The sequence below is a fragment of the Macrotis lagotis genome, chromosome 1 (assembly GCF_037893015.1).
Source record: "Macrotis lagotis isolate mMagLag1 chromosome 1, bilby.v1.9.chrom.fasta, whole genome shotgun sequence".
Taxonomy (NCBI): Eukaryota; Metazoa; Chordata; class Mammalia; order Peramelemorphia; family Peramelidae; genus Macrotis; species Macrotis lagotis.
The window spans coordinates 921393384-921465472 of record NC_133658.1 but is presented as its reverse complement, the minus strand read 5'-3'; the positions used below and the strand labels follow the sequence as shown (position 1 = coordinate 921465472).

Here is a 72089-nt window from a genome sequence, read left to right as displayed (position 1 = left end):
AAGCATACCCCTCTGTCCTGGGGCTGTGAGAAAGGTACCTGCTCTATGGAACCTCAGACTGGGACCAGAATATAAATAGGGTCAAAGCCCAAGTGTCTTGTCCCAGGAACAGAGTACAGACCTGGGCAGTCTCCCTCCACTCCCTTCCCTTCCCTGGGCTGAGCACTCAGAGAGCAGCTGCTAGGGGGCTACTGCTGGGCAGCTCCACAGGCCTGCTACCATTTCCTGGGATCTGGGCTGCACTGAGGGCTGTTGCTGCACTGAGGAGGGCCACACTGGCCTAGGCATCATGCTCACTCTGAGAGAGTTCTCCCTGCTGATTTTCCAGGTAGTGCTTGTGCTCCCTGGGGTGGCACATCAGCAAACTGTTTCTGCTGTCAGGTGCTGTGCTCCCAGAGACCCAGATGCCCTGGAGCTGTGCCCAGGAGGCTTGACCTGCTTCACTCTGATGCACTGTAACCCCCTCCAGCTACATGAAGCAGAGCATTGAAAAGATTGTCTTGGGCTGGAAACTTGCCTCACTGGATCTTTTTGTGGATTCTATCTCTCCAAAATTTGGTTAGAGTCATAATTATAAGGGTTTTGAAACATTTGGAAGAGAGCACATAAGGGAAGATGTTCTGCAGTCATTTTGGCTCTGTCCCTCTTGTTTTTGCTTTTCAATGACAAAATATTGCATGTTTGTAAATAGTAGAATATGAGCAATTAGGGACATTTAAAATTATTGATAAACTAAGGATTACAATGGGGGGTCTGTTGGAGGACACTGGGAAGAATGGATTCTTTAAGCAGATAGAAGGGTTGTTCTTAGTGAAGATTAGAATGATTTTATCATGTGAGATGGACTGATTGAGGAAGTAGTTGGAAAGTCATTTGTTTCATGGGGAAGAAGAGAGGAAAAAGAGCTTCTTGCGTAATTATTTCCTGTAAAATATAAGAAAAAATACTTCAGGTGAGAGCATTTAGTGGAAGGTGTGTGGTGGGGGATCAAGAGTCAGGAGAGGATTCAGGATGTCTGGAAATGTTTAAAAGAGCCACTCTGGGGAGTATGATAGTGAATTGATAGGTCAGTTGAGGTAAGATATTTTGGTAGAGTAAGTGCCCAATTGACACTATGAATCATCAATGTATAATTGTTCTATTCAGAATGATAACATTATTTTCTTCGTGTTTATTCAGCTGTTTGTATATATGAGTGATGGTAATAATTGATGGCATTCATTAATGGAAAACTATAAACAGTGTAATGATAATGGAGAGATGGACTGAAGAGTAGAGTGGCTAATGTACAAAGCACATTGAAATCACAAAGAATAAATACTGAAAGGGTAGGGAGTCCAGGGGGCTCCTTGTGAATTCATGTTCTTATAAATAGATATCGAAAAGGAAATAGTATAGAAATAAAATTGGTAATAATAAAAATGATATGCAATAATTGGATAGGTTGAAAGATAATTGATAACATCAAGATACACACATAGATGAAAATATGCATTAAATAAATACATGTATGTGTTTTTATTATATACAATGGAATTTAGCATGTCAAATAGATTATGAATTATTTATGATGCACTATAAATTTAAAAAAAAATCTTAGAATGAAATTTATAGATGCATTACATTCCATATAGGTAGAGAGATGAATACACCTAACAACCAGTAATCTAAAATCCTTGCTAATTTTATTCAGGGAAAAAATAAGAACATCTGCAACCAGATAATCACAAGTGAGCTTTCTATATATTAACGATAAAACTATTTTCTATTGCCAATGGAGAAGAAAAATGTGTTTGTGTGTTAATGTGCATAGAGATGTGTGTGTGTGTGTGTGTGTGTGTGTGTGTGTGTGTGTGTGTGTGTGAACATAATACCTCCTACAGATGAGATTATCTAATACAGGAAAGGAAAATGAGTCTTAGCATCATTTTGATATGAATTTTTCCATAATTCATGAAATAAATTCAAAAAATGAACAGATTTTTCTTGGAAACACAAATAGTGATTCAGTCCAGTAGATTTTGTTATACATTTAAATGTAATAAGAAACAATACTTTTGGTGTCAACCTGGAAAATTCATGAATGCTACTTGCAATATTTTCCAGACATTTCCCAAAAGGTCATCCATGGGCATTCAATCTAAGTTTTAAAAAAATGTTTATTTCTGTGACTAAGTGATTTTCCTAAAAGCTTCTTCAGGGCACTTAAGACATCTTTATTTCTGAGACTGTAGATGATAGGGTTGAGCATTGGAGAAAAAATGGTATATGAGATGGCTAAAACCTTGTCTTGACCAGGAGTATGAGAGGACTTGGGTCTCATGTATATGAAGAGAGCAGAACCAAAGAACATGATAATCACAATCAGGTGAGAAGAACAAGTAGAGAAGGCTTTTTTTTGGGCCTCTTTAGATTTCATATGAAGCACAGCACGAAGAATCTGACCATAAGAAGCAAGGATGATGAGAGGGGGAATTAGGAGGAAGAAAACAGCACCACCTGTGATTACTCCTTCATATTGTGAAGTATCAACACAAGAGAGTTTCAACAAGGCTGGGACTTCACAGAAAAAGTGATCAATAACCCTTGTTCCACAAAATGGGAGGAGCATTACATAAATTGTATGAAATGTAGAGTTGATTGTTCCCCCAAGCCAGGCACTAACAGCCAGAATAACACTGATTCGATGGCTCATGAGGATGGGGTAATGCAGGGGATGGCAGATGGCTACATAGCGGTCATAGGACATGGCTGTGAGGATAAGGCATTCTGCTCCCACGAAGCTGGAATGGAGGAATATTTGGAACCCACAACCTGCAGATGTGATAGATTTCCTGCCAGATATATAGTTACTGGCCATTTTGGGAATAATATTCAAGGGGTTCAAAATATCGGTAAAGGACAGATGCTTGAGAAGGACATACAATGGAGTGTGGAGCTTGATGTCAAGGTGAATAAGAAGAATCAAGATTGTGTTTCCCATAATTGTCGCCATGAAAATGATGATAATAAGTGTTAAAAATAACAATCCATACTGGTTGGGATCCAATAATCCTGAGAGGATGAAATCTCTACCAGATGTCTGGTTCTTTTCCTCGTTCATCATCCTTTTCCTTTTCACCTATAGTCCAAAAGACAAGTTTTCAAAAGGGAAGATGATTAGATACAAACAAAATCCAGGACAGAGTCTGTGACTGTAAAGTAACAATTTTTGAAAAAAAAAAGTTATTTTATTGATTTAAGTCAATAAATTTCAATTCAGAGGAATCATTTAATGAATTACTTGAATTAACAGTTCTTAGGATTATAAATTAACTAAAAGAAGTGTTGAAAAAATCAAAGTGGCTCATTTGGGTAGTTCTATATTCATGATCCTTTCATATTTGATTTATTATGGTGATAAGCAATCAGGAATATCCGGTCTTCCATTTCAGTTAAATAGTAAAGATTATGTTTCAGTGCTATGAAGAGAACAGTAACTAATGTGAAATATACAAACAAATCAGATTCTATAGTAAAATTGCCCTGAGCTAACCAAGGATTATTTTATTCATAACATCATCATAACTATCATTATCACCATCATAATTATTTTTAAATTCATTTTATTTTTAATTTATAGAATAAAACAAGGAATTCCAAAGAGTATATAAAAAGCCAAAATGTAATTATACATGAAACTTCAAATGAATTTGAAGGTACTATTACATTTAAATGTTTAATAGTTATTTGCTAAATTTCCTTTTTTCCTTTTTGGTCTTCCCTCCCACCAGTTTGCTTTAGAGATAGTTACTAATGGACACAAATAGATATACACATGTATTTGTATGTGTGCTTGTCTGAAATATTGTTTTATATGTATATTTACTTATTAGTTCTTTCTTTAGATGCAGATAGTCTTCATGAAATAGTTATTTTTAATTTATTTACTTTTAGTAGTCAAAATGCCTTAGTCACTCAAAGTCATTTTTAAGATAATTTTGCTGCTATTATATTACAATTGGACCAGTTTATCCTTCATTACTTTATGAAAGTTTTTTTCTATAACTGTCTAGGATCTTTGAATTAACTATATTTTATAATTCAGCAGTATTTCATCACAACCAAACACCACTAATTGTTCAGCCATTTCTCGGTTGATGGGGATCCCCGCAATCACCAGTTCTTTGCTAAAAACATAGAAAAATGGTATAAACATTCCATTCATATTCATATACATAGATATAAGTACTACTACTCAGTTTCACCCTATCTATTTTTACACATTTATTTCTTTCTTCGCCTCTCACATTATCTTATTTTTGTCCCTGCTCTCTCACTCCACTTCCCATCTGCCTTTCCAAGAATATAAATCCCATCATTATCCCCAACCTTCTTTAAATCACACCCCTCTTATATCCTTATTCTTCAAAATCCTAATCTACATAGGTTTCTAAAAGTCCCTCCCTGCACCTTGTCTCTGAGTTTTCTTACCTCTCTACATGCTCAGATTTCCTCACCATTCCAGTCTACACATTGTTTATTCTAAAACCCAGGTGAAAGTAAACTTCCAACATTCCATTTCTCCCTCTGTACTAGTTCTTCTTTTCATATCCAATTTAATAATATAATTGCTTCTGTTCTCTTTTTCCTACTCATTTTTTTAAATCTCCCCATAATATGCAACTCAGGCCCAAACTATCTTTCAAAGTATTTTAGTAATGATTACAATTTTAAGAATACTGATAAATATTTTCACACATTTATATATATATATATATATATATATATATATAATATAAACACATATATGTAATTGTGATGATGTGATGATGGATACTTGCCATTTGTCTTGAAGACTGTGATATCAGGGAGATGCTACCAAGAGAAGGAAGTCAATTGGATTTGAGAGAGGGAATTCCATGCCAAGTCACCAGGCTTAACGCTACCTCACTCACAATTATGTCCATACATACACAGAAATTACAAATACATTCAAACACATACATACAAACATATGCATCTAATTGTTTGACACTAATGAATGCCTTATAATTATTCTTTAAAGTATTCTTTTTATTACTTCTTTTTTAATAAAATTTTCCATTGAATTTCTAAGTTTTATTTCTATGTTTACAAATAGCTGACAATGGTTCAGTTCATCAAATGCCCATTTATTTTTGTTTTTTTCTTTTCATTAATGATCATATCCTATTTTCCTCACTAAGTTATTCTTAGGTGTAAACTTTGCTCTTTCGATTTTAAGAACATGATGTTACAAATCCTACTGGATTTTAAAGGAGAACCTATCAGTTCTTGTGAAATCCTTACTGTATTTTCCACAGTTTTTAAGATCTCTTTTTTTCTTGTTGCTTGCATAGTTTCCTCTTTAACCTGGTAGTTTTGAAACTCGGCAATGGCATTCCTTCAACGTTTTTTCTGAAATCTCTTTCAGATTGTTTTCAATAGAATAATTTTTTTTCTTCTACTTTATCTTTCTTTATCTAGACCCTCAGGAAAATATTCCTTAACAATTCCTAATAATATCATCAATAATCTGAGAATTTTTATATTCCTTCTACTTGATTTGTTCTCCTGATCAATTGTGTTTTGTCCCTAATAAGAAGTTTCATATTCTCTTTTATTTTTCTAATTTTATTATTTCTTACCTCTTGCCTAATTTTACTTTTGAAGTCATTTTTCTTCAGATTTTAAATCTCTTTTCCCAAATGTTTAACTTTCTTTCCACAGTTTGTTGGATTCTTTTTTTCCCCTAATTTTTCCTCAGTCATTCTTTTGATTTTTTGAAATTTTCCAAGATTTATTATGAGACTTGTAATCCCTTATCATTTCTCTTAAAGGTAAGAATGTTTGTTTGCTTTGTTTTTTAACTGTATTGCTTTATTTATGATCTACTTTTGCATCAAAGTAATTATCAATAATCAGATTAATTTTCTTTTATTTATTCATTTTTTTTCTTTTCATCATTTCATTTTTACAATAACAGTTTAACTCCAGGTTGAGGACAATGTTGGTCTAGGATTTGATTGCTTTTTACTGTTATTTTCTGAATTCTGTCCAGGGACAGAATTCTGTCTCAGTTACTTTCATCCTTCCCTCCACCACAATTAGGAACTTCAGCCAAACTGTCCCCAAAATGTTTTTACTTCCTAAGGTAATGCACTCACCAGGTATAAGCTCCCTCTTCCTCTTCAACATGCAAATTCTGGGAGCAATTCTGGCCAGTGCAGTTGAAATTTCTTAAGGCCTGGCCTGCTTTCCAATTGAGATGCCCTTAGGACCTTTTGGATGTTATTCTAGGCTTGGAGAGGTCTACCCTTCCCTCAGCGTACTCTCTTTATATTAGGATAACAATTATTTTAACTCTTTATTTTTGCTGAACTAATTCATTTCTTAGTGATTTTGTTTGTGTTTTTGGAGGAAATGTGGAGAACCTAAATTTTTTTTTTATCTATTTCACCATTTTCTCAGAATGCTTCTTCCTAAACAACACTACTAACAGCTGCACCTTCCTTACCATCACCATCAGCATGGTGCAGTCGGTAGTGCACCATCCATGATCCCGGGAGGACCTCAATTCAAATCTGGCCTCAAATGCTAGTTGTTTGGCATTTCTCAGGTCACATCACCCTGATTATCTCATATTAAAGGTGATATTCAGTCTTCCTGATCCATATCTGGCCACTGGCCTCAGATATCTCAAGAAATGAAAGTGAAGCTGTTAAATTAGCTCAAAGAGAGGGAATTTAGGTGGCATAGTGGATAGAACACTGGCCTTGGAGACAAGAGGATGGGAGGTCAAATCTAGTCTCAGACACTTGCTTGGGCAAGTCACTTAACCTCGACTGCCTTAAAACCAGGGTCTTCTGTCATCCCTGATTCACATCTGTCCTCTGTACCTAAATGACTATGGAGGAGAAAGTGAGATTGAAGACTTAACATGGTACCCCCTGAATCAAATATAATTCATGTGCTTGTCATGGCATCATTTCCCTGATGTTGGGGTTCTTCTTCGAGAATGAAAGATAAACATCAGTATCAAAGAGAAGTGAAAACTACTTAACTCATAAATAAGATTCCTATTGAGTAGTCGATTGAATTTGTCTTACAAAACAATATTGTCTGTTTTCTATTGTATAGTCTTTATTTTGCCAAATATTTCCCAATTACTTTTTTATTTTTATTTTTTTATTTTATTTATGTCTTTTTACAAGGCAATGGGGTTAAGTGGCTTACCCAAGGCCACACAGCTAGGTAATTATTAAGTGTCTGAGTCTGGATTTGAATTCAGGTCCTCCTGACTCCAGGGCTGGTGCTCTATCCACTGCGCTACCTAGTTGCCCCTCCCAATTACTTTTTAATGGAGTTTGAAAAATGATTTTAATGCTGAGTAGCCTGTGAGTCTAGGCCACAGCTTAGTCCTATGCTCTATTATATGCTACCTCCCACATAATGACGAACATAACAAGTGAGATGGACTTTGTGTCCTGTACTGGCCTTTTTTGAATCTAAACAGAGAGAAAACCACCACAAAATGAATGCACAGATTCAAAAATAAAAGGGCAATGCAGCCATCCTCCTAAAACATCTGGAAAAGACCTAGAGAAGACTCCATGGATTGAGCTTTGGTTACCTATAGGCTTCACTGATTCAACAAACATCCCTGAGTGAAGCACTTGAGACTTCAGCATATTTTATCTCAACTTTATTCACAACTTCAAGAACATCCACCTCCCAAACTTTTCTGTGACAAAGTTTTATCTAAAGAACAATAGATACCTGAGTGGGTGAAGAGAGAAGGACTCCTCATTGTTTCCAGAAGCCAGACCTAATGGTTCTGATCAGATATGACCCTTGCTGGTGGCTGTCCAGGAGAAGAAGCCATAAAAATTTGGGTGAGTGTGTTATCACAGGAAGAAGGAAAATTTAACTCCAAACCTGAAGGCTACTTTTATACAAGTCCTACAAGACATTGGAATAGTTTAATGGGGCGTGGGAGGGGAGGACACCAGGTGACACAGTAGAAAGAACATCAGTCCTGGATGTAGGAAGACCTAAAACTTGGCTCATGCACTCAGCAGCTGTTATTTGCCATGGTTTCTTCATCTGTAAGATGAGCTAGAGCATGAAATGGTAAATTGTTCCAGTATCTTTGCCAAGCCAACCACAAATGGGTCCAAGAAGAGACAGAAAATTTTGAAATGACTTAACAACAGCAACCAAAATACACAAGAAATTCAAATATGTCCTTTGTACAAAATTCTTCCATTTAAACAATGGGTATAATTTTCATAAACATCTAAATTGAAAAAGCACATTTTGCACCTAATGTAAAGTCTCATGGCTTAGTTCAACAGAGATAAAAAGGCATGGTTAACACCTAGTTTGCCTCTGATTGACTTAATTGAGTAATTTATTCTTTTAGTCCTCACTCCTCATACATACTTAGATAAAAGGGTTTGTGGACCCTTGCCTCAGGCCTACATTTATATACAAAGGCTGCTTATTCAGTCTTCAAATATTTATCTAGGATATTCTATGTGTAAATTCTCAAAATTATTATGCAGTGATAAGCAAATGATGGAATAGATTTATAACTTCCTTTCTTTTTTTTTTCAGGTTTTTGCAAGGCAAACAGGGGTATGCGGCTTACTGAAGGCCACACAGGTAGGTAATTATTAGGTGTCTGAGACCAGATTTGAACCCAGCTACTCAGGACTCCAAGGCAGGTGCTTTATCTACTATGCCACCTAGCCGCCCCACTTCCTTTCTTTTCATAAAAACAAGGTCTGAATTTTTTTTCAAGATAATAACATTCCCATTTTCAAAATATCTTAAACATCAGTTTTCTTTTCATTCAAAATGAAATGATTTTATTTAGAACAAAATACTTAAATATGCCTGTGAGACCATTGTATGTCTACCAAACTTAAAGTTTTTTTAAAAAAATAAATGTTAAAATTTAATATTCTTGAGGTTCCTATGTCTTGTTTGGTAACATTGATGTGGTCTACCTGTTTGATGAAAATTGTTGGGTTTTGCCCTTTTTTTACTGAAGAGAACCAAAATACTATCACTATGTTGAGATAGGTTAGAGACAATATGTCAGACTCTGACTGGAAAATCTTCAGACCTTTGTCTACCAGCCAGAACTTGGGTACGCTTATTGTCACAAATATGATGTACAATATGGATGAACTTCTCTTGGCAACCAAATTTGGACACCATGTTCTGTAAGCCCTCATGACTGACATCATCAAAGGTCATGGATAGAACTGTAAGCATCGTATACACATGTCTGTTCTGCTCCTGATAGTAATCATAGATAAGATTTATAAAATACTTACGTTTTCCTGACCCTGTGAAGACAGTTAACTAATTTAAAGTTTTGACCACTTTTGATTGATACAACCCTTAGAGGGAGATGTTATTTTTATCCTCATTTTACAGATGAGTAAACTAAGGCAAACGTAGTTTAAATCTATAGTGCAGAATCATACAGCTAATACATGTCTGAAGTCAGGTTTTAAGTCAATCTTCCTGTCTCTATCTTTTGCAGTAGTTACTGTACCACTAACTTGACAGGATCTAGGAACCATCCTTGTGTCTAAAAGGAAATTATATTGGAGAGTACTTCAGTAGCATTAACTTATTGCTTTCAAAACAGAGGAAACTTCCAATGTGTTTTGTTTGACCACTTTTCACAAATTTACCTTTTTGAGTTTCATTTAAAATGGACATTTCTTCTGATTTGAATATGTTCTTTGTAAAAGTCATAGGACTGGGAAGGCAGCCCGCTTAGAAATGAAAGCTCACTGATAACCAGTCTCTTTACCTCATTTAAATTTTATTCATTTTCATATTGTTTTGGTGATTATATTTGGTATCGACTATATCTCACTTCTATCAATTATTTTCTCAATAAAAGTATTCAGGACAAATAAACATAGTGCTTTGATGAAGACAATAAGCTTTTGAGCTTTGAATGTTCTTCATTCATAAACTACATTTTTCCAATGCATTAACCTACTTTTGTACTGAATAGGCTGAGGATAAAGTAAACAATATTTTATATTAAGCTATTTACATCTGGTCTTACAAATTAGGTGTCATTCTCAGTCTCTAAGTCCATTACACCAATTTGTTACCAAAACCCCTCATTTTTATCTCCCTAGCATCTGTTGGATATGCCCCTTTTTAATACTGCTACTGACATCATCATCTATTGCCTGAAAGCATTATCAATGCCAGCAATAAGCTCTGGTGGTACAGTGGATAAAGCACTAGCCTTGGAGACTGAAGGACAGGAGTTCAACCCTAATTTCAAACAACCAGCTGTGTGAATTTAGGCAAATCACTTAATCTAGATTATCTTGCATCCAAAGCATGTCCAGTCATTCTCATCTATGCATCACCACTGCACTGGAGGAGAAAGCACAGCTGGTGACTTTGCAATGCATTCCTTAACTAAAAGGAAATTCATATGCATGTCATAGCACCATCTCCTTCATGGCATGATCTTTATTAAGAATGCAGAAGAAAAAACAAAGAATGCAGAAGAAACAACAATCACAGTTTCCTACATATTCTGTTAATGGATTGCTTGTACATTGTTATTTGCTTGTTAAATTTTAAACTCCTTTAGAGTCAGCATTATCTTTCACCCCATTGCAAATTCCAAAGTCCCTGTTACATAGCGGGTGCTTAATAAAAGTTTCTTGATGGATTGATTTGAAAATTGCATTGATCATGGTTCTTAAATTTTTCAAAGTTGCTGTTCTTTACAATGCTGTGGTCATTGTATAATATTAAACACGTTTAAGAGAGATAGGTGTGTAGATAAATCATTAAATCAATAGATAGATAGATGTAGATAGATGAATGGATGGATGGAACACAGAGAGAGAGAGAGAGAGAGAGAGAGATCTCAGGCCCACTAAACTATTTGACACAAAAATGTCAACTATTACAACTGATAAATTGTTGTAAAACAATTTAGTAGGAATGAATTATTATTTTCAGTAAGTAATATCTGAAATAGTTTGCATCCAGAATAACTTTGATACATCATCCATATATTCATAATCATTAACTCTGAATCATGGAAACATGATCTCACAATACAATCTTCTTGGAATGGGCATCAGGGATTTTGTATTTGCCAACACATAAAAGCACAAACACATATACACACAGAAATGCGCAAATACGTACATACATAACAAAAGAGTAGAAAGTGGGGTTAGCTAGATATAATGAGGAAAGAGATTTGTCTAGTTTATTTTATAGATTGGGTTGGGAGCTATTGTTAATTGATTACTTTATGAGGGATATTTTAATCTAAGTTGTTTATAATAAAATATTACATATTCATTAATTTCCTTATAACTAGGCATGATAATGAATAAGAAAATGAGTGTAAGTAAAGGGATGATATCTATAGAGTGCATTGACAAAATGCTCCACTGTGCTGGCCAATTATCTTTACAATATTCACTTGATCAGCTTTACAAACCTCCCCACAAATATAATAATGAAATGAAACCAAAATGCTGTCCTTATTCATTTTTTATGGAGACATTCTCATTCTTTGTCATCATTGCATCCCTTTCTGGATATCCAATTAGGATTCCATGTATATACACATACATGCTGTCTTTTATGTAAGCATGAATGTATTACAAAGTTTCTCCTGGTACTAAAGTTCATGCTCCTGTAGGTTATAGGTACTATTCTCTTCCTCTTTTTAAAAGATGTCCAGCATTTGACTTTTTCCAGTCCCCTGGCATTTATGCCATTGAACACATTATTTCAAATGTCAGTACAATTTCTCAACCATCACATCATCTTGTTCTTTCTGTAGCTGAGCATTACATCATTGGATAGGCACAAGAGAAGAGTGGATATACTGTCTCAAATCTCTATGAATTTCCAGGTATTTGACATTGATGAAATCATCAAATCTGTCAGAATTTACCAAAAATTGGGGAAAATTATACCTCCCAGAGTTGGGATGAGCAATCAAAATAGTTAAAGAAAAGCATTTTGCAATCCCTAAATAGCTATAACAATATATAAATATATATATAAATATATATATAAATATATATATATATATATATATATATATATATATATATATATATATATATATATATATATATATATATATAGTATTTTGAAAGGCAATGGAATAATGTGACTTACCCAACATCACATAGCTAGGCAATTTGCAATTTGTAAGTCTGAGGCCAGGTTTGAACACAGGCACTCCTGACTCCAGAGCTGGTATTCTATCCACTGTGCCACCTAGCTTCCCTTATGCCACCTAATCATCCCCCACTTATTATATCATAAAGTTTGCTGAACTACATGCAAATTGATTCCATGCCACTTTCTATCTATCTCAGTCTCTATTAATCACTTTTCTTTTTGATCTTTACCACCATTGGGTACTTTTCCAGAGACCCTTCTCATCATGCTGCTAAAATATTTATGCATCAATGTCAAAATTTGACATTCTAGTGAATTGCTTGAATTTAATTTCTTTAAGTTTTGACTGCTTCACTTTCATGCTATTCTAGAGTCTCTTAAGGGTTTTCTCTCACACAATTTAAACATGCCAGTTGGGCAACACTTCATTTTCCTTATAGTCCATCTCTCATAGCCATGCAATGAAGTTGGAAAAACTAGAGGTTTCAGACAGATCTTTGTCTATTGTAGAAGAAAATATTAACTATTTGTCAAGAAAAAGAAAAACCCATGGACAGTATTAAAATGACATCAAACTTAATTTATGTTTATTTTTGGCAACTCAATTGAATTCATGAAAGGTTATCTCTGACTATGCTATTTACTCATTAACTCTGGCTAATAAAATTTTAGTATTCCTTTTGCTTATGTTCATTCCAGCCCTGAATGATGAATCATTATGCTTGGCAAGAAAAAAGAAAGTCAAATATGAACTGAACAGATCTCATTTCTCTCCAGTATTAGTGATTATCATCTCAGCTATGTTGAGCAATGGTCTTTCTCTTTCCTTGATCTTCTACCCCCTAATAGCTAAAAGAAAATTCTCTTAATTGTTTTTCTCACCAGCATCAGCTCATTGTTGCCCTTAGAAACACAACAAATTTATGATCATTTCTTACACAAATTGCACAAAGTTCCTTGGAGAGTGTCTTTCAATAAATACCACTGGGATTAAAAAAAAAGAAAACTCTGATTTTAAAAGCTCCTATTTCTTACCAATGTTTAGCAAAACTCAACAGCTAGTAATATTTACTTTCAGGGTGAATGAACTCCTAATACTATCCTGTGTTTTCCTACACTTAGTCCTATGATAGAAGTTTCTCCTTTAACTGGATTCTTAGGATACATTCTTCTCTTATATCTTATTAAAATCTGCTTTCAGGGGAGAACTGCTAAGCCATTCATGAAAATGAATTATATAACTTCAAGAAATTATGAGAAAGTAGAGATTGTATTTCACCAAAGGAATCAGCTTGCAGGTTGGATTTTCTAGAATATACTGTTCTGAGAGATACTGAAATGAACTGCATTTCATTTGAATTGTCAAGTTATCTTTTAAAATAATTGTCATAGAACTGAGAGAGCATTGGATTTTGAATCAGGAAGAAGTAGATTTAATTCCTTTGTCAACCCCTTATTAGCTGTGTGACTCTGGGGAAATAAAAATAAAATAATAAAAGAAAACATTTCACACTGCTACAACTCAGTTGTAAATTTAAGGTATAAAACATATTTGAATTTAAGCTACACTAATAAAATTAAGGCATATGAAGGAAAGATTTCTCATAACCACATTGTGACAGAAGTTTATCTTTCCTTAGTGAATACAAGACATGTTATGGGTCAGCTTGCTCCCTAGTTATAATTTACAATGCCAAATATCTGACCCCATCTGTTAGCCATAAACCTAGGACAATGAGCAGGAAGAAAAGCTTTCTCACAGGATGAAACAACCAGAATTCAGATAATAATTTTTCAAAGATGATAACATTTGTAGATCAGTTTCAGGTAAAGATGAAATTCATTTTCTACGAACAGGGCACTAAGGTGCTTAATTATTTTCTCTATTGCTTGTTTTTCCTTAGAATAACAATTTCTTCCCTATTTCTGGATAATCATCTTGGATGGACTCAAAATATTGTTTTTTTGGTAAATTTCAGAGAATAATACTTCCTGTCTAATCTATATCTTTCTGTTATATTATTTTAACCCTATATTCTTAAGTTTTGTACACTGTTATGGTTCACAGGCATTAGACTCACTTGTTTCTAATGTTCTTCCAAGTTTTAATTCTATGAGCTTATCTTGAGAAAATCCATCAGAGTCGCCATTCGAATAAATACAATTGTGCATTTGAATTTAGCAAAGTAACAGTTATTTGACTTAACTGACTGTATTAGGAGGTTGTTAAGGTTCTATATTTTAAGGGTTATGAGGAAATGGCTACATAGTTCAAGCAGTCTGATTTAAAGTAGATCGCCCTAGTACCAACAATTACAAAAATAATTCCTGCGTTCTAAATATCTTTTGGGTTAAAAAAGACAGAATCTGATTAAAATGCCTATTCGCTCAGTCCACTTGCCTGTCTGACATAACAATATCTTCTCCTTATTCAATTTGTCAAATCCATTTCTGGCAGTTCCCATTACCTTAGAATAGATCTAGAGAATTCTAAATTGCCTATGGAATTAATCTTTTGATGTAAATAAAAAAATAACATTTCTTGGGTTAGAGCTTCAACAGATTCAAACAATGGATTCTCTCCTGCTAAGAAGATAAAACAAAACCTTCTTAACCTTACTTTCAGTACCCTGACCATATAGTTCTAATCTCTCCAGAGAGCTCCATTTCATGCTACTCCCCTTATTGCCATTTACCTTGTCATGATGTTCATTTCATTAAGTATTGCTAAAAGGACTGAAATATAAAACAGACTGAAATTTCAGTGGGAGATAAAAGACAAAGGAAGTACTAGCCTTGCCCTAGGCCACCTGGAGAGATCAAGGAGCCTCTCATTCCTCTTTCTGTGTCTATGACTTCACAGATCTTGCCTTGTCAGGGATGAAGATTGTCTTCTCTGCCAGGTGGAAAGTCTTCCCCTCCTTCAAGTATCAAATCAACTATTAGTACTGACATGCCATCTTCCCTCTCTACAGGATGACTGTGAACTGCTCTTTCTCATATTTGCTTATGGCTTTCTAAGAACAACTCATGTGAATGACTCTGTTGCTCTACCACATTCTACTCAATTGATTGTTTGATGTTTTCCCCTTACTTAACTGTAAGTGCATTTCTAAGAAGTTACAATTAAAAAGTATGCAAACCTAATAATCAAAATCTTTAGGGCAGGTAGGTGTTAGAGTCGACAGAGCACCAGCTAGGGAGTCAGGACGACCTTAGTTCAAATCCAGCCTCAGACAATTAATAATTACCTAGCTTTGGGAACTTGGCAAATATCTAAACTCCATTGGCCTGCAAAAACCAAAAAAAAAAGGTTTAGCAACTATGTGTAGTAAGTACTGTGTATATGAAGAAAAGCAAATGAAAGTCTGCCCTCATCTGTGAGGACTTAGCCTCCCCTAGAGCATGCACTTAATAAATGTATATGGAATTACATTATTCCATGAAAATTGTCTTTGAATCAGTTTTTCTAGGTAGGCAGAGCACAGCCTGGGTCCAGCTGATCACCAGAGAATAATAACAATATTTCCTAAACCATTCCTTTCACGATTTTCCTTCATTCACAATATCCTATTACCTGAGTCAAGAAAAAGTAGTATTTTTTATGCCTTTAACAGAAATTAGACATCACCATTGTCTCAGTGATGGTTCCTGGGCTAAAAGGAAGGATATCAATTACTACTAAACCTTACATTTTTGCCAGGATGGAAATTGGATCTATCCTCTTGTATAGAGACAACAGTCCTCCTCCCTTTTACAAATTCAGTAAATTCATTGAAAGGGAAAAAAAAAATTCTATTTGGTTCATATGGAATAATTAAAGTCTGACTAAAAGTTCATACATTCTGCTGTTATCTGACCCAGATTCTATCAGAAAATATGAAATAAATCATACACTTGCCCATTATTGAACACTTCTCCGGACCTATCTGTTCTTACCTATCTCTCCTTCTGCACAGTTATCCCTGATTCTTCTGGAAGCTAGATTCTAATAGGTGCAAACATATTAACCATGCAAAATATTACTTTTAGGGATGTAGTTCCTCCCAATTGCTGCAGTACGGGTCCTTAAAGATAGTTAATTAATATCTTGCTAGATTATTGCATAATTATTTTAGAAGAATTACTTTTAGTTTAAAAGAAGGAAGACATTTTAAAAAAAGGACTACTTGAAATAATGGAAAGGGCTAACTTGAATTAGTGAGTTTCTGATAGGAGAGACATTCAAGAAGAGAGTAGGTAACCACTACCCCTTCTGTAATGGATAGAATAAAAACAGCTGGTCTCATAGCTGTCTCTCAATTTCTGAATTGAGGATTGTGGACAGTAACATTGTGTACTGAAATGTGAATCATGAAGACCCACGTTCAAGTCAGGCTACACACACTCATCAATAATGTGATTCTCAACTATTCACTTAACCTATTTGAGTTTCTGTGATTTCACCTAAAATGTGGGATAATAGCAATGATTTCATATTTTCTGTGAAGATGGAGAGATAAAGATGTAAAGAATAAAGAAACAGTTTTTTTAAATCATTACAATAAACCTGGTAATGCAAGGCTTATAAATTAAAAAGCATTTTAAAACAAATGTTATTTTTGCTGCTATGGTGATTCTTGCCTTGCTATCAGATTTTTTGTGAAGATGCTGAACAGAAGTAAAAAGAAACTGACCCAGTATGCTAGTTACAGGATTCCCCCACTCCTTTCATGTATCCAAAGAGCACACACTGCAGCACACTAGGGGTTCTCTATTCAATATAGAAAATTGTCCATCAAATAACATTAACTAAACTAAGAAAACAGTGACATAATTTAAAACATTTATGTCCTCATTTTGCCTTTTCTTTTACTTGCCTGATCACTGCAGTCAAAATGATCTGGTAAAGAATAGAGAAAATATAAAGTGAATGGTGGTGCTGCTTCTTTTCCACTTTCCACTGAAACTAAAAAACCCAAAGATGCAGGAGACATAAGTGACTGCTGTTGGAATAGCAGCATATTTGTAGCTCTGAAACAGAACTAAATTCCCTTTTGAGATTTCTAATGGGTCTTCAGAGAACTTATTTATACATGTAAAACCTTCTGGTTTTACAGAGTAATTAAATGTTTTTAGCATGTCCAAAAATGTTTCCCCAAATAGATTTGTAGAGAGTGATTAGAATAGGGTAAATGTGATGGATAAAGACATTCTGTTCATGGCAAGTGAGGATTGGCTAATGTAATGCAAGGAAATCTGAAAGTTCATTTCTATTAAACACATCAATTTTAAAAGACTTTAACATTAACAAAAATGATCACATTTGGTTCTCCTGAGCACTCTGGGTTGTTTTGGTTGTTCAATATTTTTGAGGTGACATTGACTCTTTTGTGAGCATGCCTTGGGGTTTTATTATCAAGGTCACTGGATCTTATCTTTCCCCAGCTCATCTTATAATTGAGGTATCAAAAGGAAACTCTTTGTAAATTATTTACCCAGGATCACACATCTAGTAAGTATCTGACGTCAATTTTGAATTCCTGAAGTTGTGTCTTCTTGATTCCAAGACCAGTGTTCACTCCACTAGGCCAATTAGATAACAAACACTTAGATTGATCAAAGCAGTGTGCTTGCAGTATGGATTTTGAGTTCCACACCAACTATGGCAGAAAACATTGTAAAAATCCCCTTTTTCACAGGGAAAAATGAGGAGTTCCAAACCTTGTTATGGAATTTGGAACTGGTGTGTCTAAATGATTGCATAGTTGAATATTTTTTTCTTTATAAGAAAATTTATGCCCAACAAGATTAAAGCTCTATATTTTAAGGGGAAAAAAGGGGGCAGGGGCAGGGAAAAATTCAATGTTGATCATTTCTGTATTTAATGGTGGCTTTTTGAAAAAAATCTTTTACAAAGTCATTATTACTAAGAAGATTCAAAAAGGCCTGAAATACAATGTTTTCTACAATGTCTTGGAGGAATGCTTTCCCCAAGAACACCTTGCTCATTGACCGAAAACTTTGGGTTGTTTCTACATAGCATTTGGTTAATATTGACCTTTACAAAGCAGAGGAATTTCTGAGGACTAATTGAAGTTATGGATTTCAATTCAAATTGACAGACATTTCGTCAGGGTGTCCTGTCTGGTAAAAAAGAACTAGACATTTAATATGTAAATATCACCAGAAATGCAATATTCCTTGAAGCAAATGTCATGGTGGAGGATGGAGAACATGGACAGTGCCTGTATGTCAAGAGTATGTCAAGTGATGCCAATCAGTTTCTGAAGGGAGTTATATAAGCAATTAAATGTCTAGTGTAGGAAGGAGCCACAGGACTAACTTGAAGTAATTGATGTTATCTCCCAGGCAGAAGCTAGAACAAGCAGCCTGCAGCCTGTCTTTCCAGGATTAGTATACTTCTATTTGGTTTTTTTTAGGTTTTTTCAAGGCAAATGGGATTAAGTGGCTTGCCCAAGGCCACACAGCTAGGTAATTATAAAGTGTCTGAGACTGGCTTTGAACCCAGGTACTACTGACTCCAAGGCCGGTGCTTTATCCACTATGCCACCTAGCTGCCCCCTCTTTTTTTAGGCTCTTATAGACTTCTCATCACTAACACTGTCTTCCATTTACCAATGCAATTCATTTTCATGGATACACCTTGATAGCAAACACTGGTATCTAAAATTCAATGTGATGGTAAGGAGAATAGACAACCAGGATGTGAAAGTGATAAAGACATTTTGTAAGACAGAGTGTTGGACTGATCACAGACTTGTCCTTTCTAATCTACATATTCATATTTACACGAATCAGTAGCCCCAATGGAAAATGATTACTAGAAGAATTAACATCAAGAGATTTAAGTGTCTCTCTGAACAATAAAAGTTTTTTGCTAATTTGGAGGGAAACAATTGACAACAGTGGAAGAGAAAACCAGTGGCCAGTTTTCAGAGATCTGGTAAACAGCAATGCTTTGCTCTTCTGCATTAGAGCACACACTTCAAAACTTGTTTGATGAAAACGCTGGGAAAATACAGGCCACTAATTGAAAATTGAAAACTCCACAGTACTTACCAGAAAGATAGATCATCCATTTCTAAGAAAATTTATTTTAAATTCCATCAAAATTTTTTCATAAAAATTAAAGTTCAAATGAAACTTAGAGAGATGCAGAACTCTTGACTGCATTCACGAAGTTTATGAGGATAGAAAAAATCAAATTGCTTTGATGATGTTCTGAAGGCCATTGGACCAAAGGCTTATGGAAGCATTTCAACTACTCAGTGCTGATGGAGCCATAGTAAATAGTGATAGAGGAATGATGTTAGGGAGAGTGGGCTAAACACTTCCATATAGTTCACAGTCATTTATTCATTCATTCATTCATTCATTCATTCATGCATTCATTTATTTATTTATTTTCATTTTATCCACTTGTACATGCACATTTCCAATATACAAAATTTTCCTCCACTTTTCCTTCCCACCCACCTTCCCCTCAGGAAGGAATAGTCAGGTTAGCATTTTACATACATGTTTTGTTAAACATATATAAAAGTTAATAATATGTGGAATGAGGAATTAGGGTTAAGGGAAAAGATACATAAGAGAAAATTATTTTATAAAGTGCTCATCAGATTTAGTAGAAGAGGTTATCTTTTTTTCCTGGGTTTTCAATTTTATTTTGTTTTCCTTCCTCTGCTTGGGGCTAATAATAGACTATTACCAGTTTAATACACTTGTCCTGGCTTTCTGGACTGTCAAGAGGAATTGCTTCTGTCAAGGTTGTTTATCTCCTAATGTTGTTGATGTGTACATTGTTTTCTTGATTCTTCTCCCTTCCCTCAGCATCAGATTCTGCAAGTCTTTCCATGCTCATCTAGACTCTGACCATTTATGTTTTCTTATAGAATAATAATAATAATAATAATAATAATAATCCATCATACTCCTGTATCATAATTTCTTGATCGATCTCCAATCAATGAACAAGTAATTATTTTCCCATTCTTTGATGCTACCAAAAAGAGCTGCTATGAATACTTAGAAACATGGAGAACTTTCTCCATTTTCTTCTAGTTTCTTCCAAATATAGTTTTAGAAGTGGAAATTCTGGGTCAAAGGGTATGAACAATTTAGTGCAATTTGTGCATAGTTCCACATTGCTCTTCAGAAAGGTTGGATCCCTTCACAACTCCACCAGCAATGCATTAATGTCACAATCCTTTGAAAATCTCTCCAAGATTGATTATTTTCATTTTTTCTCATCTTGGCCAATCAGGTATGAGATGATACCTCGTGGCTGTTTTAATTTTTACTTCTCGATCCAATAATGACTTAGAACACTTTTTCATACGATTATAGTGAGTTTTAATTTCTTCTTTTGAAAACTGACTATTCAAAACCTGTGACAATTTATCATTTGGGAAATGACTTGTAACCCTATAAATTCTCTATATATTTTATAGATGAGACCTTTATCAGGACTCCTGGTTTTGAAAATTGTTTCCCAGCATTCTGCTTTTCTTGTAATTTTGGTGACATTGATTTTGTTTGTGCAAAATCTTTTTAATTTAATATAGTCAAAATCATTCATTTTGCAATTTATATTGTGGTCTAACTCTTCTTTGGTCACAAATTTATCACTTTTCCATAGGTAAGATCGATAGAGTATTTTTTGATCTATTAATTTATCTATGGTAATGCTCTTTTATATCTAAATCCTATACTCATTTTTACCTTATTTTGCTATACAGTGTGAGATATGGATGTATGCCTAGTTTTTGCTATATTATTTTCCAGTTTTCCCAACGATTTTCATTAAATAGTAAGTTCTCATCCCAGAGGTTGTTGCCCTTGGGTTTGTCAAATAGTAGATTGCTGTGGTCATTTATTACACTCTCTTTTGAACCTCTCCTAATCCACTGATCTATTACTCTTTTTCTTAACCACTACCAGGCTGTTTGGATCATTGCTGCTTTGTAGTATAGTTTGAGATCTTGTAGAGCTAGGTCACTTTCCTTTACATTTTTTTCCATCTGTTTCCTTTGTATTCCTGGTCTTTTGTTGCTCCAGATGAATTTAATTACTATTTTCTCTAGAATAGTAAAATTTGTTAGTTTAATTGGAATGGCACTGAATAAGTAACTTAATTTGGGTCGAATTGTCATTTTTTATTGTATTAGCTCCACCGAACCATGAGTATTTGACTTTTTCTAATTATTAACCTATGACTTTCTTTGGGTGAGGAGAGATTTTAATTGTGTTTGTACATTTCTGGATTTATTCTGGGAAGTAAATTCCCAAACATTTAATGGTGTCTATGGGTATTTAAATGGTTTTTCTCTTTCTAACTATTATTCTTGGGATTTGTTTTCATATATAGAAATACTGATATTTACGTGAGTTTATTTTATATTCTGATTCTTTGCTGAATTTATTAATTGTTTCAAAGATTTTTTGACAATTTTCTCAGGTTCTCCAGATATACCATCATATCATCTGCAAAAAGTGAAAGTTTTGCTTCCTAACTGTCAATTCTGATTCTTTCAATTTCTTTTTCTTCTCTTATTGCTACTGCTAGCATTTCCAATACTATATTGAATAATAATGGTGATAATGGGCATCCTTGTTTCACCCTGAATTTGTTGGAAATGCTCTGATTTTATTTCCTTTATATGTAATATCTGTTGATGGTGTGTGTGTGGGGGGGTACAATGGAGTGGATGGGATGCAATGGAATACAAGTGAATATACTTTGTGCAAAACAGCAGTTCTCAACTTGTGGTTTGATGATGTTTCATTACTACCAAGACTGTTTCAGGGATTCTAGGAGTGGTAGCTATTTTTGCATTAATATCAAGATGTTTTAAATACTGAGATGACACAAATCAATGGTTAAAACTTGTAAAAAGCATAAATGGGAACACAAGATTCAAGGATTTTTTGAAAGTGTAAAGGAGGCTTGAGGTAAAAAATTTTGAGTTTCTCTATTTTAAAGGAAAACTATAAAGAAATTATGGTGTTTGAATTGCACTGCATACTCACATGAAGAAATTTGGACCTCAGATTGGGGAACACAGCAAAGAGCATTTAGGAGAGAATAATAGGAGGCAAAATTGAAGAAGTTTTCACAATGAATTATAACCCAGGATACCTGGAAAGAATGAAGATTTAGGGAAGGACTTTGGCGATGAGAATGCAAACCTGTCACGCATGTAAGATATATTGTTGAGGAAGAATTTAAATTATTCAAATATCTGTTGCAGTGCACATATTAAAAAGCAGGGTCACTTATATTCTTTGACTATTCTTCATGAACATTCTTTGGAGAAACCAAAGAAAAAACTTCTTTGAAAGCCATAATCTTAAGAAAATATGGCTTCATCATAAAGAGTTTTTGAGTGAAGACCAAAGGAGGGAGAAACATATAAAGATGGACTTACTGGGGTATACTGTTGATCACTTGGACAAGAATAAGATATTGACAAGGAGTTTCAGATACCAGGTTATTTCAAATAGCTTTTAATTGGGATCTTTTATATTTTTTTGTAAAATTAAGCTGTATCTTCTTTCTCCCAACTCCTCAATTAAAAGAAAATACCTGCAATAAATATTCATAATCAGAAAAAAAATACCCACATGCTCATTGCCCAAAAATGTATGGGTTATATTGCATCATGAATCTAGCATCTTTCTCATAGGCATTGCTAGTTCATAACATTTTCCTCTCTTTGGAATCCTAATTGATCACATGATTTACCAGAAGTTTCAGTGGTACAAAGCTGTTGGTTTTTGTGAAGCTGCTTTTGTAAATATATTTCTATCAGTTCTGCTCACTTTTCAATTTCAGTTTATATATCTTCATTGGAGCCTCTGAAATTCCTTCACTTCATTTTTTACAGAAGAGTATTCCATTGTATCCATACACAATGATTTGTCCAGCCATTCCTTAACTGACATGTAGCTTTTTTCAGTTTCCTATGCTCACAGATGGGTTTCATATTTTTGTACAAATGCATACTTTTCGCCAAAGCTATGGAGTTAAGTGACTTGCCCAAGGCCACACAGGTAATTATTAAGTGACTGAGACCATATTTCAACTCAGATCTTCCTTACTATAGGGCCGGTACTTTATCCAGTGTGCCACCTAGTAGCATCACACCTATGTCAATCCACTTTTATTTCCTGATACTTTATATTACCTGAATTTCCCCTTACTTTTCTATTAGTCCCAAAAGAGTCACACTTTCCATTATATGTCTTTAATCAATCACCTTTGTTGATAAAATTACTTTATACTAAACATTCAAAAACAATTCAAACTTCTGCATTACAATAAAAAATTGGTATACGCTAAAAACTTTCCACAAAATAAAAGTATGTTAAAATATTAAAATTAAATATGAGAAAAAACATATTTGTTATGGCCAAGGAAAGATCTTAGATCACAACTTTCCATTAAAAATACTCATCAATGGAGTAAAATGAGCCAAACCAGATTATTATATTCCCTAACAACATGGGTTGATGGTCAGATAGGATGGACTTTTTCATTTCAACAGTATACTAACTAAAGCTAATTTTAAAAGATTTGTGATGGAAAATACAATAAATTTGGGGAGGGAATTGTGCAGTTTAAAATGAAGACCATAGCTTCAATTTTTAAATTGTCTTATATACTTTCTTTATCTGAAATTCTTTCTATCTTTTGTTTGAATATCATTCTTCTCTCACAACATGATAAATATGAATCTATTGTTTATCATGGTTATAAATGTAGCACCTTTAAAGATGGCTTTCATTCAAGGGGAGGGAGGAGGAAAGGGAAGGAGAGAGAAAAATGAAAAATTCAAAATTCTGCCAAAATATATTCATAAAAACTGCCATGGCTTATAGTTGAAGAAAAATATAACATTAAGAAATAAAGTACTCTCTAAATAGGAAAAAACATTCATCAAGCAATTTTTCACTCATTGCCTGAAGACAACCAAATCTTAAATCTTAACATATACTTTATTTTATTTCATTAAATAAATTGGGATTGAAAACTAAATTATTTGGGAAAATGTGGCACCATATCAAATACTGCTTCTAACTTGAAATAAGATATGATAGTAGTCAATAATTTTTAAGAAAAATATTTATTTTATATTGTTAATACATGATAAGGACTCTAAAATAAAGAGGAGGAAGGTGAGTGGAAGTGAGTGAACATTAACTCTCATCAGAAGTGTCTCAGAAAGGAAATAATTTACACATTCAATTGGGTATAGAAATCTATCTTACCATAGAAGAACATAGGAGATAAAAGGAAAGGGAGAAAGGAGAATGGGGGATGTACAGATGAAAGAAGAGAAGGGAGATCTCAGGAGAGAGCATTCAGATACAAGACACATTAGACGAAGGACAGGTAGAAAGGAGAGGGATAATAAAATTAAAGGTGATAGAGGAATTGAATGGAGGAAAATAGAGCCAGCAATAGCAATCATGGGGAACAAAAACATTGAAATACTTTATCTGATGGACATATGATTAAGAATTTTATCATACCTAAGAAAAATCTGATGGTATCTGAATACAGACTGAAGCACACTTCTTTTTTCAACTTCATTTTTATTGAGATTTGTGTTTCTTTGTGTAGGGGGAGGATGAATAATGATTACTTCTACAACATGGATATTTTAGTAGCCTAAATCATTTTTAACCTACACCAAGCAACTTGTTTTCTCAAAGGGGATGGGGAGAAGGGGGGAGGAAGGGAGAAAATTTGAAGCTCATCATTTTGGAAGTAAATATTGAAACTTGCTTCCTCATGTAACTGGGATAAGAAAAAATTTAAAATTATGTATATATACATATATGTATATATTTGCATATCTCTTTTTTCTGATATGCTTACACATCATACTCTACACATCATCCGTTCTCTGGAGATGATTACTGAATTGTATATTCAACAAGACCTGACCAAGAGGGTAGGTAGTGCTACTAAATCACTGAAAAAAATTATAAAGAGATTTTCTTAGCTGGCAATAGCTTATAGAAGTTATTTCATTCAAGTTCCATAATGTTAAATTTACAAGACTACTTTTCCAGATATAAGAAGATATTTGCTTAGTTTGACATTGAAGGCCTTGATAGTAAGAGAAGGTTATCTACATATTTTACCATGAGTACAATTTTAGAATTGTATATTTGGAAGCGTTTATGGAACAGAACCACTTGAAAATAAATCACCAGAATTGATCATTAAATTATTGGTGTAAGCATTTAAACACTGAAAATAAGCAAATTGCTACAAATCAATAAGGGCATGGTTTACTACATTGTTGATTATCTATGTGCAAAGTTAGAAAAATGCTAATATTTCAGATTTAAACAAAAATTAAACAAAAAACTAATTTTCAAAAAATTATTTATTTCACAATTATACATAAATATTCAACTATTTCAATAAATATAGAGTATTCAACATTTATTTTCTAAACTTTTCTCCTTCCCACTTTTCCCTCCCCTCACAAATAATCTGATATAGAATATATATGTACCATCTTGATACACATATTCTCATTTTGGTAATGCTGTGAAAGAAGAATGAGAACAAATATAAAAAACAAAAAAGAAAGGGGAGGAAAAAGCAAATGTTAGAAAGTAAAAATAGTTTACTTTCATCTACTTTCAGATACCATGGTTCTTTCTCTGATTGTGGCTGGCATTTTTCTCTCACAAGTCTTTTAGAATTGTCTTTTATCACTGCATTGCTGAAAAGACCTATGTGTGTCATAATCGATTATAATAAATGTTGCTGTTCATGTGTACAAAGTTCTCCTGGTTTCTCTGCCCCCTTCAGTTACCATTAGATCATGTTAGTGTTTCCAGATTTTTCTGAAATCTGTTTAACCATTCTAAGATTCATAGGTATTCCCTAATTTTCTAATCCTTTCCCACCACAAAAAAGCTACTACGATATTATTCTCGTAAATGTGAGTCTTTCTCCTTTTGCTGAACTCTTTGAGATACAGACTTAATAATGTAATGCTGGATCAAAGAGTATGAAGTTTTAAACCCGATGTGGGTATAATTCCACATTGCTTTTCAGAATGATTTTATCAGTTCACAACGCCTCCAACAATGTATTAGTGTCCCTGTTTTTTCAAATTCACTACAACATTGATCATTTCCTTTTTCTGTCATATAAGCCAAGCTGATATAGATGTGTTTTCATTTGCATTTCTCTGAGATATGTTAAGAGCATTTTATATGAGTAGATGAAGTTTTAATTTCTTTATCTGAAATAAAAACACTTTTATTTTGGAGAGGCAGTTGTTAGAAATTCAATAGCAAGTTTGGATTGCAAGATTATTTTCTTTTCATTTCAGGAGAGACAGCTTACCCCAATGACAGAAGCAGCAAGACCAGAGGAAAGAGACTTGAATCCTAGCTCAGACAGCAATTTGTCCAGCCTTGTAAAATTATCACCAGTTCACATGACACTCACTGTTCCAGTGATCCAATCTTGATATTGGGTTTGTATTCTTGATGGTTAGAGCTACTTGGAGAAAATTGGGAATCTCCCTACTTTCATTAAGCATTGAGTCTATTGCTCAATCAAGTATATTGGGCAGACAAATCTAGACAATGAAATCCACTTACTTATGTCACTATTTGAAGGTCTAGTGAAATCAAGAAAGTGAAAATTATGAGTTCCAGAAGCAGAGCAGTTTAGAAGATAGAACATAGAACCTTGGGTTCTACTCCAAGAATTAAAGATGAACCCATTTTCCCACATATATTCTCACAAATTCACATATCTATCCATGCCTAAACCTACACATATAAAAATGCATTTTGAAGCTCAGAATTTCTTGAAGGTTTGCAGTACTTTTGTCCCATGTAGAGCTGTTTACTTGAGCATTTCCTTTTCCCCGGCTTTTCCCAACACTCACATGGAAAAGAATCATCTTTCTGTCTCTTTGGAATCATGGATTCCAGTCTCAGACACAGGTTGTAAAACATAACCTCCTCTCTGCACCAAGGAGGTACCATGCCTGCTCTATCTTTCTCAAAGAAGGATCTGCTCAGGGCAGCTAGGTGGCACAGTGGATAAGAGCACTGGCCTTGGAGTCAGGAGTACATGAGTTCAAATCCAACATCAGACACTTAATAATTACCTAGCCATGTGGCCTTGGGCAAGCCACTTAACCCCATTGCCTTGAAAAATCTACAAAAAGGATCTGCTCTTCTTAAGAGAAAATTGAAGGCTCCTGTGCATATATGATCTTTCATATTTATATAGGTGGGTCATTCTCTTTTTTTCAATTAAAATTTCAAGGAGAGCAGGATGGAATCTTGAAGAGACTTGAAATAGTAATAAAAGTACAATTTTAGTTACATCTCTGATAATTAATGGAAAATGAATACCAATAATGGATCTGTATCGATCAATGCACATTTGAGAGAAAATTCCTCTGCAAATTGGAAGGTGCTAGCCAGTGCAGTTGATAGGATTTTAGAGTCATCTAGAATCAGAAACAGTGGAATTAAAATCCTGCTTGAGGTATTTCCAGCCCAGTGATCCTTGGTAAATACTTAACGTCTTCAGCCTGTTTTCTCATTCTTAAATGATATTCATACAACATATCACATAGTGCTTTGTGAAAACCAAGTGAAATAATTGAAGTAAAGATCCTGCGCAATAATGGAGGACTTCAAAATGTCTACCTGGTTAAACTGATGTAAGCTGAATTTAGCTATTGCAGTATCATCTGTGGTTGGTTGAATCCTCAATGAAAATATAGAATGTTTTTGTACATGTTCTTCTACATGATCCCCTGCAAATAGAATATGTGGACCTGGGAAGACCTAAATTTGAATCAAGTCTCTGACACTTCTTATGTGGTATTGGGTATATCACATATCTGCCTAAGTTTCCTCACCTTTAAAATGAGCAGAGTGGAATTGGTTATTTCAAATGTTTGTTTCAACTCTAAAGATCTGATCCTCTGATGTCATGATATTGATGAGCAGAATCACTGAATACCATTGCCTAGGCTCAGCTATTTGTCAAATCTAGTTTCAGGAGCGAAAGACATCTTTGAAATTCTATAAATGTTCATTCACGTTATCAAGTTTGGTTGATTTGTTGTTTTGTGTGGTCACTGTCCTGCCCAAATGATCAACGATCACTTCTGACATCCTGCCCCCAAACTGCAATTGAATTTGTTTTAGTAATTTTTATCCTGGACTTACAGATATATCATCACCCATTTACCCTCTAAATGTGAGAGCTAGCACAGAACTTATCACTCTTTTCAGTCTCAACAAGCCAAAAAAAAAAAGATTTTCACATTTAGATATTATTGTATCCAGTTCATTTAAATATAGATATAGATATAGATATGTATGTATGTATAGACTCACCAAATTGAAACAATTGCCATTTATATTCATTCAGGACCCAAAGAAAGATCAAATATAACTTGTTATGGGATCTATTATTGATCATTCATTGCAAGATAGAGTGATTTGAGGGCTGTAAACCACAAGATATCATCCCAGGTTTTCTTGCTCAAAATTTACATTTTTAATGACAGAGCACTTGCAAGTAAATTTGTGTTGTGCAGAGACCAGAGGAGAATAGAGGACTTTTTTTTTTTACTATATTAAAGAGAACAGTCTCTGCCTAATTTCCTTCTTAACTAAACTTAATTACTGATTAAGTATTACCTCAGACAAACTAAGAGCTGTTAAAGAACCTAGTTTGAAAATACACCAAGATCTCCCACTTCATCTATGGTTGTCTCCAGTCATCTTGATACATATCTGAACACTGGACTCAGAAGAAGCAAAAAGGATAAAAAAGTTAGTTTGTGACACAAGACAACCGTTCCACAATTAAATTGAATTCACCTTTAAGTCATGACATTACATCCCTGTTGTCATAGTATTTTATACAAAGGCCAGAAAGCAATAGAGATTTCAAGCTATGAGAAAGAATTTCTTTAACTTGAAATAGAGAGATCAAGGATGATCTAGAAGTACAAGCTTAATGTCTGACAGGCCATTTTCTAGCCTTTCCAGTACAGGGAAACCAAGAAATTTAGAAATGGAAGAGACCTTCCCGTTCTATTCAGGATGGAAATCTTGGATCCTGTTGATTTCTTTAGGACCAAGCTCTGAAAGCTGGGGACAAAAGCTATGTAATTTTTAATATATTTACGGATATAGCTTCAAATATCATTCCAGACATGCTCAACAAGTTCAAAACCACCACCAAATGAATTAAAATACCGTCTTTCCAAAACTGTTCTAGAATTCATCAATTTCCAATTCATTAAATATTGCAACTCTTATGAATATGATTTAATGCCTCATAGTTTCAATGTTCATCACTCAAATTTGATTCACTTTAAAATGGCAATTGATTAACTTGACGTTTTTTCTCTGAAACATGTACATTCCTATCTTTGCCCTATTATAAACAGGGAAAAGCCTCTCATTCTTATTAATTTGTTACGTATTTAGGAACTGGGTCATTTCTTTATCAGAAAAATTTGCCATGAAAACTAACTCTATTTAACTAAGATCAAGACAAAACTTATCCTGAGTTTCCAAAGCTATGTGGCTTATTTTTAGTTTTTGATGACTTAGAATAAATGTAATTATCAACTGTTTTCAGCGTGTTCATCCTATTCCAGCTGGGATTTCTAAGGTGGAAGGTATATTGCTGATCCAAAAGCTAACACTAATTTTATATAGCTTGAGATAGTGATACCCAAAGAGTTTAGAGTTGATTCTACTATTAGAATCTGTAAAGATAAAGGGACAAAGATTGCTCTGTGACAATGACAAGGATGTTTCCCTCTTAATCACTAGGCAAGATTCTCCCATAGTCTTCCTTAATAGGCTGATCCTCTTCCTGGAAGATGGTCACTTGAAACCACCTTTCAAAAAAGATCAAGGTATATTAGGCATGGTGTTTGTGGTTCAATAAATCTAGGAGAAATTTCAGGAGGAGAAAAGAGGCAAATTGAACTAAAGCCTTTGATATTGACATTTATGAGGAATTCATGGAAAATTATGGCATAAGTTGGTTGCTCAAAAGTTCATTAGCATTGTACATCAGTTCTTTGACAGCATGCTTTCCCAGGATCTGGATAATGGATGATACTCTTGTGATATGCAAGTCCTCAGTGAAGTAAAGCATGACTGCATGTTTGCTCCCAAGCTTTTGTGCATTAAATTTTCAGTCATGTTCTCAAACAGCTTCATCTAGATCAGTTACTATCCCAATGATACATTCTTCCATTTGAAAAGGCTACAAATATGGACCAAAATAGAGGGAGTATTGGTGCATTATTTTCTGTTTTCAAATGATTTTGGATTTGATGCAACCTTTGAAGCAGAGATGCAGCACAGTATTAATCAATTCTCTGTTGTTTATGCTAATTTTGGTCTAAAAGTTAACACCAAGAAAATACCGATATTCTGCTGGTCATCACCAAACTACCCATATGTGGAACTCTTGGTTATAATAAATGGAGAAATTTTGAATGCTTTGGATGAGTTCACTTACCTTGGCAGTATACTTACCAAATATTTACACATTAATAATGAGGTTGACAAACACATTGCCAGAGCTAGCTGAGTGTTTGGGAGGCTCTGAGTGAGTGTCGGGAGAGAAATATTGCTATCAAACTGAATTGTTGTATAACTGCAAAATCTTGACAGTCTACAAGTACCATGCCAGGAAATTGAATCACTTCCACTTTAATTATATTAGGAAGAATCTGTATATCACATGGCAGGATAAGCTACTAGACACTGCGGTGTTTTCTCAAACTAAAGAGCCAAACATTTAAATTTTGCTATGGAGAGCACAACTTCAATGGAATGGTCATTTTGTTCTAATCTCAAATGTACAATTGACAAAAATATTATTTTATGGAGAACTCTGTAATGGAAAATGGGTGTCATTAGAAAAAGTGATAGAAGGACATTCGCTAGTTTTCTCTTAAAAATTTTGCAATTAGCTGTGCAACATAGGAGATAATGACCCAGGACTGCCCAATTTGGTATGCCCTCAATCATCTCCAGAAGATAAGATGAATTGAAGTAGTTCAAAGGCAATATAATATACCAGATATTCATATGGCTTAATTGTGACCAATCTGTGCTTGAGTCCATATTGGTCTGATCATAGACATGCGGGAAGACCCTAACATTGTGATGTCTTTATGGTCTTAGGTGATAATAAAGGACAAGAACCAACCATGTAATTAAAGTATATTCTGACACTTTCCTTTCTTTGTGACTCTAGCATGCCAATATAATATAACTGTAATTCATTGAAACATATTCTACTAGGGAAGGTAACAATATGATCATAAATTTCTGAATTCATTTAGCAAAGCTATAATATTTTTCATCACTTTTTCATGAAGTTTCTAATTAAAAGGAAGCAACCCTCATCTCCATTTCTTTATTTATCTCCATTTTCTCAATGCTTGATAGTCTGGCTTCTATCCCAATATCTGTGTTAAATTATTCCTTGTATAATAATCGCATCATATCGAAATAATACAGATGCCTTAACTCAATTATTTTCTTATTGTTCTTCAAAGACTCTATTTTGGTCACTTTCTTTTCTGAACTTTTCTTTTATTTTTTTGCAAGTATACTCTCATGGTCTCCTATGTCTTTGTACATTTTTACTAGATCTTTTTATTCTGAAAACAACAATTAAAAAAAAAACAATTAATGAATCTGCAGAGCAAAAACAATGTCACAAGGAAAATTACATATGAAGGAAAATTACACATAAAGGGTGCACTCTCTTACAGGTTACCATACCATTAGCATGGGAAGAGATGAATACAGAGAATAGGTTAGGTTCTTTTTCTTATGCCTATTTTGTGATATATATTTTTGTGATAATATTTCTTCCCACTAATTCAATGATTACTATAATAAAGTGAACTGTGTAATTTAAATTTCTAGGTTGTTCTGGAAAATAGAACCAAGGGCTAATTCCTTCTAATAAAGTGTCATATTGTTAAACCATTCAACTGTTAAACAATGGTGATTTATTTGAGTCAGGGTGAGGGGGGACAAGTAAAAGAGGATACTGTGAGTTGCCTCTGAGTTTCTCATTAAGGATAACCCAGGTGCCTCCTAAATTTTCAGTCTTCTTATACCTTATTTCTCAACATAACCTTGCCCCATTTATTTCCAATTTACTTTCAAGTCAAGATGTCGCCATTCTGATATCATGGGTCCTCATTGAGGATGAAAGAGAAACAACAATCTATATGTAGTAGTAGCTCTACTATTTCCTTTTCCCACAATCAATTAGTTAGTTTCTGTTGGACAATATTACTATTTCTTCTGACTACTTTTCCTCCTCCCTTTCTTCTGTTTCTGTGAACATGGGGAGTTATATTCTTACCTGTGGGTGATTTCTCCAAAGGAATATAAATTTTGATTTTGAAGATTTCTTGATTTTGGAAGCTAGATTTGTCCCCAACTTCTTAATACTATCATTGTTGACTGGGATTGTCAATTCTGTTATATTGTGTAGTTTTCATTCATGATTTTGTGAAATGTAGTTCTGAAAGAATATACACTGATAAATTCCACTGGAATAAAAATGGAGCTATTGCCTATTGCTGTAAAGACAAATCACTCTGACTCTCACTGATTGACCAGTAATAGGTTTTACTCCGAGTCAGGCATGGATTTTGGGGTTTTGATGGCTTAGAATACAAGTGAATAGAAATTGTTTCTCTTCTAACCAGAAACTCTTAGGGTCTTCTGCTCCCAGACTGAGTCATGTGAGGTGGAATGATAGAGCAGAGAAAGGATACTAGGAAAGACAGAGGGATCATATGAGATAAGGAAAAAGAGAGGAAAATAGCTTCTTGTCCAATTGTTTTCTGTAAAATATGAGCTAAATATCTCAGCTTACACGGCTTTCTGTGTAGGGAGAGTCAAGTGATGTTACAGGATGAAAAAGTCCAAAATAGCAACTCTGGGGAGTCTGATCGTGAGCCGATAAATCAGAAGTAATAGGATATTCTAGAAGAGTAAGGACTGAGTTGAGCTTGTAAGTCATCGATGTGTAGTTGCTCTTTTCAGAATAATTATATGATTTTCTTCATTTTGGTTAAGCTCTCTCTCTCTCTCTCTCTCTCTCTCTCTCTCTATATATATATATATATATATATATATATATATATATATATATATATATATATATATATTAGTAAGGTAGTAAGTAGTAAGGTAGTAAAAGTTGGCAATGATTCTAGACTGAATACACAATGAAATGAAGGAATCAAGAGAAGCATGACATAGTTACTGGGTACAAAGCTCATTATAATCACAAAGAATAACTCTTGAAAGGGTAGACAGTCCAGGCTCCCTAGCACTTCATGTTCTATTATATAGATAACAGAAAAGAAGATACTATAGAAATATAATTGGTAACATAGGAAAATTAGAGAAATGAGTTGCAGAAGTTGGAGAGGTGGAAAGAAAAATTGATAACATCAAGATACAGAAATGTATATACATATGACATATGCTTTTTATATATGTGTATGTATGTTTGTGTCTACTATATAAAATGATTTTGTATACAAAGTACATTGGATATATTATGAAATATTTATGATACAGTATAAATAAAAAAATCCTAGGATGAAAAGTTTGAGAAGGGTTACATATTATATGAATAGAGAGGTGTATTCACATATCAACCAATAATCCAAAATTCTAGCTAATTGTATTCAGTGGCTCAAAGAGAAAAGTCAAGGTCTTTTGCAACCAGACCATCACAAGTGATATTTCTATACGGTCAGATAAAGATTTTTTTTTTTTTTGTCAATGGAATAGAAAAGTATGCGCACGTGCGCGCATATGTGTGTGTAGTCAGTTTGGGGGAAATTTGAGTGTGAACACTATATAGAACTCTAGATAGATGGCCAGTTGAACAATGATATCGAAAACAATGGAGTTTGCTAGCACCTTTGAACCAGTAAAGATGATGGAAAATTATGACATGAATCATAGACCTTTTAAATCTTATTGTACCATCTGGTTGTTATTTACAACATAGGAGATTACTGTGTAGTATAGGAAGTGAGAGATGAATCACAGGATTATTCTTGACATAAATTTTACAAGAATTCTTGAAATAGATTCAAAAAGTAAATATATTTTCCTTGGAGTAGCATATAACTTAGTTGGTTGAGTTACCTTTGTCATATATTTAAGGAGGGGAATAAGCAAACATTTTCATTTGAATCCCAAAAGTTCATGAATACTATTTGAAATATTTCCACACATTTCTAATGAGCATTCAATCTAATTTTTAAAAAATATTCATTTCTGTGTCTAAGTGCTTTATCTAAAACCTTCTTTAGGGCTCCTAAGACATCTTTATTTCTGAGGCTGTAAATGACAGGGTTGAGCATGGGAGCAAGAATAGTATATGAGATGGCAAGGACCTTGTCCTGACCTGGAGTATGATAGGACTTTGGCGTCAGGTAAGTAAAGATACATGAACCATAGTACATGGCAACCACAGCCAGGTGGGAGGAACAAGTGGAGAAAGCTTTTTTCTGGGCTTCCAGAGATTTCATATGGAGCACAGTGCGGAGAATCTGACCATAAGAGCCAAGGATGATGCAGACAGGAATTAGGAGGAAGAATACAGCAGTCACAGACACTCCTCTTTCATATTGTGAAGTATCAATGCAAGAAAGTTTCAACATGGCTGGGATTTCACAGAAAAAGTGGTCAATGACCCTTGTTCCACAAAATGGGAGGAGCAGTACATAAATTGTATGAATTATAGAGTTGATGATTCCCCCAAGCCAGCAGCCAGCAGCCAAAATGACACTGATTTGATGGTTCATGAGGATTAGATAGCGGAGTGGGTGGCAGATGGCTACATAGCGATCATAAGACATGGCTGTAAGAATAAGGCATTCAGTACCCACGAAGCTGGAATAGAGGAAGACTTGGAATCCACAACCTGCAAATGTGATGGACTTCCTTCCAGATATGTAGTTAATGGCCATCTTGGGAACAATATTGGTGATATTCAAGATATCTGTGAAGGAGAGATGCTTGAGAAGGATGTACATTGGAGTGTGGAGTCGGATGTCAAGGTGAATAAGAAGAATCAAGACTGTATTACCCATAATTGCAACCATAAACATGATGAGAATAATTGTTAAGAATAGCAATCCATATTGGTTTGTATCCAATAATCCTAGCAGGATGAAATTGCTATCAAAAGTCCGGTTCTTTTCCTCCCTCATCAGTATTATTTCCCTTTTACACCTATAGTCCAAAAGACAAGTATTCAAAAGGGGAGAATATTGGATAAAAACAAAATTCAGGACTGAGCCTATGACTACAAAATAATGGTTGTCTATAAGTTATTTCACTCATTTAATTCAGGAAATTGCAAATTCAAAGAAATTAATCAAATGAATTACTTGAACTAACAGTACTTGAGATCAACAATTCATTTATAGAAGTTGTGGAAAAAAACAAAGTGGCTTATCTGGGCAGTTTTTTGCATTCATATTCCTTTCCTATTTGATTTCTTAGTTTGATAGATATTCCAGAAGCTGATTCAGCCTCTCAATGCTGAATCTTTCTTCCTAGGTGAATAGAACATTTTTCAATGCAATGAAGTGATTATACAGTAATGTAACTTTGAAGAAGAATTATTTCTTTGTGAAATGTGCAAACATACCAGATTCAGTAGTAAAAATTCCCTGGGCCAACCAAGGACTGTTTTGTTCATCATCATGATTATCATGACCACTGTCATAATTATCTTTTAAAATTAATTTTATTTTTAATTTCTGAAATAAAACAAGCATTTCTGTAGAAGAGTATAATAAAAAACACGATTTTGCATGAAACTTCAATTTCAACTTTCTATTTCTTTGAAATATATAATAAAATTATCAATTTCCTTTTCCCTTTTTGATCTTCCAGTTTGATTTACAAAAGGTTCCTAATAGACTCAAATAGGTATATGCATGTATAAGTTTATGTTTGTGTGTATATAAAATTATTTGTATGCACTTTGATTTATTATTTCTTTCTTTAGATGCAGCTAGGGTCTTTCTACCTAAGTACTTCTCTTTTTTTTAAATTTATGTATTTGTAACAGTTGAAATGAACTAGTCACTCAAAATCATTCTTAAAGCAACATTGCTACTTAGAATATATAATGATCTCTAGCCTCTATTCACTTCATCTTTTAATATTTTGTGCAAGTTTTTCCATGTTTGAGCTCAGCATGTTTAATAGTGTAGAATTATCCCATCATAACCAAATGCCACAATCTTTACCCAGTTGATGAGAATGCCTGCCATTGCCAGTTCTTTGCTAATGCAAATAGAGCTACTATAAACTATTAATGCATTTCCCTCCATCTTATTTTGACTATTTTTTCCACAATCTCTAAGCTACCTTATCTTTCCTCCCCATCTTCCACTTCCCTTCTCATCTACTCTCCAAGAATTTGAATTCTACCCTTTCCCCTACCCTCCCTCTGTGAATCCACACACTCCTCTGGTAGCCCTACCTTCCCATATCCTAATCGATAAAGACCTCTAAGTGTTCTTTCCTATACTCGTCTCAGTTTTCTTAGCTCTCTACAAGTTCAGAAGATTTATACCATTCCAGATGTTTATATTATCTATTGTTCAACTGAGATAAGAGTAAACTTTCAATATTCCAGTCCTCCATCCCTACCAACTACCTCTGAAATTATTCCTTTTTTCCATATGCCATTTAATAATAAAACTTCTCCCTTTTATTTTTCTTACTCAATATTCTTTTTAGAACCATCCCATTATAAACAACTCAGATCCAATCTAACTTTCAAACTATGTTAGTAATGATTTCAGTTTTAAGAGTACTGATATTTTCAAACATAAAATTTTATATATTCAGACATAAGTATACATGTTTATGTGATATTTGTCATTTTTCTTGAAGAAGGCTATGATATCAAGAAGAAGGTGGCAACACAAGCCAATCAATTGGATTTGAGTGAGGGGTAGTCCTAAGTCATCATCATAAGCACCACCTCACATATCAATTTGTATACATAAATACATACATATATAGATTATATATAAAATGCACATACATATGAATTAGTGGACTAGTATGAATACCTTAAATTAGTCTACTTTATTCTTTATATTTCATCTATATTTTTGTATGTCAAATTGTACATTGAATTCACATTTCTGGGTATTTTTTGTTTCTATTTTTTTACAAATACCTACAATACTTTCAGTTCATCCAATACCCATTTCCTTTTTTTTCATCCAGGATTATACTCAACTTTTCTGGATAAATTATTCTTGGGTGCACCCCTGATTTTGTCAACATACAACATCTTTTTTCAAAATCTTATTATTCAGTTTTTTTTTCTTTTGCAAAATAAAAGGATTGAATGAAGCACAAATCGTTTGATGATGTCAATGTGAACATAGTATCTTGATATGTTTTCCTAGTTTATTTATTTTTTTACTTTTTATATGTTAACAATTTGGTATTTCTACATTTACTTAATGGAACTTTTACATTCTTTAAGCTGCTTTGGCTTTTTTGATAAACTTTCTGTTGCCAACCTGTTTGGTAATAATGAGTTTTTGTCCTTTGTTATTAAAGAGGACCAAATGGCATCACTATATTCGATACAAATTAGAGACAATATGTCTGACTATGACTGTTCAGACAAGTTTGAGCTCAGGATGCCCTACCACCAGTTAAGCACTAACAGTCCCCATGAACCCATAGAGATTCATGTGAATTGCTTCCATTTTGCTTACTCATAGAGGGCAACCGACTCTCTGATGAGGGCATGCCATGATGGGTAGTCCTATGCCAGTGTTTCCCATGATACTCAATCAATTCCAATGTTCTTCACAGAGATATGGAGAATGCTCTTGTATCATATTTTTGTCTCCCTATGTGAACACTTTCCCTCATTTGAGTTCTTTATAAAATAATCTTTTTGTCAAACATATATTTGGAATTTTAATGCCATGCCCAGCCCATCAGAATTTGATTCTATTTGTATCATTTGAAAGTTTGGCAGTTTAGTTCAAGAAGAGATATCAGTTAAAAACATCACTTGTATAAAAATATTCATAGTGGCCCTTTTTCTTTTAGCAAAGAATTGGAAATTGAGTGAATGTCCATCAATTGGGAAATGGCTGAAGAAATTATGATATAAATATATATATATATGTATATATACAAATATATATGCATATGTATATGTTATGGAACACTATTTTTTATATTAGAAAACAAGAGGGATGTAAAGACTTGCATGAACTGATATTGGGTGAGAAACATTGTACACCCTGACAGCTACATGAGGGTGATCATCAACCTTAATAGACCTGCTCATTTCATCAATGCAATAATCAGGGACAAGGTTAGAGTACCTGTGATGAGAATACTATCTGTAACCAGAGAAAACTGTGGAGTTCTAACAAAGACCTTCAATTTTTTTTAAAGTGTCTTATGTAATATATTATTTTGCTAACTTATATTTTATTTTTTCCTTAAGAATATGATTTCTCTCTCAACACATTCAATTTTGATCAATGTATAACATGGAAACAATGTAAAGATTACCAGACTGCCTTCTGTGGGGGGGATGCGGGAAAAAGTATAAAATACAAAACTTACAAAAATGATGGGTAGAAACTAATATTGTATTTAATTGGAAAACAACTAAAATATTTTTTTAAAACAGAAAGGATCTCAGTATATTGTATCTTGTCCTGCCAGGTGATCTTCAGAATCTTCCTAAGACAATTTAAATAAGTTATTCAGTTTCTTAGCATGGAATTGGTAGATTGTTCAGGTTTCACAGGCATACAGCAAAGAGGTCAGCACAATGGTCCTACAGACGTTTAAATTGGTAGGTAGTCCAATACCTCTTCTTTCTCACACTTTCTTTTGTAACTCCTGAAATACTAAACTGTGTAAATGCATATGTCAACCAAATTATCAATTTGAATCTCTCTGGAAAGGACAATTCCAAGGTAAATCAATTTAGCCTTAATATTCAAGACTTCACCATTTCTTGTAATTCTACTTACGGATGGTGTGTGTCTGACTGATTGAACTTTTGTGTTTCTCAGTGTTAATTGTTAGACCAAAATGAGGACAAGCAACAGAAAATCAAACCATACATTGTTGCATCTCAGTTTCAGAGGTTGCATTGAGTGGACAATCATCTGCAAACAGAAGATCATATATCCATGCTCCCTGCACCTTGGTCTTGGCTTGTAGCCTTTTCAGGTTAAAGAATTTAATATCATCATGACAGTTGAGTTTGTTTCTGTGCTAATCCTAAGTGAAGACATTTGATAATATGGCTGAAAATATCTTGTGAAAAGGTTTGGAAGCAAGGATACAGCCTTGTTTCACTCCACTGGGCCCAGGAAAGCTCAAGGGCATCATCGATTCTCCCGAACCCAGCAATGGCACCATTATGAAACTGACATATAGTACTGATGCAGAGACACCTGGGAATGGGACTGATGAGATCAGTTGGACACAAACTTTGTAAATCTTTTGTTTGCATTGTAAAGGGAATCTTGCTTCCTCCTTTATCATATAATTTAGGCTACACCTGAGGGCCAGACTTTCAACCTGAATTGTATTGCACTGTTTTCTTGTGGGGCAGCAAGGGAACACAGGCTCTGGAAACACCGAAGATCACCCAAAAGAGACCCCTCCCCAAAAGGAAAAATCTCCAGTGAGGGACTTGGGTCAATCCCAGGTCACCACCCCATCGCATTGACTCAGAGAGAAGATTTAAGGAGATTGATGAACAGAAATGGGTTTGCTCTCTTTTACCTCCCAGCCTCCGGCTGAACCCTGGCCAGCTGGCCTGGCCAATTCAATCAGCTATCCACATGGTCTTCTCTTTAAATAAACTCTTTTAAACTATTCAATTATTTTCTTAATATGTTATAACTTCTTTTAATAAATTTCTATTTTCTTTGCAAAACCTGCAATCCCAAGTCTGACATCATTTGGAGGAACCAAACCAAAGAAACAAATCAGCAACCACAGTATTGATGAACTTCTCTGGATAACCAAATTTTGACCTGATTTTTCATAGTCCTTATGATGGAGAGTATCAAAGACCTTGGTTATAGCTACAAGGATCTGTTCTGTTCCGAATCTTTATTTAGGGCTTATTATGTTCCAGTCTCTGTATTGAATGATTTATATTTATGATCACTTTTGATCTTCACAACGTTTATAGGAAGGTATTGTTATGCTTATTTTACAAGTGAGGAAACAAAGGCAAATATAGCTTAAATGAAAAGTCAAGAATCACAGAGCTAACATATACTTAAAGTTGGATTTTAATTAAAATCTTCCAAATTCTAACTTTTGCAGTATCTACTGTACTACTAAACTGCCCTCTTCAAAGAAACCCTTAAGGTATATAATGGAAATTAAATTGTTGATCGCTTGAGTGCTATGAACTTAGTGCTATCAAAACAGGGATGCTCCTAATATGTCTCCTCTGGTCATTCTTTCCAAAATCATCTTTTTGAGTTACATTTATAATGGATACTTCTTTTCACTTGAATTTTTTCTTCTAACCAGTCACAGAACTGACTGTTGGTAGACATCCCACTTGGAAATGAGTCCTGCAGAGATAATCAATCACTTTACCTGAATTAAATGGAGATTATTTTCATTCTTTATTGGTGAGTCTATTTCGTATTTACCATGATTCTCATCTATCAGTTCTCTTCTCAATATAAGTATTTAGGATGTTGAAATAGTGTTTGGACAAAGACAATAAGCTTTTGACCATTTTTAATTTTTTTCTCATAAGCTACATTTTCTCAACACATACATATGAGCCTACTTTTGTATTGAATAGGCTGAGTATAAAGTATATATTAGTTTATTTGAAATTACTGACATTTGATCTTGTAAACTTGGCATCATCCTCACTCTTTTAATCCATCCCATCAATCTGTTACTAAAACCTCTCAATTTTATCTCCATGGAATCTCTAGGATGTGTCCCATCTTAATTCTGCCACTGCCATTATCTTGGGTAAGCTCATTTTCACCTAATGCCTAGGTCATTACAATTTTGGTCTCCCATCCATCTTGCTTCAAAGCTTCTTTCTAAACCCCAGGCCACTCTCTGTTCAGTTACAAATTGATTTTTCTAAAATACAGGATTTACTAATGCCACCAATAAACTCAGATGGTACATCGGATAGATCACTGGACTTGGAGTCAGGAAGAGGAGTTCAAATACAACCTCAGAAACTCAAAACTACCTAGTTGTCTGACTCTGAGTGAATCACTTAATCCTGATTGCCATCCTGATCCATATTTGACCAACAGACCAGATGGCTCTGGAGGAGAAAGTGACACTGGTTACTTTGTTCTGCACGCCCTCTCAAACCAAATTCGCATGCATGTCATGGCATCACCTATCCTTGTATCATGGTCTTCTTTGAGAAGGACGAAGAACAACAGCAATTTCCTATATATATTCTGTCACTAGTTTGCTTGTAAATAGTCAATTGCTTGGTGGTCTGTAAGGTCCTTGAGGGTCAGCACTGATTCTTCCTCTAATTCATATACTGAGCACTGTTATCTTGTAGGTGCTTAATAAATTGTGTATTGAATGATTGTTTTATATTTGCTTTGATTGTGATTCTTACGTTTTTTAATGGTTTTTTCATTACTATGTTGTAGCTATTGTATAAATTATTCTCTTGGTTAAACTCATTTCTCTCTATTTTCATGCATGCAAATCTTCCAACATGTCTTTGAATGCACTCCTGTTATTTTTATGATGAAATAATATTGTTAAATTCTACCTATATACATATACATACATACATATATACATATATACATATATATATGTATATATATATATATATACATATATATGTATATATACATATATACATGTATATTAGATTGATAGATATCCCAGGCTCACTAAACCATTTGGCTTAAATAAATACCAAAGTTATTTACACTACACTACACAAAACAAAGAAGAAGACATAAATTATTATTTTCTACAAATAAGTGCTGAAGTAGATTGCATCCAGAATTCCCTAACATCTATCATCCATATATACATAACTCGTAAATTTTCAGTTCTGAAAATATGATCTCACTATATAATCTTCTCGAAAGGGGCTCCAGACATCTCAAGAGTAGGAAGTAAGGTGAGTTAGATATAAGGATTTTTTTCTAGTTTATTCTATAATTATTTTATAAATGGTTTGTTAGCTCATGTTAATTAATAAGGGAGAGTTTCTTCTAAATGATTTATAATGAAATTTTATATATTTATTAGTCACCTTAGAGCTAGAGATAATAATGAATAATATAATGAGCATAAGGAAAGGGGGGGAACTCCAGAGTGAGTATTGACAAAATGCTCAGTTGCACTGGCATATTATATTAACATTTTTCATATGATCAGATTTTAATTCTCTCAACAAAGTCCAAAACGTAATGATATAAAAATATTGGCCTAACCTATTCTTAATTGAGCCATAGTCTTTCTTTGTTTTCATTTCTTCCATTTCTAGATATTCATTTAGGATTTCATATATGTATACATGAATACACACATGCATATATTATGCAAGTGTTTTTTTTCTAAAATTTCCTAAAATAAAGTTCATTATCTTGTAATATATAGACTATTCTCTTCCATTGTTTTTGAAATTTGCACAATATTTGCCTTTCTCCAATCATCTGGTACTTATCCAATTTACCACAATATGTCATATGTTATTGCCATTTTCTCAGCAATGACATCTTCATTCTTTCTGTAGTTGAACATGTAAGTCATTGGATAAGCACCAAAGCAGAGTGAAAGTACTGTATCATATAATTTTTTATGATTTTCAAGATTTGAGTCTTTGAAGAAATCACTAATCCACCCTGATATTATTTTCTTTACCATAAATTGGGAGAAATTGTCCCTCACAGCACTGTGATAAACCATGAAAACAGTTAAATAAAAGTGCTTTGTAATTCTTAAAGAACTATATCAATATATTGTTGTGGTGATTGTTCAGTTATTCTGTCAAGTTAGACACTGAGTGATTCAGGACCAGAAACAAGCCAGAACCTATTTTTACCTATTATTTCTTAAAGTTTGTCCCATTCATGTCTATTCCTTTCATGCCACTTTTGATCCATCTCACTCTCTATTATCCCCCTTTCCTTTTGCCTTTAATCTTTCTCAACATCAGGGACTTGTTCAATGAGTCCCATTTTCTCTTATAGCAAAAGTATTTCAACTTCAACTTCAGTATTTGACTTGTGAATTGTCTGAATTTAATTTCTTTAAGCATTAACTTATTTGATCTCCTTGCTATCCTAGAATCTTTTATAAGTCTTCTCAAGCAACACAATATACAAGCCTCAGTTGGGCAGTGCTTGGTTTCCCTTTTAGTCCAAATCGTACAGCCATGCATGCTGGTGGAAAAAATAATAAAAAAAAAACTATAACTTTGATCATGCAACTCTTTTTATACTGTAGAACAACCCTTTGAGAATATTAAAATGATATCAATGATTTCAATCTTATGGTTATTTAAGTCAACTTATTTGATTTCATGAGGGGTTATCTCTTACTATACTGTCTGCTCCTTAACTCTGACTAATAAAATTCTAATATACACCTTTCTTATGTTATTTTCAGCACTGAAGTCATTATCCTTGAAGAGAAAAAGGAAAACCAAAAACAGAAAACCAATAAATTGAACAGATCTCATTTCCTTCCATTGTTAATAATTAGCATCTCATTCATGTTGGAAAGTGGTCTTTCCCTTTCTTTGATCTTGTTCTTCCTTCCAGAATTAACTAAAAAAACCTCTTTTAATTGCTTTTCTTACTAGCTGCAGATTATTGTTAATTTTACAAACACAATAAAATCTGTATCCTGTCTTACAAAAATTCCACAAAGATCCTTGGAGAGTGTCTTTCCATAAAATAACCCTGGGATTAAAACAAGCAATCTCCAACTGTAGAACTTTACATTTCTTTGTCAATGTTTAGCAGAACTGAAAAGTCATTCAAATTTATTTCAGTGTATAGCCCCCTAATACTATACTCTTTTCCCCTATAATTAATGCTACAGTGATACCATGTTCTCATGCAAATGGATTCTTAGGATACAGCCATTTATGATACTTTATTACAATCTGCTTTCAGGGGAATACCACCAAGTCATTCATGAAAAAAGAATATATAGCTGTAAGAAATTATTAGAAAACAGAAAATATATTCCACTGGTGGAATCAACTTTCATGTTGGATTTTCGAGAACATATCGTTCTGAGACATATTGAAATGAATTATTTTTTAAATTAAAATAGTATCCTAGGAAAAGAATTTTAGAATAGTTGAGAGAATATTGGATTTTGAGTCAGAAAGAAGTGAATTTAAAGCAGTTATCAAACCCATATTAGCGATGTGATTCTGGAAAACAAAAACAAAAAATGAAAATCTAAACCATTTCATTGCACTACAACTCAGTTGTAAATTTAAGTTGTAAATCTTAGTTGCAAAAATAAGTAAAATTAATAAAATTGAGTCCTTTGAAAGAATGGTACTTATAAATATATTGTGATAGAAAAGGTATTCCCTTTAGAGAATACAAGACTTGACATGGGTCACCTTTCTTTTTAGTTAAAAATTAAGACTCCAAAAGTATCTCCTCTTATGCTAATCACAAACCTAGAAGGACAGTGAGCAGGATGTATGAAGACCATCCTCCCAGGAAAACAGAATCAGATAATTATTCAGAAATGATAATATTTGTAGATTAGTTTCCAGTAAATTACTACAGGTGAACTACTAAGGAGATTAATTGTTTTCTCTATGCTTTGTATTTACTTATAAGACCAATTTCTTTCCTATTTCTGGGTGACCATCATAGATGGTATGCACATATGTTTATTAGTAAATCCCAGTGAATAAAATTTCATCTAAACTATATATTTCTGTTATATCATTTTAACTCTTTACTTTTAAGGATCTTACTTTTTTTTTTTTCATTTTAAAGTATAACTTTATTTCATTTTCTCATCATGGTGATCCCCAAGGTCCCTTTAGTTTTCGGAATTCTATGATTCTGAGTTACTTGAATTGAGTTTGCTCCTGTCCTCCAACAAAAGTCCTTCTCTGCTGGCTTGTGAACTATTATACTTTAGGTACTTACAATTTTAGAATTCACAGGCATTACGATCACTTTGTCTCTACAGTTCCTCCACTTCAAAGCCTTTGAGCCTATCTTGATCAAATTTATCAGAAACTTCATCCCATTAACTACAACTGTATATTTGAACTTTGCAAAGGAATAATTATTTGACTTGACTGACTAAATTAGGAGGTTGTTTAGGTTCAATGTTTTAACTGCTCTGAGGAAATGGCTACACAATTCAATCAACCTGCTTTGAAATAGATTATAATAGTCCTACGTAGTAACAAAATATATTCCTGGGATCTAAATATTTCCATGCAGATCAGCTAGAAGTTCTGCTTTTAGGCTCAACTATGTCTTCTCCTTATTCAGCCTGTCAAGTCCATGTCTGGTTGTTTCCATAACCTTAGAATAGATCTAAAGAATTCTAAAATAGTTAGTGGATTTCAAAATTGATTAAGTTAAAAAAGTACCTTGTTTCTAGAGCTGGGTTTCCAGCAAATTCAAACTCTAAGATTCCTCACTGTTGACAAAATAAAACCGACACTTTTTAACCAGACCTTCAAGGTCCCTCACCATTTCTTACTACTCCCCTTAATGCCTTCTACATTGTATTGAAGATGAAATCATTACATATTCCTGAAGAGGCTGAAGTATGTATTAGCTGAACTTTGAAAAGGTGCTACACAAACAAAGGAAGAACTGGACCTACCCCAGCCCACTTGGAGGGATCCAGGACTTCTTTCCCCTTTCTGTGTTTCCGGCTAAGAGAGACTTTCAAGAAGAAACTAAATAACCACTTGTCTTCCTCATGTATGGGACAGAGTTGAACCAACTGACATCAATAATCTTTTTCAGTTCTTTAATTGAGGTTTAACAAGAAAGAATCATTCAAACAGCAAGGCAGCTGATTTGGTTGCTAGATTGAATTCTCAATTTCCTTTCCTTCCAAATAGTTTTACACATTAGATGCATGCATATACTACTCACGTAAACACTGTCTTTCACTAAAAAATAACACTGTAATGAGACAGTTTAAATGGAAAGATTACTGGATTTGGCATTTGAGATTCTCCCTTCTAATTCTCCTGGTAGTTACTATTTCAATGATGAGCAGCAACACAATTCACTTTGTAAGGCTTCAATTTTCTTATATATAAAAATAAAGATTAAGGGGAAGGATGGAGTAGGTGACCTCTAAGATCCATCCCAACTCTAAATCCATGAGCCTAGGATTCTCTGGGAGGCAACATTGTATATGAGATTGAGAATCATGAAGTCCTAGGTTCCAGTCAAGCCACAGTCACTCAGCACAAATGTGATTCTAGACTATTCTCTTATCTTCTTTTTTCATTTATAAAAAGGAATGTGTGGCCTTGGGCAAGCCACTTAACCCTACTTGCCTTGAAAAAAATCTTTCAAAAAAAGGAATGGCAGCTACCCTACATTTGGTGTGAATATCATGAGAGACAAAGATGTAAAGCATCAGTAAATAAAATTTTGCTTAAAAGTCATTATAATGTAGCTGGTACTGCAAACATTTTGATTACAAAACACTACTTTTTAGAAAGCAACATTAAAATAGATCTTATTATTGCTGCTATGATTATTTCTTCCCTCTAATCTGATTTTGGGGAAGATACTGAACAGAACCAGAAACCAACTGAATTGGTATCCTAACAACCTGGTTCCTCCCTGTATCCTCTCTGTATACTTAGATCACATACTATAGCACACAAAGGGGTTCTCTATTCAATCTAGAAAATTCTCAATGACTTGATATTAACTAAATGAGACACGACATAATTTAAAACATTTAGGTTCCCAACCTGTTTTATTTAGTAACTTACCTGAGAATGAAGAAAGTGAATGGTCTTGTTGGCTTTTTCACACTTTACACTAAAATTATAAAGTCAAGGATAGAAGAGACATGATGCTGTTGGAGTAGGAGCATATTTGTTGCTCTGAAGCAGAACTAAAGTCCCCTTTGAGATTTATAATGGGACTTCAGAGAATCCATTTACACAGGTAAAACCTTCTGGTTTTACGCAGTAATTGAATGTTTTATGCAAGCCCATAAATGTTTAAAAAAAGAACTTTGAAGAGAGTGATTAGATGAGGGCAAATAGGATGAACAAAGACCTTTTCTTAACAAATGAAGACTGGCTAAAGTAACTGGGAATCCAAGGAAACCTGAAAGTTCACTTCAATTAATTATAACAATCATAAAAGACATTAAGATTTACAACTATGATCTCATTTGGTTCTTCTAACTACTCTGGGTGGTTTTTGTTGCTCAGTTGTTTAAAATGAGTTTGATTCCTTTGTGGCCCAATTTGGGGTTTTCTTGGCAAGGTCAAGGGAAGAATTTGCCATTTCTTTCACCAGCTGATTTTATAACTTACAGAACTTAAAGCAAACAATTACACATTATTTGCCCAGAGTCACATAGCTAGTGAGTTTCTAAGAACATATTTGAAATCATGAAGATGTGTCTATTTGATTCCAAGACTGATTCTCTCTCACCTATGTCAATTAGCTAAGAAACACTTATTTTGCTTAGTGATACAAAAAACGCTAAGCTTGCAGTATAGATTTTGAACTCTGCAAAAACCCTGGCAGTAAACATTGGAAAAATCACTTTCTTCATGGAACACAAGAGGAATCCCAAGCCCGGGGGCAATTGTGTGATTCTTAGGCAGAATGTCTAAATGATTGCTTGAATGAATGATTTTTTTGTCCTTTGTAATTAATCCCAAAGATGTCAGAACTATAATTAAACAGGAAATAATACTCTGGGACAGGAAAGAAGCACAATGTTCATCATACCTGTGTTTAAAGGTGGGTATTTTGTTAAAATCTTTTACAGAGTTATTTTTACTAAGAAGATTCAATAGCGATAGAAGTACAAGGTTTCTGCCAATCACTTGGAGACATACTTTCCACAAGTTCACCTTCATTTTTGGACTAAAATTTTGGACAGTTTCTCCATAGCCTATGACTAATAATGACTTTCCTGAGACATAATCATTTCTCAGAGATGATTGAAATGTTGAATTTCAATTCAAATTGATACGTCTGCCAAATATTGAGTTAGGCATGGATGCAAAAACAAAACCTGTAATAGAGCTTTCCCTGAAGAATTTATATTGTAGCGGAAGAAGTACACAGGCTATGCCCATGTAACAAAATTCAAGGAACATGCCCAATGATACAAACGGGCTTCTTGAGTGGAGGTATGTAAAGAACTGATGGCCTCAGAAAATGTCTCATGACAGATAGAACCCCAGAGTTATGACTTGAAGCAAGTGAGATTTTCTCCCAGGCAGAACTGAGGAGGACATGCAGCCCCTACCAAGTTTGAGACAAGAAAATATCTTTCCAGAATTATTATCTAAATACCTCCTAATAATCTTGGCTTTACCTTAAGCATTGCTGTTCAGTCATTTGTCACTTATGTCCACTTTCTAAAGATCATTTGGGCTTTTCCTGACAAAGATCCTGGCATAGTTTTTCATTTTCTTCTTCAGCCTATTTTACAGTTCAGAAAACTGTGGTAAACAGGGGAAAGTGATTTTCCAAGAGTCACAAAGAAAGTAAGTGCATCAGGCCAGATGTGAACTCTGGAAAAGATTCTTCCTGCCTTCAGGCCCAGAATTCCATCCATTGCACTACCTACTTACCCAGTTGAAGCTTAGAGTCAATATAATGACTCTTAATCTCCACGTTGTTGCTTTCTCTTTTGATATAGGCAGTATATTGTAAATGAAAAGTTATGAGTAAAATCAATTAAGGATATCAGCAGGATTTAGGCCAAGGTTTACAACTCTGGTATAATTTTCATATATGCAAAAATAGACCTTTAAACATTTGCATCTATATTTATATCGATGTTCTCACAAACGTGTCTATATTTGATTAGTCTGGCGATCCTGGCAATTAACTAGCAACAGTGTTTTTCTTTGTACTGACATTTTTCTTGGAAAAAAGTTATAAGAGTGAAGAGGAGAATCCCTTCCTCAGTTTGCCAGAAAATGGGGACTACAGGAAAATTACTTTGATAAGGCGCAGCAAAAACACTAATTCAATCAACTGCTTCAGATATTGATTTTCTGAACTCTAAATCCATTAATGGATTCTAACAATCAAAAAAAAAAAAGATTTTCAATGAAATAGAGGACTTTCAAAATTTCCTGATAAAACGGCCAGACCTGAATAGAGAATTTGGTCTTAGAATACAGGACTCAAGAGATGCATAAAAAGGGAAGGGGGGGATAAATAATTGTTAGTTAAGAACATAAAATTGCATACAACCCCGTAAGGGAAGATAACACTTGTAACTCTTGAGAATTATATTTCTTTAAGGATAGATGAAGGGTTGTAAATAGTTGAAGAGATTGTACTAAGTGGATATGGGAATGGCTGATTCTTGTCCATTCTGACTTAAGAGGAAATCATTGTTTGAGACAAATTATAGTTCACAAACTTATCACTGTATGAGCTCCAAATGTTCTAGGAAAGTTCAGACACACTAGTCCAAGTGAATACCTGGGGTGTTTACTCTAATCTTGTGTATCTCATGCTTCCTTTGAGCTACTTGAATTTTTCCTTGTTCATATGGTTCAGTACATTTTCTAAAGAGGGAACCCTATGCTGAGTGATCCTGTGTCAGTGCCTCCCATACCTTAGAATCAATACTAACTTTCTTGAGAGAGATTTATCAGGATGTCCAAGTACTTAGAAGACTTAGAGGTTCTATACATAATGAAATAAAAAATGACTTTACTTGAATAAATATTTAGAGTACAAGTTAGGGAAGGATGACATTGAGGGAAATAAAGATTTAGTAACCTTAACTGCAAATGTGAATGGGATGAACTCTCCCAAAAAACAGAAGTGGATAGCAGAATGAATTAAAAATTACAATCCTACATGATGTTTTTAAAAGAGATATATACAAGTTAAAGGTATAGAGTATTATAGGAAACCATGAATGGTTGGAATCTGGAGAAGCATGGAGAGAATTACAGGAATTCATGGTGAATAAAGGGAGCAGAACCAAGAGAACATTGTACACATTGACAGCAACATTGTGAGTTGAGCAGTTTTGTTGGATGGAGCTCTTCTCAGCAGTTCAGAGAGCTGGCACAACTCTGGGAGACATGTTCTGATAATGTTATCCACATCCAGATGTAGAAAAATGAAACAAAGAAAAGAAAAAAAAATCTGTAGTATCTAAATGAACATTTTGTTTACTTTAAATTTTTTTTTCTTATTTTTTTTCTTTCCCATCACATGGTTTTCTTTCTTTTCCCATTGATTCTATTTCCTCATGCATAAAACGAATAGTGTGTGAACATGCTGAACACATATGCAATGTTCACTGGACTGTTAAAAAAGAAGGGTTTAAGCGAAATTATGTAACTTAAAAATATGCATATGGATGAATGTTGAAAAACTTTAATAATATGTAATTTTCAAAAATAAAAGAAAATAAGGGGTGGCTAGGTTGCACAGTGGATAGAGCACTGACTCTGGAGTCAGGACTACCTGAGTTCAAATCTAGTATCAGGCACTTAATAATAACCTAGCTATGTGGCCTTGTTCAAGTCACTTACCATTACTGCCTTGCAAAAGAAAACCCCTAAAAAGGAAAGGAAAGAAAAGAAAATATGAATTGAAAAATACAAAACACATATTCTAATAAGAACTGTTTAATGTTTTATTTGTGTTTTGTTAATATTTACTTGTGAGTGTCTCCTGCAAAGCATAGCTTATATCAATTGATATTTTTTAGTTAAGTATTTTTTCCCATCGAGCAAGGAAAAAAAATAAAAACAATTTTTTTTGTATTCTCTCCAGCATGGGTTTCACATTCCCTCAGTAGCAGCAATTCTCCTGAACTTTATTTGGCCATTGCATAATTGGTGTACTTCAGTTTTTCCAAGTTGTTTTGTTTATCTTTATGATGTTGTTACTGATTTTTTTTTCAAGTTCTTTTTACTTTTCTCTGACATTTTTCTTTTGTCTGGAGGACATAGCTGAGACATATTTGCCTTTTACAGGATATTCTTTCTCTACTCTTCTTTTTACCTTGGCAAACTCCCAATGACTGTTTCTCCTCTTACTACAGACATCATTTGATTCCTTCAAGCCCCAACCCACATCCAACCTTCTATGATAAAACTTCTCCAACCCCTCTTAATCCTACTGCCTTTCTCCTGTTATATATTCTCTGTTTATTCTTTATATCTTTACCTATTTATAATTGCAGTTACATGATATGTCCCCATTCCATTGTAAACTCCTTGAGGCAGAAATGCACTTTTATCTCTTTTTGCATCTTAGCACCTTTCCTAGCACATAGTAAACTCTTTAAAATGTTTAATAATTTTTGAGTAGATTAAGGGATACCAATGGCATTATTTAATTTTTTTATTTTCTAAGATTTTCCCCTGTGACTCTGGGATGCTAATTTAATGCTAATTTAAAAACTATCTCAATCCTTCTTTATAACCCAGGCTCTTCCATGACTGAACTACATCTGAGAGCTTGAATTCAGATAGAGGAGTTTCCTATGCTGTAAAGTGGGAGATTTTAGAGATTGTGGAATGAATTTGAGTTACTTGAACTCAAATCCAAAAACTGTGGATACAACTCTAGGGATCTGATAATAGCTAAGTCATTTAATTTTTCTGACTCCATTGTAACCTAAAATATGAGGATATTACTTAGAATATGTGACTTAAAGAATTCCTCTGAGGAAAAGGGAGTGAGACAGGACAATGAACTTTTTCTTTTTAGGATTTTGCAAGGCAAATGGGATTAAGTGGCTTGTCCAAGGCCACACAGCTACGTAATTATTAAAGGTCTGAGCCCCAGACTTGAACCCAGGTACTCCTGACTCCAGCCCCGTTGCTTTATCCACTGCGCCACCCAGCTGCCCCGATAATGAACTTCTTAAGGAATTTGTGAGGTATGGTTTAGCTGTTAAAACTACAGACTTTTGCTGATATGGGAAGGGACACACAATGGACCGAAGAGGGAGTACAGCAGAAAGATATTTTGAATGGGAGAAAATTCTTCTGTAGGAAACATTTTTACTCTTACACATCCGTTCAGATTTATAAGATTTATGTTAATTTATAAGTCAATGAAATCAATCTTAGATTCTTCATTACACTGATAACTTTTCCATTTTAAAGAGCAGTAATTTTTTTTCATTAATAGATCCTAACCACCCCACCTGAAATGGGGCAGCTAGGTGCCACAATGCTTAGAGCATGTGCCCTGGAATCAGGAAGACCTGAGTTCAAATCTGGCCTTAGATACGTAATAATTACAAAATGACCCAACTGTGTGACCTTGGTCAAGTCACTCATTGCCTTGCAAAACCAAAAGTAAACAATAAACTCTAGTGCAGGAGCTACAATTTGTCTATTTATCAGAATGGAATGAAGAAGAAAATAACAAAGTCAGTATCTTCCAGGATTCCTGCATCTTGTGTCAGCCTACCTGATCTCTGAATAAATATTAAATAAGTTAGTCCAAGATTACAATGAAAATAATTATAGAAGTAGTTGTTGGGAGTCATAACCAGAGGAAAGCTCACAGGTATGATGTTCAGTCCCAACACAGATTAAAAATATAAATATTAACAGAGTTAAAATAAGAAGTATCAACATCTATTATTCTTAAGTAAAAATTAGAGGATGGCATTTGTAAACACTGTCAATCATCAGTACAAAGCAAGCTTAAATAAATATAATAATAAATTGAACATAGACTAGAAAATAATTTCAATACTAAACATATATACAAAAATGGCATGGAATCCAAATATTTATAGGCTTCTTAATTTAATATTGGGCAAAATATTAAATAAAATTTTAATATTGGGGAGTACCCCATTTTACTCCTTTCAGAATTTGATAAATCCAACCAAAAATTAAACTCACCTTAAAGTCCTACATATGGCAAATGAAATATTAGAGATCTTTGGAGATATGAGAATAAGACTTAGTAAAACAATTTTCCAGCCCAAGACAACTTGGAAGATTTTTAGGTTAGAAAAGACCCTCAGTGTAGCTCAGTCCCACTGGAGAAAACTGGCTTCAGCGATCATCTTGGCTATTGCTGTGGGCAATTGGGAAGGTCAGCAGGAAAATCTTGGTTCATCACAGTGAGACAGAGTCCTGTCCAGCCCAAGCCTTGGTAGAGACCCTGTCTGGGAACCAGGAGCTGACCTGACAAGCCATCTAGCAGCTGCTTCCAGAGAACTGAACCTACACAGAATAAGGGGCTTGGGTGAGATTGTAGAGGACTCTCTGGTATCCCTGAGGCTGGATTCATTAACAGACCAAAGCACAGGCCAGGTGAGTTGTCAGACCCTCACAATAAGACCTTGGAGGAATTGCTGTCCCTGGAGGAGTATCCCTCAAAAAAGCTGCAAAACCCCTTAAATACTTGGAGCAGTGCATCCTCCTCCCTGGAACCTGAGACCCAACTTAATAGAAAGTTAAATTCAAGTCATAGGCTGAGGAGATGATCAAACAACAGAAGAGAATAAGTCCTATTATAGACAATTACTTTGGTCCTATGGAGTATCAATGTATACACTGAGAAGATAACAATGTCAAAGGTCCTGTATCCAAAACTCCAAGAAAAATATGAATTGATCTCAGGCTGTGGAAAAGATCAAAAATGATCTTGAAAATCAATTAAGGGATGTAGAGGAAAATTGAGAAAGAAATGAGAGCGATGCAGGAAAATCATGAAAATCAAGTCAGCAGCTTGGTGAAAAAAATACCAAAAAATATTTAAGAAAATAAAATCTTAAAAAATCAGTTTAGATCAAATGTTAACAAAATACAATACAAAAGGTCAATGTAGAAATGAATGCATTAAAAGTAGAATTGTTTAGAAGGAAAAGGAAGTACCAAAGCTCTCTGAAGAAAAATGTTTTATCAAATGTAGAATGGAGCTAAGGGAAAATTATGACTCTGTGAAAAGCCGGAAAACAGTAAAGCAAAACAAAAGAAGGAAAAATTGAAGAAAATATGAAATATCTCATTGGAAACACAATTGACATGGAAAACAGTTCCAAGAGAGAAAATTTAAAAATTATTGAACTATCTGAAAATCATGACCCACCCCACCAAAAAAAACATACTTTCTTTTTCAAGAAATTAAGCAGGAAAATTGCCTCAATATCCTAGAGCATGAGGATAAAATAAAAATTGAAAAAATCCACCAATCTCTTCCTGAAAGGGATCCCAAAATGAAAATGATCAGCAGTATTATAACCTAATTCTAGAACTTCTAAGTCAAGGAGAAAATATTATAGATAGACAAAATTAAAATTGAAATCTTGGAGCTACAGTCCGGATAATACAACATTTAACAACTTCTACATTAAGAAGTTGTAACACTTAAAATATGACATTCCAGAAGTCAAAAGAACTGATATTACAACCACTCTTTAACTACCAGCAAAACTGAACATTCTCTTTCAGGGGAAAAGATGAACATTCATTGAAATAGCATATTTTCAAACTTTCCTAATAAAATGACCAGAGCTAATACAAAGTTTGATCTCCAAGTACAGCACTCAGGTGAAGCATAGAGAGAGTGGATGGGATGGACACAGTATGGAGGGTTTTGATGTTGAATCCTGTGTATTTCTGTATCGGAAAATGATACGGATAACACATATGAACCTTCTCATCTATTAGGACAGGTAGAAGGAGCTTATGACATGGGAAGTTGAATTTATAGGTATAATATATTAAAAAGATGGAGTCAATGTACTTTCTCAAAAATGTATTGTGAGATAACATAAGGAGAGGTAGAGTCACATAAAAAAGGCAAGAAAAAGCTTTTTCCAGAGGAGTGGTAAGGGGGAAGGTAGGGGAATTAGTGTTACTTTACTCTCATGGATCAGAGAAGAAATAACATACACACTCAATCGCACGTGGAAAACTATGTAATCCTCATAGAAAACAGGAAAGGAAAGGAATGGGAGAAGTGGGACAGAGGAAGGGAAAAGGGGATGCAGTTGATAGAAGAGAAGAAAGATCATGGGAAAAGGGTAATTTTGAGGCGGGGCAGAATGAAAGGAGAAAGAAAAGAGTAAATGAGGGTGGGGATAGGATGGAGGGAAATATATCTAGCAATAGCAACTGTGGAAAAAATATTGAAGTAATTTCAGGGTTTAATTTTGCAATATGATAATTTAAGAAAGGTATTTTTAACCTACCCCAATTAACTGACTTGATCAATGTTGGAAATGGGGTGGGAGTTATGGTTTTGGCTTGCATGATGCTGGGATAAAAAATGTGAAGGGCAAAAAAAGAAAAATCACTTGGCAAAAAAAAAGAAATGCGGGTATGAATTGTTTTCCCTTGAGTAATTTGATTAATTTTGTTAAATTTGCTGAACATTCATTCCTTTAGTTCCTTATACTGATTGTAATTTGTATAAAAGCAAGAGGAATGCAATTGAAGAGCAATTTTGGCACTGGAACAAGGGAGCCAACCTTTTCCAGTATTCATTTCCAATAGTGAAAAGAAACCCAACTAAATTCTCAAAGGCCACCAGTCTTAGTGGCAGAAGACCTGGACTGGCATCCCGGCTCTTCAACATCTTACCTTGGTCATGTCAGAGAGGGCCTTTCATCATTCTCATTATGAAAGCTTTTTCAATCTTTATTTATAGAGTTTATAATTTATAATTTATACAGACAAAATAATTCAAAGTACTTGAAAATTATTAATAACAATGAGAACAACTATTCGTATGATAATGGAAGATGGTACAGTAGATATTATGGCTCATCTGAAGGCAGAAAAACTCCTGTATTCAAGTCAGGTGTCACATACTTTCCAGCTCTTTGATCATGGAAAAGTCATTTAATCTTGTTCGCCTCAAATCCCAATCTCTAAAAGTAGCTGGACAAGGAAATGGCAAATAACTGTAATATATTTGCCAATAAAAGTCAAAATGGGGTCACAAAGAATCTGAAACGAGTAAGCAACTGAAATAATAATTATTATCGATAAAATTAGCTAACCAAGAAAACCTCAAATAGGGCTATAAAGAGTTGGACAAAGCTAAAATCAACCGAATAATAACAGAAGTTATATAATGTTTACTCTGTGATAGATATAATCTTAAGTACTTTAAACTTGACATATTGCTCCATTTTCTTTTTTTGGCATATAATTTAAAATAATTTATTTTAATTATTTGACTTTAAACTTAATTTATGCATGATTATATTTATTATGATCTTCCATTGATTTATTCATTTTGCAATTCCTAAAACTAATGAATATCCTTTTGATATTTCCACTCTCCTCTTTTGAAAAGTCCAAATCACTAAATTGTGACATATACAAAAGCTATACTCTCTATACTTGGTCAGTCTCTTTCATATCTCTGGAAATTATCACAAAATGATCATGTCCAGATTATATGAGTCTGAATCCACTGCTTCAAAGATTGCATAGATTCATTAATACAGTGCAGTGCAATAATCCAATATTTCATGAAAAGGACCAGCAGAGGGTTCTTGGTTCAGGTTTCATCTCTGAATAGTTAATTATTCTGACAACAAATAAGTTAAGTTACAATTTATCAGTTCTCCAAAATGTAGTATAATGTTGAAATTGTTGATCTGAATTGGTGGAGTGACTTTCCACATCTATGTAAGCACAAGCCTGACAATAACCCTCTAAATTAGTATTATTATTATTAGTATGATTACTTTAGCTCTAATAGCAAAACATCTTAGATCAGATTCCGTCTGCTATTTCCATTCTAGCTATATTTGGAAGGGCAAAACCTCATTGAAACACTGTGACCCTAATAATAAAATGAGGGTATTGGAATTGCAAAATGAAATGGTCTCTGTGTCCTCTTTTTTCCTTAAATATTCATATCCTTCTCATATTAGACTGAACATTTACCATCTGGTTTAGATCTTGATACATGTAATGCCAAAACACCTAATTTTTTGATCATTCAGGCTCTGGCTGCTTGGTGGTACCACAGTGCTTACACCACTGGTCCTTGAGTCAGGAATATTCATGAACTGAGTTTAAATCTGGTCTCAGATACTAGCTGTGTGATATTGGGTAAGTCTCCGGATTTTTATCTGGAAAATGATCTGGAGTAGGAAGTGACAATCTACACCAGTATATTTGTCAAAAAAAACCAACACTCAATGGGGTACCAGAGAGTCAAACAGAGTTGAAATGATTAAACTATAATCAGACACTGCTAGTCAAAGAACAGCCAGAAGCATATGTTGATTGATAACCCCACTGAAGGAAGAGATGAGCCTGATACGTGAATGCTGGTTCATGGAGACACCATTTGGATTAACACAACCAAACCAGCTGATTCCAATGGGGATAAGTAGATGTGACCACTGAAAGGTCGAGAGATGACCCTGGCAGTAAAAAGGAAGACAGTGCTATGAGGGGAAGTTAATATAAAGCTGTTAATTGAAGGAGATAAAAGCTTCTAGGTCTGGGCAGAGTCCAGGTCTAGGTAGTGGGGAGACCAAGTCTTTATAAATTATGGGATATGGGAGGCAGGGTAGTGTGGTTTCTCTGGGTCTGGGAGCTGTTTGAGGTCTCCATGGACTTTGTGTTTTGTTTGAGGGTCTTCAAGGTGGTTAAGAGTTTCTAATGGAGATTCCCCTTTGGATCCTTAGTAAAGGATAATAAATAGGACTTCACTGGGCAAGAATGAAGTTCAGGTCAGAATCCAACATGCAAAGGTAGTTGGTTGCATACATTTCTAAGCAACTTGACCCAATGGCTGGGTGCTGGACAACCTGCTTGGGTGCCCTGGCAACTGATGTTCTTTTGGCAAAAGAAGCCCCCAAATTAAGATTCTCTCAGCACGTGACTTTATATTTCTCCCATTCTTTAGCTGACCTTATTAATAACCCAACTGAATGCTATCTTCACCCCTCCCACCTACACCTCATCCACCTGGCCCTCCTACAAAGTAATTCTGCTCTATGGCTAGAAGTAGAGCTCTTAATCCTGCCCCTCTTCTCCCACTAACCTCCCATTCCTGCCCCTATTATTCCTTTCCTGAACTCCTCTTTGATCTCCTTATGCCCCCTCATATTCCAATATCCTTTTCCCAGAACCTGATGATGATTGGTTCATTGATGGGAGTTAATCAGTGGTCAATGTAAACGAAATAATCTGATATGCCATTGTGTCCTATGGTTTCTTATTGAGTCAAGCCCTTTCCTTCCATAGATCTCCTCCCAGTGAACAGAACTCATTGCCTTAATTTGAGCACTCACTCTATCAAAAGTGAATTAAATTACCATCTTCATAGATTCTCATTATGCTTTTTTATATTTCATATTCTCATGCCTCTGTTTATAAGGATAGGGGGTTTCCTTACTTCTCAATCTCCAAGGACTAATGCTGACCTAATTCTTAAACTTCTCTCTATTTTATCCTCTTCCACTCCTTTGGCAGCAATTCACTGTAAGGGCTAATAAGGCATGTCTACCTCTGAGGCAACTGGTCATGAGAATGCCAACTAGGCAGCTGAATGAGCTTCATGCCAACCCTATACATACCTTCAATTTGCTATCTTGCCCTCCTTGAACCCAGTATATTCACTGCATGAAAAACAAACACACCTCCCTCACACTTCCATTACCAAGGAGTTAACATCACTCTTCCCAATCCAGGAGAAATCACCAGCTGTTCTGCTGAGCTCCAAGATCATCTTTCTTTCTCAGTCCATAACTGGGAAGAACATAAAAATACTGCAGTTTTTTTATACATTAAATAAGGGTTTGAAAGTGTGATGAGATGAATCTTATGGCTTCAATATTAACTTTGAAGCGAGAGGTTGTGCAGAGAAGTATATTTGAGAATCATTATCTTAGATAATTCAGTAAATACACTGGAGCCAATGGGACCATTTTGGAAGTCATGTAAAGGGTTAAGAGAAGACCCAGCATAGAACTCCATGGTACACAACTTTGATTATAGAACATGATCACCAGTAGCATCCAGCAAAAGAGATGGAAAAAGAATGGTCAGATGAATAGGAAGAGAACCAGGAGATAGGAGTATGTTAAAAACTTAAAAAGAACAGATCTTCAAGGGGGCAAAAGTAAATAGTATTGTCAAAGCCTTGAGAGAGGTCAAAGAGAAAAAAAATTCTTTGGTTTTGCCAACAAAGATAACATTAAAAAGGCTTGGAAAGCATATTGTTCTTGAAATCATAATATTGAATTCTGCATTGTAAAATATTAAGAAGAGAGTAGGAGGAGAGAAGTGTACCCGAGCATTGCTGCTAAACTTTTTAAGTAATTTAGTAATAAAAGGCTGAGGAGATTTATCATTATGAACACAGATGAAAGGATCAAATGAGGGTCTTGGGTGACTTTTTGTTGTGGTTTTCAGGATGTAGAGAGTAGGAAATAAGGAGGCAGACTTGGAGATAAAGAAAATAAATGAGATGTTAGAAATATTAACTAGAAACAGGAAACAGGAAAGAACAGTTAAAGGGCAAAATTTTATAAAGAATAAAGCTACTTCAACATGTGTGATAGAGTAATGAAGAAGATAGTTGGAAATGGCTTATTACTGAAGTCAGATGAAGAAGATATGTGAAAAGAAACTTTTTGAATCATTTTTTTCTGACAAAAATTGAGAAAAATATTTCAGTTGACAGAGTGTGGTGGGGAGAGATCCATGTCAGAATTAAAAAATGATGAAAAGGTAGAGTGAAGCTATAGTTGAAATTCTTAATCATCGATGTTTAGTGGCCCCATTGAGAATGATTATATTATTTTCTTTATTTTTGTTCAGTAAAATATAGTAGTGAAGCTTTTCGAAGATGGGAATGACTCGGGACTGAATACAAACTGTGAAATGATAAGGGTTAGAAGGACTCAAGAAAAGAGTGTGTTTAAAAATCACATTGTTATTCACTAAGATTAAATACAGAAAATTAGAGAGTTCAGATTCCCAAGGACTATAACTTCTATAGACAGAAAACAGAAGGAAAACATCTTGGTAAGATAAAAAAATGAGAAGTCAAGCTTTTCACATGTATATATACCAATGTACATGTGTGAAACCTTAAATTAAAAGGGTTTTAGATTATTAGATTATGAACCATTTATGATGTGTGCAAGAAATTCTTAACATTAAAAGTTATAGACAGATTATATAATATATATATATATATATATATATACTATATATATGATACTAATAGTGTATGGCATACTATGCTATAATACATATGTATACTATATATCTATATCACTAGAGAGATGAAATTCACATGTCAACCAATAATCCAGAATGAAAGTTGATTTGATGTGCAAAGAGCCCTATTCAAATTCTAATTAGGTTCAATTGATCTGATATGATTATAGAGCTCTGAAATGTAAGTGATGATAACACAAGCACAATCATAGGAAGCTAGTTCAATGTCATTTTTCCTTCTCTTGTTGATCAAATTCCTCAAATACATGAAAAGTTTCAATGTATTTTTGTACTTCTAAACCCAGCAAGTGTCTATCTTATGTCCACTTAGTCAGGATGTATAACACGTGCCATCTCCTCCTGCCTAAACTAAGAAGTAGCCTGTCTGTTGTAAGACTATTTCATGACCATTTAGTCAGTGGGAATGCCTGATGATTGACCCAATATATAATCCTTTACTAATATATCATTTATGGTCCTCAGGATCAAGGTCTATAAACCAATGAGATCCTTTACTTCACCATGCTTTTTCTGTATATATGGTCAAATTATATTACAATATGATCCCAGCAAAGGGGGAGATCTCAGAGTGTGGAAAATGATGGATGTCCAACTCATTAAGATGGATCATGGACACTTTAATAAATTTACATTGGCTCAAATTCCTGCCTGTGTCTCTTTTATGGTAAGCAGGGCAATTTTAATTCCCCACACATTGTAATTCATTGAATTCTGTATTTCTAATGGGAAAGTCAAGATCATCTGCAACCATATCATCTCCAAAGACATTTATCTTTTTCAAGTGGAGAAGAGAAATGGTTGAATGAATATGTCTGTGTGTGTGTTTTTTTATGTATGTGTGTGTGTGTGTGTGTGTGTGTGTGTGTGTGTGTCTGTGTGTGTGTGTCTTTGTAAAACTGTGTGGAATAATATGGAGAAGTAGAATTCCTTAAAGTCAGACAGTGAGGAATACATGGACAATATCAATGTATGATACAAAAAACAATAGATATTCAGTACTTTTGATACAGTAATGACAGTTTGACGTAGCTGTGAATCACAATTTTTGAATGATATATAAAACTTTAACATTTGGCTGATACCATGTGCATATGAGATTGTTATATAATAGAGGAATCGAAACGTCAATGAATACCATTACCCTTGCAATAAACTAAACAGAACTCATGAAAAAGTTCAAAAAACATAAAAAGGATCAAAATAGAATTTCCATGGAGAGACAAATATTAGAATAGGTTCTGTTTATTTCATTGTATATTTAATGGCAGTCAAAAGCATCATAATACTTGAATGATACTTATGATGATTTCCATACATTTCTAATAGCCCTCCAAAAGACATTGAATCTAATTATAAATAAATATTAAATTCTTTGCATAACTCTCTTTCCTAAAACCTTCTTCAGAGCACATAAGACATCTTTATTTCTGAGACTGTAGATGAAAGGGTTGAGCATAGGAGTGAGAATGGTATATGAAATTGCTAAGACCTTGTCCTGACCTGGTGTATGATATGATCTTGGTCTTGTGTATGTAAAAGTAAATGGACCATAGTACATGAACACTACAAGCAGGTGGGAGGAACAAGTGGAGAAGGCTTTTTTTCTGGGCTTCCATAGATTTAATATGAAGCACAGTACGAAAAACTTGTCCATAAGATGCAAGGATGATGGACAATGGAATTAGGAGGAAGAACACAGCACTCGCATTAATTCCTACTGTTTGATACCATGATGTGTCAGCACAGATTTTCAACATGGGTGGAATTTCACAGAAAAAGTGATCAATGGTCCTTGATGCACAATATGGGAAAAACATTACATAAGTTGTATGCATAGTGGAGTTGATGATTCCCCAAAACCAGCTTCCAGAAGCCATTAGGACACTAATCCGATGGTTCATGAAGATGGGGTAACACAGTGGGTGACAGATGGCTACATAGCGATCATAGGACATGGCTGCAAGAAGAAGGCATTCAACACCCAAAAACATGAGAGAAAAAAAAGATTTGAAACCCACAACCTGCTAATGCGATAGAATTCCTGCCAGATATGAAGTTACTGGTCATCATTGGAACAATGTTGGAAATGTGCAAGATATCTGTAAAAGAGAGATAACTGAGAAGGAAATATATTGGAGTGTGGAGCCGGACATCAAGGTAGAGAAGAAGAATCAAGACTTTGTTTTCCATAATTGCCAACATAAAAATGATAAGAATAAGCATTAAGAACAGTAATCCATAATGGTTTGGATCCAATAATCCTAATAAGAGGAAATCTCCATCAAAAGTCTGATCCTTTTCATTCCACATCATGATTCTTTTACTTCATCCCCTAAAGTCCAAAAGAAAAGTTTTAGAAAAGGAAGAATATTAGATTAATGCAAAGACCAGGACTAAATCTGTGGTTTAAAATGTTGATTGTCATAAAAGTGATTTCAATAGAAATAAATCAATTGAATGAATTACTTCAATTAACTGAGTCCTTGGGATGAACAATTCATTGGCTGAACTTCTTAAAAAAATCAGCCTGTTTCATATGAGTAGTTCTGTATTCATAATCCTTTCCTTATTGATTTCTTACCATGATAGGGAATCAGGAAACTGAGTCGACCTCTTATTAGCTGGCCTTTCTTTCTATTTGAATTTCAAGAAAAATTTTCCAGTGCCAGGAAGAGATGAGAAATAATACAATTTTGGGAGAGAACTGTTTGTTAAGTTTGAAAGTAGATGAGACTCAAAATTCAAAATTTCCCTGAGCTATCATGGATTGGTTTGTTGCATATTTCATCACTGGCAGCCCCATAATTATTATTTTTTAAAAAATTATTTTGATTTCATTTTATAGGATGAAGCTATCCTTTCCATAACATCATTATGATAAAAACCTTATTAATATGAAATTGCAAAGTTAGTCTTGCTACCCCTTTTAATTATATAATAAAATTATGTAAATTTCTTTTATCCCATTTTTCTTATTTTCTTCCCCATCTGTCCTAAATAGACACCAATATAAATGTATATATGTAAATTATTTACATTTGCTTCTTTTTATGAGTTTGTTCTTTGAATACAAATAAGAGTCTTTTTCATTTTTCATTTATTCTAAAATTTCTATTAATAATCACAATAGGTTGCTCAAGAAAGACATTCTTAACATGATATTGATGATACTGTATATAATGTTATCTTGCTTCTGCACTTTTTCCTCTTCACCTTTTTGTGCTTGTCTTTACATGACTTTCTAAAATCATTGAGCCCAAGATGTCTTTTAGTAATAGAAGTATTTCATCACAACCATACACCACAACTATTTCAGTTATGTTCCCATTGATGGAAATCCCTGTAATTTATAGTTCTTTCCAGATGAAAGAACCTACTCACTTTCTTTCTTCTTTTTTTTTTCCAGTCAATGAACATTTAGTGTTAATTTTTCCTGTAGGAGAGTCTACAAACATATAATTACATACAAACCACCTGTAAACAGTGGAAGTAGAAAATAATTACTAGGGAGAGGGCACTAGAATTGAGGACAAAGGCTTCCTACTATAGGTCAAATTTTAGTTGACGAGGACCTATTCTTCCTCATATTTTCTTATGCCTTCCTAAGAATACTATGCCTAAGTAGTTCTGTTCAGAGGACTCTTTGTTGTTTATCCCTTATTTATTTGTAAGCTCCTTGTAAGCAATTTACAACTTTTAAATTTTTTTGTAAAAACCATGAAGATCTTAGTCATTAATGTGGCAGAATTATTCTCTACTGTCCTCAACTAGGAATAGTCATGATCTTTTCATTCTGGAACTGTTCTAGGCTAAAAACTGAAGATATTCATTACAACTTAGTCTAATCTTTTTCCCAAACAATGTTGGATCTTCCCTCTTCTGTATGGAAAGCAACCTCTCCCTCACACCACACCAAATAAGTGAATTCTATGAAAGGAACAGGAAAAAAGGGGAACGTTCAATTTGATGAAAACACAAATTTAATATCTACCAACAGGACCATGTACTCTGTTATCTCCTCACCTAGAAGGCAGGAGGACTTACCACAATACTGTCCAATTTCCCCAATCTTGTCTCATCTCCTGACCTATTTGTCCTTCAGCACACTTACCTGGTACTTTTAGAAGCTACAGTCTAATGGGTGGAAACAACAAAAAATGAAAATATTACCTTCATGGACTCTAATATTCCTCCCACAGCCTGCAATCCTGGGATTCTAGAAGACAACTTGCTAAAGTGATGCATAAACATTTTGTGAAAACATTTTAGTATAAAAGAAAACAGACAAGTCAACCAATGTTTACTATGGAAAAATAGAATGGACTGACCTGAATGAGGGATTTCCTGGTAGGAGAGACATTCAAAACTAGATAATTTTTTGTCCAGCATGCTGCAAAGTGACCGACTCCTATATTGGGCAAAGAAGTAGTTGAGCAAGGCGGCTAGATGGTGCAGTGGATAAAGCACCGGCCCTGGAGCCAGGAGTACCTGGGTTCAGATCTGGTCTCAGAAACTTAATAATTACCTAGATGTGTCACCTTGGGCAAGCTACTTAACCCCATTTGCCTTGCCAAAAAAATCCTAAAAAAAAGTAGTTGATCTCAAAGGTCTCTCTCAATTCTTCATTTGAGGATTTCAGATGTAGTGAAAAGAAACATTCAGCTATCAAGGAGGCTGATTTAATTATTTCATTAAAACCCTGATCATGTTTGTTGTTTGAAACACACTTCATTTAGACACTGCTCATGTAAATATTGTCCTTCCAATAAAAAATATTAAAAATTTCACACAATTTGAAATCAGAAGATTAAGTGAATATTGCATTTTTGAATTAAAAGTCCTGAATTCAAATCCTGTTATTTGCTGCTTTCATGATCATCAGCAACTCAATGTACATTAGAGAGAATTAGTTTTCTGATATAAAAAATAGAGGATAGTGGGGGAGGGGAAAAGTGAATTCTTAGATTCTCCCCAATTCTAAATCAATGATCTAAGTTTTCTATAGGAAGCAAGATGCAATAAAGGAATGAGAATCACAAAGACCTAGGTTGAAGTCAGATAACAGGTAATACACCACGTGTGAGAGCCCCCCACTATTCTGTTAACATCTCAGAGTTTCAGTGCTTTCAGCTATAAAATGTTGATAATATTAATAATAACTACCTCACATTTGCTGTGAAAATCAATTGAGGTAAGGAGTCAAAGAACTATTAAATAAATATTTTTGTAAGGCATTGCAACGTACCTGGAACAGCAAGCATTTCAATTGGAAAAACACTATTGAAATATCTTTTATTGCTGTTGCTATGGTTATTCTTACTCTGTAGTTCACTTCTTGTGAAAAATTCAAGAATGAAACACAGAAATCCCCCAAACAATATCCCAAGTCCTGTGCATGCCCTCACCCTTACATGTATTCTGTGAGACTCCAATGCAGCTAGCAGATCCCTGTGCCATCTACAAATATTCAATCACTAGACATGAACTAAATTAAGAAAACACTGAAGCAAATTAAGTTATATTTCCAACCTGGTTTTATAGTAATTTTACTGTTCACTGTAGTCAAAATGATCTGGTGGGAAAACAGCCGAAGAATGGAGAAACTGAATGTTGATGATTCTTGTTGATTTCTACTAAACTATAAAGCCCAAGAATACATGGGATTTGTAATTCTGCTACATAAGTGACTGCTGTTGGAATAGCAGCGTATTTGTTGCTCTGAAATATAACTAAAGTCCCTTTTTGAGATTTCTAATGGGCCTTCAGAGAACCTACTTATACATGTAAAACCTTCTGGTTTTACAGAGTAATTAAATGTTTTTAGCATGTCCAAAAATATTTCCCCAAATAGATTTGTAGAGAGGGATTAGAATAGGGTAAATGGGATGGATAAAGAAATTCTGTTCATGGCAAGTGAGGATTGGCTAATGTAATCCAAGGAAATCTGAAAGTTCATTTCTATTAAACACATCAATTATAAAAGACTTTAACATTAACAAAAATGATCACATTTGGTTTTCCTGAGCACTCTGGGTTGTTTTGGTCTTTCAGTATTTTTGAGGTGACATTGGCTCTTTTGTGAGCATGCCTTGGGGTTTTATTATCAAGGTCACCGGACCTTATCTTTCCCCACCTCATCTTATAATTGAGGTATCAAAAGGAAACTTTTTGTAAATTATTTACCCAGGATCACAAATCTAGTAAGTATCTGAGGCCAATTTTGAATTCCTGAAGTTGTGTCTTCTTGATTCCAAGACCAGTGTTCACTCCACTAGGCCAATTAGGTAACAAACACTTAGATTGATCAAAGCAGTGTGCTTGCAGTATGGATTTTGAGTTCCACACCAACTATGGCAGAAAACATTGTAAAAATCCCCTTTTTCACAGGGAAAAATGAGGAGTTCCAAATCTTGTTGTGGAATATGGAACTGGTGTGTCTAAATGATTGCATAGTTGAATATTTTTTTCTTTATAAGAAAATTTATACCTAACAAGATTAAAGCTCTATATTTTAAGGGGAAAAAAGGGGGCAGGGGCAGGGAAAAATTCAATGTTCATGATTTCTATATTTAATGGTGGCTTTTTGAAAAATCTTTTACAAAGCCATTATTACTAAGAAGATTCAAAAGGGCCTCAAATACACTGTTTTCTACAATGTCTTGGAGGAATGCTTTCCCCAAGAACACCTTGTTCATTGACCGAAAACTTTGGGTTGTTTCTACATAGCATTTGGTTAATATTGACCTTTACAAAGCAGAGGAATTTTTGAGGACTAATTGAAGTTATGGATTTCAATTCAAATTGACAGACATTTCGTCAGGGTGTCCTGTCTGGTAAAAAAGAACTAGACATTTAATATGTAAATATCACCAGAAATGCAATATTCCTTGAAGCAAATGTCATGGTGGAGGATGGGGAACATGGACAGTGCCTGTATAGGAAAATTCCAAAAGTATGTCAAGTGATGCCAATGGGTTTCTGAAGGGAGTTATAGAAGCAATTGAATGTCTAGTGTAGGAAGGAGCCACAGAAGTAACTGGAAGTAATTGATGTTATCTCCCAGGCAGAAGAGAGAACAAGCAGCCTGCAGCCTGTCTTTCAAGGATTAGTATACTTCTATTTGTTTTTTTTTAGGTTTTTGCAAGGCAAATGGGGTTAAGTGGCTTGCCCAAGGCCACACAGCTAGGTCATTATTAAGTGTCTGTTACCAGATTTGAACCCAGGTCCTGCTGACTCCAAGGCCGGTGCTTTATCCACTATGCCACCTAGCTGCCCCCTCTTTTTTTAGGCTCTTATAGACTTCTCATCACTAACACTGTCTTCCATTTACCAATGTAATTCATTTTCATGGATACACATTGATAGCAAACACTGATATCTAAAAGACAATGTGATTGTAAGGGGAATAGACAACCAGGATGGGAGAGTGATAAAGGCATTGTGTAAGACAGAGTTTTGGACTGATCCTAGACCTGTCCTTTCTAATCTACGTATTCATATTTACACGAATCAGTAGCCCCAATGGAAAATGATTACTAGAAGAATTAACATCAAGAGCTTTAAGTGTCTCTCTGAACAGGAAAAGTTTGTTGCTAATTTGGAGGGAAAAGTGAGTCAACAAACAACTGACAACAGTGGAAGAGAAAACCAGTGGCCAGTTTTCAGAGATCTGGTAAACAGCAATGCTTTGCTCTTCTGCATTAGAGCACACACTTCAAAACTTATTTGATGAAAACGCTGGGATAATACAGGCCACTAATTGAAAAATGAAAACTCCACAGTACTTACCAGAAAGATAGCTCATCCATTTCTAAGAAAATTTATTTTAAATTCCACCAAAAGTATTTAATTTCATAAAAATTAAAGTTCAATTGAAACTTAGAGAGATGCAGAACTCTTGACTCCGTTCACAAAGTTTATGATGATAGTAAAAAATCAAATTGCTTTGATGATGTTCTGAAGGCCATTTATGGACCAAAGGCTTATGAAGCCTTTCAACTACTCAGTGCTGATGGAGCCATAGTAAATAGTGATAGGAGGATGATTTTAGGCACAGTGGGCTAAACACTTCCATATAGTTCACAGCCATTTATTCATTTATTTATACATTTATTTATTCATTCATTCATTCATCTAATTATTTAATTATTTATTTTTATTTTATCCACTTGTACATGCACATTTCCAAGATACAAAATTTTCCTCCACTTTTCCTTCCCACCCACCTTCCACTCAGGAAGGAATAGTCAGTTTAGCATTTTACATACATGTCTTGGTAAACATATATAAAAGTTAATAATATGTGGAATGAGGAAATAGGATTAAGGGAAAAGATACATAAGAGATAATTTTTTATAAAGTGCTCATCAGATTTAGTAGAAGAGGTTATCTTTTTTCCTGGGTTTTCAATTTTATTTTGTTTTCCTTCCTCTGCTTGGGGCTAATAATAGACTATTACCAGTTTAATACACTTGTCCCGGCTTTCTGGACTGTCAAGAGGAATTGCTTCCGTCAAGGTTGTTTATCTCGTAATGTTGTTGATGTGTACATTGTTTTCTTGATTCTTCTCCCTTCCCTCAGCATCAGATTCTGCAAGTCTTTCCATGCTTCTCTAGACTCTGACCATTTATGGTTTCTTATAGAATAATAATAATAATAATAATAATAATAATTATCCATAATACTCCTGTATCATAATTTCTATATCGATCTCCAATCAATGAACAAGTAATCCATTTCCCATTCTTTGATGCTACAAAAAAGAGCTGCTATGAATATTTAGAAACATGGAGAACTTTCCCCATTTTCTTCTAATTTCTTCCAAATATAGTTTTAGATGTGGAATTTCTGGGTGAAAGGGTATGAACAATTTACTGCAATTTGTGCATAGTTCCACATTGCTCTTCAGAAAGGTTGGATCCCTTCACAACTCCACCAACAATGCATTAATGTCCCAATCCTTTGAAAATCTCTCCAAGATTGATTATTTTCATTTTTTCTCACCTTGGCCAATCAGGTATGAGAGATACCACATTGCTGTTTTAATTTGTACTTCTTGATCCAATAATGACTTAGAACACTTTTTCATATGATTATAGTGAGTTTTAATTTCTTCTTTTGAAAATTGACTATTCACAACCTATGACAATTTATCAATTGGGAAATGACTTGTAACCCTATAAATTCTCCATATATTTTATAGATGAGACCTTTATCCAGACTCCTGGTTGTGAAAATTGTTTGCCAGCATTCTGCTCTTCTTGTAATTTTGGTGATATTGATTTTGTTTGTGCAAAATCTTTTTAATTTAATATAGTCAAAATCATTCATTTTGCAATTTATGCTGTGTTCTAACTCTTCTTTGGTCACACATTTATCACTTTTCCATAGGTACGATCAATAGAGTATTTTTTGATCTATTAATTTATCTATGGTAATGCTCTTTTATATCTAAATCCTATACCCATTTTGACCTTTTTTTCTATATGGTGTAAGATATGCATGTATGCCTAGTTTTTGCTATATTATTTTCCAGTTTTCACAACAATTTTCATTAAATAGTAAGTTCTCATCCCAGAGGTTGATGACCTTGGGTTTGTCAAACAGTAGATTGCTGTGGGCATTTATTACACTCTCTTTTGAACCTCTCCTAATGCACTGATCTATTACTCTATTTCTTAACCACTACCAGGCTGTTTTGATCACTGCTGCTTTGCAGTATAGTTTGAGATCTTGTAGAGCTAGGTCACTTTCCTTTACATTTTTTCTATCTGTTTCCTTTGTATTCCTGCTCTTTTGTTGCTCCAGATGAATTTAATTACTATTTTCTCTAGAATAGTAAAATTTGTTAGTTTAATTGAAATGGCACTGAATAATTAAGTTAATTTTAGTCGAATTGTCATTTTTTATTGTATTAGCTCCATCTAACCATGACTATTTGACTTTTTTCTAATTATTAACATATGACTTTATTTGCGCGAGGAGAGATTTTACTTGTGTTTGTACATTTCTGGATTTATTCTGGGAAGTAAATTCCCAAACATTTAATGGTGTCTATGGGTATTTTAAATGGTTTTTCTCTTTCTAACTATTATTCTTGGGCTTTGTTTTCATATATAGAAATACTGATATTTACATGAGTTTATTTTATATTCTGATACTTTACTGAATTTATTAATTGCTTCAAAGATTTTTTTGACAATTTTCTCAGGTTCTCCAGATATACCATCATATCATCTGAAAAATGTGAAAGTTTTGCTTCCTAATTGTCAATTCTGATTCTTTCAATTTCTTTTTCTTCTCTTATTGCTACTGCTAGCACTTCCAATACTATATTGAATAATAATGGTGATAATGGGCATCCTTATTTCACCCCTGAATTTGTTGGAAATGCTCTGATTTTATTTCCTTTATATGTAATATCTGTTGATGTTGTTTGTTTGTGTGTGAGTGTGTGTGTGTGTGTGTGTGTGTGGTACAATGGAGTGGATGGGATGCAATGGAATACAAGTGAATATACTTTGTGCAAAACAGCAGTTGTCAACTTGTGGTTTGATGATGTTTCATTATTACCAAGACTGTACTTTTGTCCCATGTAGAGTTGTTTACTTGTGCATTTCCTTTTCCCCCACTTTTCCCAACACTCACATGGAATAGAATCTTCAATTACCTTTCTGTCTCTTTGGAATCATGGATTCCAGTCTCAGACACAGGTTTTAAAAGATAACCTTCTCTCTGCACCAAGGAAGTACCATGACTTTTCTATCTTTCTCAAAGAAGGATCTGCTCAGGGCAGCTAGGTGGCACAGTGGATAAGAGCACTGGACTTGGAGTCAGGAGTACATGAGTTGAAATCCGACCTCAGACACTTAATAATTACCTAGCAGTGTGGCCTTGGGCAAGCCACTTTACCCCATTTCCTTGAAAAATCTAAAAAAAGGATCTGCTCTTCTTAAGAGAAAATTGAAGGCTCCTGTGCATATATGATCTTTCATTTTTATATAGGAGATTCATTCTCTTGTTTCAATTAAAATTTCAAGGAGAGCAGGATGGAATCTTGAAGAGACTTGAAATATTAATAAAAGTACAATTTTAGTTACATCTCTGATAATTAATGGAATCAATGCACATTTGAGAGAAAATTCCTCTGCATATTGGAAGGTGCTAGCCAGTGTAGTTGATAGGATGTTAGAGTCATCTGGAATTAGAAACAGTGGAATTAAAATCCTGCTTGAGGTATTTCCAGCCGAGTGATCCTAGGTAAATACTTAATGTCTTCAGCCTGGTTTCTCATTCTTAAAATGATATT

The 72089-nt window shown here is 34.2% G+C and overlaps 1 protein-coding gene across 1 annotated transcript; it reads right to left on the bottom strand.

The window, feature by feature from the left end:
* Positions 1-34553: 34553 nt before the first annotated feature.
* On the bottom strand, positions 34554-35531 carry LOC141509374 (olfactory receptor 2AJ1-like). Its single transcript, XM_074218876.1, has one exon. The coding sequence runs from the start codon at positions 35529-35531 to the stop codon at positions 34554-34556; it is 978 nt and encodes a 325-aa protein (XP_074074977.1).
* Between the last annotated feature and the right edge of the window lie 36558 nt (positions 35532-72089).

What these genes read in the sequence shown, in the direction of transcription:
- LOC141509374 (XM_074218876.1), bottom strand. Translation starts at nt 35,531, where the DNA reads ATGAGGGAGGAAAAGAACCGGACTTTTGATAGCAATTTCATCCTGCTA.